This window comes from Chenopodium album, chromosome 10, assembly GCF_948465745.1.
Source record: "Chenopodium album chromosome 10, dcCheAlbu1.1, whole genome shotgun sequence".
NCBI classification, from domain to species: domain Eukaryota; kingdom Viridiplantae; phylum Streptophyta; class Magnoliopsida; order Caryophyllales; family Amaranthaceae; genus Chenopodium; species Chenopodium album.
The window spans coordinates 24,865,035-24,937,123 of NC_137843.1; the positions used below are offsets into that span (position 1 = coordinate 24,865,035).

The following is a 72,089-nucleotide window of genomic DNA, read 5'->3' on the forward strand; positions in this document are numbered from 1 at the left end:
TTGAATTTTAACAGGGAGTGATATATAAAATTATTTTTATTGAATTATATTTGGGATTGTTGTCATTAGTCTACACTTAATCAAATTCCATTAGAAATCTTTTGGGGTTATTTTACTATTGTGAATAAGCTGTGAGTTGCTCCCACCTTTTGTATCATGTAATTCATGTTATATACTTTGACAACCTATATTAATCAAACTTTTGTGCAAAGACTTAAAGTACATCTTTAATTATATATATTGCTATAAAGATTAGGGGGTGTAAAAAGTGACAATTTGGGACATAGAGAAGGGTAACTAATTTCAATGTCTATAGTGTAATATAGTACATATACGTGATATAATTTTATTTTTTTCAATCAATATAGTACTCTATTTTACTATTTTTTTTTATTTTGCCGTCATAAATATTATAAATGATATAATATACAAAGAGAAAAATTATGCATAATATATACATAGACAAGTTTATAAGAAAATTGACCAATTTATAAGGGCAAATTAAGGTAATCGTGCACATATTGCGTGCGCATCTATGCTTGTTGAAGTAATTAGAACCCTAACCTTTGTTTGCATGTCACCTAAAATGAGTTGCGAGTAGTCTTCTTGCTAGGGGTAGGGTGAAGCTCAACCTTTTGGTTAGTTATGTAAATGTGAGAGAAGCATTGATGTTTGTATTGCAATTAAATTGATTGTATGAGATTGCTTGTTAGTTCTTCATGATAGGATTAGTTACCCTTGATTTAGGAGCTTGATAGCATGTTGTGCTTAGTTTGACATGGAAATGTGAATTGAGTATGTCATTACTTATTGCAATCTGACTATGTATATTCTATTGCAAAACTAATGAGGAATCTAAGTTTAGTAGTGTGAGTTGTTTCCTAATTTGCATGAGGTTGATCTTACATATAGTCCTTGCTATATCTTGTCTATTTTACTCCCTATTTGCCTAATTATCTTGGTTAAGTGGATCCCATTCCCTAGTGTCTTTAATCCATTGAATTAGAACCATAGTTTGTTTATCTACTTAACGTACCCCAAATCACCAAAGACTTCGAATTGGCTTAAGTGTTAAGATCTTTAGCAACCTTATCCCATTCCTTGTGGACCGAACTCTTACTTATCATTATGCTTGGTTTGTAGGATGTTTGTTTATAAGTGTGTCTGATAGAGTGTGTAATGTGCGACCGTTCTAACATCCATCAAAATGGCGCCGTTGCCGGGGAACGTTGTTGTTGATTGCTAATTGATTACTTGAGTGTAGTTCACCATAAAACAACAAAATTCAAAAAGAGTGTGTTTCTTTTTGGCTACACTTGTTGCCTTGTTACTAATTGCAATTGTTGAGAGTGTATGCGTAGAAGTCATAATAGGATTTTGGTGCCTTACGATCCCGAGATTGAGCAAACTTATTGAAAGAGAAGGAGAGCTGGTTCTAGGCCGTTAACTACTTCCCCAACTAGGGAGTTCAATTTCGAGGAGCAACAAGATCAAATGGGTGACGCGGATCCACCACCTCAAAGACCTTTGAAGGAGTTGGGAACTCTTGGAGCTTATACAGCTTCAAGTGGCATTTCTCCCCCCGTTACTCAAGCCAATGATTTCGAGATTCGGCCCGTGATGATAATTTTGATCGAATGGAGACAATTTAGTGGAACGAAACATGAGAGCCCTCTTACACACTTGAAAGAGTTTGAAAAATATTGCAACACGATCAAGGTAAATGGGGTTACTCAAGAATTTGTGAGACTAAAGCCATTTCCTTTCTCCTTGATAGGAAGAGCTCTTGAATGGCTTGAGAAGGAGGTGAGACCTAACTCCTTAAGAGCTTGGGACGAGGTCACCACGGCTTTCTTAGGGAGATTTTACTCTCAAAAGAAGACGGCCGAGGCAAGGGCATTGATCCAAGGTTTCCGTTAAAAAGCTAGTGAAACCATATACGTGGCATAAGAAAGAGATAATGAATATCAAAGGGAATGTCCTCGATCATCATGGCATTCCGACATACCAAGTGCTTCAAATTTTCTATGGAGGCTTGAGCCTACAAGGAAAGACTAGCTTGGATGCAGGAGTGGGTGGCCCGATTATGAATAAAACGGAGGAGAAAGTCATTGAAATAATTGAGGATGTGGTGAAACACCACATGGATTGGCAAGAAGGAGAGAGGGAGTCTCTAAGTAAAGGAGGAAGTGCAGTTTATTCCATCGATCACCTCTACACCATTAATAATTTGACATCTCAAATCGCCAACCTTGGCAAGGAAATGACATCCATGAAGGCGAAACTTGAGACCTCTACTTTGCATCTAGAGCATCCCTCCCAATCTAAGGGGAGAGGTATGAATTCTAACTCTTCTCCTTCTACATATAATAACATGTCAAATGGGTGCTTATTTTGTGAAAATTGTGGGTCATATGACCATGACACCTTTTCTTGTAATTATGATTCCCAACCCCAACCCCAATATGAAGATGAAAATGAACATGTCAATGCTTTGTCTTATGATAATAGACCTAGGAATGACAATGAAAGATACTTACCACCTAATCGAAGAGAATAAAGGGGGAATTCCTATAACCAAAGAGGAAATGATTATGATTACCATAACCAAAACCAATGGGGGAATAGGAACCAAAGGGACCGAAATTCCCAAGGTAACTACAACCAACAAGGTGGTTATGGTAACCATAACCATAATAACCAAGGGAACTATGGGAATCAAAGCCAATATCACCAAGGGGAGAACTCAAATAATAGGAATAGTTGGAACAATAATAATAATAGAGTATCTTCTAATCAAAATGCTTCCAATTCGAACGTGAGAGGTAATAGAGCTCCCCAAGATAACTACTATGCACAAGCACCACCTAGTAGGTCTAACTTAGAGGAAATGATGGAAAGCCAAATCAAAATGTTCAATACTTTCATGGCCTCTAGTGATAAGAAATTTAGTGAAGTCATGACCCATAATAAAATGCTTGAAACATAAATTTCTCAATTGGCCAATGCTTTAAAGGAAGGGACTAGCACTTCCAAACTCCCACCCCAAGGACTAGATCCTAAGAGACCCATCAATGCTATATCAACTAGAAGCGGGAAGGTGTTGGAAGATAGTGTCCTTAAAAGAAGAAATGAGAAAGTGAACTTGAGTGAGCCACCCCTTGAGAGTGATTTTGAGCAAGAAGGAGAGAAAAATCATGAGAAAGAAGAAGAAAGAGAATGTGAAAAAGAAAAATATTGTGAAATAGAGAGTGAAGAGAAAAGAGAAAAGAGAAAAATAGAGTGAAGAGAAAAGAGAAAAAGAGAGTGAAACAAAACAATTGCAAAAACTACCATATCCCCACGAATTCGTTAGAAACAAATTAGATGTGCAATTTGGGAAATTTCTTGAAACATTGAAAAAAATTCACCTTTCAATTCCTTTTACCGATGCTATCAAGAAAATTCCTAACTATGCTAGGTTTTTAAAAGACATTTTGAGTGGAAGGAGAAAGTGTGAATTGGTGGAAACGGTGAATCTCACTGAGAATTGTAGTGCAATTATCATGAACAAAATGCCACAGAGATTTAAAGACCCCGGTAACTTTTCTATCCTTAGTGCAATATATAAAATGCAAATTGATAATGCTTTATGTGATCTTGGGGCTAATGTTAGCCGTATGCCATATTCGGTATATCAAATACGTGAGATAGGGGAACTTCTACCCACCAACATTACCCTATAATTGGCCGATCGTTCTATCAAATTTCCAAAGGGTAAGGTAGAGGATGTTCCTCTAAGGGTGGGAAAGTTTGTAATCCTGATGGATTTTGTTGTGTTAGAGATGGATAAAGATGTTAACATTCCAATAATTCTAGGAAGACCTTTTATTGCTACTTCGGGTGCTTTAATAGATGTTGAAAGTGCTAAAATTTCACTAAAAGTAGGAGATGAGCCGCTATGCAAGACTTTAAACGCTGTTTTGTTTGCTCCCAGATGCCCTCCACAAGGATCAGAATGGCACATTTTGAGCACATTTTGCACTTCCTCATCCGGGACACACCTTCAGAGAAAACCATCTACTCCTATTTTGTAGAGAATGGGGTCATCCCACACATAGTGCCTTACTTCTCTTTTTAGCTTCTTCCATTAGTTCTTGGAGAAATCGGGAGGAAATTCTCCACATGCCAAGTAGTTCACCAAGTCGGCGAACCAAGGAAGTTCTCTCTAATTCAAGATATAAAGCACATCATCTCTCAATTCATCACATATGGGAATATCATCATCACTATCTTGCACATGATCCGCAACTACGTTCTCGGCCCCTTTCTTATCACGAATTTCAACATCAAATTGTTGAAGAGAAAGGACCCAACGAAGAAGACGAGGCTTGGACTTTGTCTTTGCCACAAGGTACCTAATAGCCGCATAGTCGGTGTAAACAATAGTTTTGGAACCAATAAGGTAGTTCCAAAACTTCTCAAAATCATGTACCATGGCAAGAAACTCTTTCTCCGTTGTGGTGTAGTTCCGTTGGGCTTCATTCAAGGTCTTAGACATGTAATAGATCACATGAAGCTTCATCTCTATCCTTTTCCCCAACACCCCTCCAATCGCAACATTACTAACATCGCACATAAGTTCAAATGGAAAATCCCATCTTAGCCCTTGTACGATTGGAGTAGCGATCAAAGCCTCCTTTAATTTGTTGAAAGCTTGAAGACACTTTTCATCAAAAATAAAGATGGCATCCTTTTGAAGAAGAGCATTTAGGGGTCTAGCAATTTGTGAGAAGTCCTTGATGAATATCCTATAGAACCCATCATACCCCATAAAGGATTTAACTCCTCTTACATTGATCGGAGGTGGCAATTTTTCAATTACTTTAACTTTTGCTTTATCAACCTCAATCCCTTTGATTGAAATCTTGTGACTAAGGACGATTCCCTCTTCACCATGAAGTGGCATTTCTCCCATGTTAAGACCAAGTTGACCTTCTCACATCTTGCTAAGCATTTGCCCAAATTGGACAAACAATCTTCAAATGAGAGGCCTCCTACCGAGAAATCATCCATGAACACTTCCATCTCGGCATCAAGCATATCTCCAAAGATACTCATCATACACCTTTAAAAGGTTGTCGGTGCATTACAAAGTCCGAACGGCATCCTCCTATATGAAAAAGTACTATACGGACAAGTAAAAGTTGTTTTCTCTTGGTCATCCAGGTTTATGGGGATTTGAAAGAAACCCGAATAACCATCAAGAAAGCAATAATAATTGTGCTTGGTTAGTATCTCAAACATTTGGTCGATAAAAGGGAGGGGAAAATGATCCTTGTTAGTAGATGCATTTAGACGTCTATAATCTATGCACATCCTCCAACCGGTCACCGTTCTAGTTGAAATAAGATCACCATTCTTATTTTCAGCTATGGTCATTCCTCCCTTTTTAGGGACCACATGAACGGGGGAAACCCATCTAGAACTCGAAATGGGGAAGATGATGTCGGCATTAAAGTGTTTGGTGATTTCTTTCTTCACCACCTCCTCCACTTGAGGATTAAGTTTCCTTTGCCTCTCAATGGACTACTTAGCACCCTCCTCAAGTGTTATGTGGTGCATACATAAAGCGGGACTAATAACGGAAAAGTTTAGCACTTGTTCAAGAGGAATTCACAATTACCGGAAAAGTTGAATTAGGACCCAAAAACACATACCATAGGTGTGATGATAGAGGTTTTAGCTCTACCATTAGAACACCCGTACCTTCTCTTGTAGTAGCTATCTCCAATGCATCATGACTCATGATTCCCATGCTTACTTGCTCAATGCTTCCTTCCATACTTCCTTCAAGCATCTCTTCATACAATGCCATCTCCTTGCTTCGCTCACCTATCTTTTCCTTATTTAATAGGACATTCTCAAGGGCATTGTTAGTAGTGAGCAAGTGCTCTTGCATAGAGCTGTGGTAAGTGACAACGGGTCACATTTCGTTCATAATGCTTTTCAAAAGATGCTTAGAAAACATGGAGTTCGTCAAAGGTTCGGTCTTACCTACCATCAACAAACTAGTGGACAAGCGAAAGTGTCCAACCGTCAAATCAAGTTAATCCTTGAGAAAACGGTTGCAAGGAATAGGATAAATAGGGCAAAAATACTTGATGATGTTGTATGGGCATATAGAACGGCGTACAAAACCCCAATAGGCACAACTTCATATCGTCTAGTGTATGGAAAATCTTGTCATCTTCCGGTGGAGCTTGAACACCGAACTCAATGGGCCATTAAGAAGATTAACTTCGATTTGGCTAGTGTGGGAGAGCAAAGATGGCTTGATTTACATGACCTTGAAGACCTAAGATTGGAGGCCTACGAATATGCAAGAAATTACAAGAATTACACCAAAGAATGCCCACGATCGCAATATTGAAAAGAAAACATATCTTGTAGGCGATAAGGTACTTCTCTACAATTCTAGGATGAAGTTATTCCCTGGAAAACTTCTATTAAAGTGGAGTGGTCCTTTTGTTGTTAAGGAAGTGTTTTCCCATGGAAATGTGGAAATCACAGATTTGGATGGAATGAGATCGTTAAAGGACAATGGGCATCACCTCAAGCTTTACTACGAGGGTGCTCATGTGGATTTGGTTGAATCAATACAATGTAATCTTACCTCCTGAGTGTGGAGGTCGTCAAACTATTGAAGTTAAAGAAGCACTTTTGGGAGGCAACTCGAGTGAAAAAAGAAAAAGAAAAAAAATTAAGAGAGTGAGAAATAAAAAAATTGAATGAGTGACATAATGGAGAGAAGAGTAGGTTCTGGTGTTCTATCTAATTTTGGCTAATACCTTGGTTGAATTTATGATCTTGTGGTTATGATATAGGAAATTGAATCAAAAAGAGCCGAAGAAAACTAAAACAAGATGTTGTCAACACCTTGGAGCGGGCGCTCCTATCACTAAGCACGCCCGCTCTGTCCAATGCCGTAGACAAGTTCATTTATGGAGCAGGCACTCTTGAGCACCTACACACCCGCTCCATTCTGGGAAGCAAAAACAGAAACAAGTTTAACTTTTAGAGCGGGCGCTCCAGACACTCAGCACACCCGCTCCAACCATTGCCGTAACAAAATACATATTTGGAGTGGACGCTCCAGCACAAGTGCACGCCCGCTCCTAACTGGGTCCGCGAAGTCAGAATTATTTTCACAGGTTAGGAGCGGGAGCTCCTGCCCCACTACACGCCCGCTCCTAGATGTCCGGGTAAAAAAAAAAAGAGATTTTCTTATCCCTTTTTACGCTTCTTCCCCCATTTCTCACCATTCATTCACACTCTCATATTCTCTCTCCTCTTACCCATCTCCTTCTCTATCTAAAAAACCCAGAAATTTTCAAACTTTTCTCTTCAATATCATCATCAAATCTGAACTTTCTTCACTCAAAATTTAAAAATTCTTAATGTCCATCAAATTTTCTCTCCAAAAATCATATTTTTGCACAAATTTAAGCACAAATTTGAAGACCCTCGAATTGGAAATTGAAGAACAAAGAGCAAAAGGGTGAAGCTTGGTAGAGAAGAAGCTAATTTGGGTAATTTTTAAGAAATTTAGAGTAGTTTCATACTCTAATTGACATAATCTTTTTGTCTTCTTTAATTTCACTATTCAAATCTCCTAAATTTGTTTATTTCATGAATATTGTGTAATTAGTTGCATGATTAGGTTAATTAAAACAATTTATTTGCTCTTGAGAATTATTTGGTGCGAATTTGTGATTAATTGTTGGAGTAAGTGAATTATGATTGATTACTTGCATGAGTTTGGTGAATTTGTGCATGAAATTTTTGTGAATTTGATTTGAATTGTGAATTTGTGTGATTGAAATTATTTGGGGGTTACGTTGGAATTATTTGGAATTGCTTAAACAGGTACTTAGATTTTTTTTCAGGGGTTTGAAGTTAAGGAGGTTGTTTGTGGTGTGTTTTGGTGTTTGTGTGAGGTGTATTGAATGACCTTTGTAAACCTATTCTCACATTGTCAAAATGGTTCTTCGATTATTTGGAGATGCGAGAGGAAAGAAGAGAAAGACTTCCAGCATCCAAATAAACGAAAACCGTTCCACCGAAAACCAAAACCAAAACGAAATCAAAGCCAAACACAAAATCAAAACAATTCTCCTCCCTCAATAAAAATTCCTGAGAAATTCAAAGGGTATGACAAAGAGCTCTCTAAACTAAAAATCCTTCAAACAAGATTCTACGACCAAGAAACTTGCCAACTCTTAGGTCTAGATGACGGAATTCGGTAAGTGGCCGATAATTTCGGATGGTTAAACTTCCTCAAAAAGAGGGAGTTAACCTACGAATCGCTCACTCTCGAGTTACTTTCCACCCTTACCATGTGCCGAATCAATTGTGAGGGAGAGCCCATTGAATGCGAGATTAAGTTTAAAATCTTTAATCAAGATAGAACTTTAACCTTAACTCGCCTCAATGAGATTTCGAGTGGCCCGTGTATAATCAAATCAACGACCCCGATAATTTCTACCTCTCTAGATACGAGGAGTATAATTGGTGGAACACTATTGCGAGATACCCCAATTTCACGACCCGGTCTAGCCATGCTAGCCACATTATCCACCCCGTACTTCGTTTATTCATGAGAATTATAGGGTACGCTTGCTTCTCGAAGCAAGACCTCGAGAAGCTTACAAAAGAGGAAATAAAATGCTTCTTCGTAGCTTCCCAATTTGAGGGATATCTTAAGGGCAACATGAACATGGGGTACATGTTCATCAAACGGTGCCTAAAAATAAAGAGGAGTGCGGAGTTAAAAGGGGAAATAAAATGTGGTGGATGATCACTATAATTACCAAGGCTTTGGGCTTCACCGATTGGGTTAACCAATTAAACCCGGTGAACGGGTCTAATGTCCTTGACATTCCCGGACTTTCCTCGATGCACATGCTTGTGGAACTCCGGGGTAATGTGACCACCTATTCATGGTTGGTCAAGGGTAAGCACAGTTGCAATCTCCCAAATGTGGCAGTAATGAACACCGTAGGAACCACTTGGCAAGTGTCAATTGAGCCACTCCTCGGGAATGTTCCCGACCTTGACCAACCATCTGAACCCCGCCGCCATAGTATCTCCACCGTTCCTAGCTTTATGGGCGGCTCCTCCTCTTTTTCTTCCTCGTTTAACCTTGAATCGGCTTTTCACCATCTAAACATAACCAACCAAAGCATCTTGTAAGAAAATGAATACCAAAGTTATGTCTCCCAAATGTCCTATCAAAACCAAGTTGAGAGGGGAGACTTCCTCCCCTATGTCAAATATCCCCACTGCCCCGTCCAAGAGGGGTCGGTGCCGGGTTGGAACAACAAGCAACCCACCTATTCCTATTGGCAAGGACCTCGTAACTCTATTTCGAAGCTACGATCCTTCCCTCCCTGCGATTATACATAACCCGGGGGTTGTGATTTTAGGGTGGACCCTTCTTATTACCACGTCCCCGAGACATGTGGTAATATGGCTCCCGAGGAGATCGATAACCACCCATTGAGGGGATACTTCGGGTTTTCACCCGGGTATGATGGTGGTTGGGGTACTAGTAGTGCACCGGACTACAGTCACTATCGAAGTAGCCCAAACTATGATCTTCCTCCATACGTGGATCAACCCTTCTATTCTGGGGATTTAGACCGAAATTACAATTACATGCCATCGCCGCCTAGGGGGGATGATTAGGAGTAGCTATTAGACATTTGTTTTCACCGTTCCCTTCTCTTCCTTCCTGTCATTTGTAACACCGAGGCCGGTGTCGAGTTTTAGCTTGGGGGGAGATGTTTCTCATTGTATTCACTTTTCGTGGGAACGGTAATCAAATGTCTAGCTTGGGGGAGGTCTTGAGGTCCTTGTGTTTAGGGAAGTTTTTGGTTTTGATAGGATATGTGCTTTCATGTGGTGCTTTTGTGCAATGTATGGAGAATTTTGAGTTTGTATGTGGAATGTTTGGCATGAAATGCTTAGTGACAGGCTAAAGTCGTAATCATATAATAAAAAATTATACCTAAATCCACTAACTATGTAGAAAGGGAAGAAGGGTCGAACCACAGGGAAACAAGTCAATTTATTCCTAATAAATCAATATAATTTAAATTATCAAGTAACCAAATTGTTATTGTAAAAGGGAACTAAACTACTAATTGTGAAAGTGGGAAGGAATAAAAGTAGGAGGAAAATCAAGGAATAAAAGACCTAGCGCATAGGTTCACCAATAAATAATGTTCTAGGGTAAAACATAATAATCAATTACCAATGCATCAATTAATCAGATCATAGAGGGCTTTCGCTACGTATTACAATCACAAAATTAATCTACCGGTATTAAATCTCATCTCTGGAATCTCGACTTAACCATTTATAAATTAACCTGCCTATTGAAACTAGACCTAAACATCAATTCTCATCCCTCGAATATCGAATCAATATTGTCAAACTCATGCATAAAAGATCAGGCCTAATCTAGTCACAGAGCATTAAATCAATCAATAGGAAATTAATCAAGCATTGACAATCAACAACAATAAATTACCCCTTCATATTATTTATGGATCCCCATAAACCCTAGAAATAAAACTACTCAGACATAATCGAACATAAACTAAACAAAGCAATTAAACAAGTCATGATGGAAGAAATAAAATAAATAACTGAAATTAAAGAAGAAGAAATCGTTACCAAAATAAACGGAACTACTAAGTTGAGCAAGAACAAAGTTGAGAGAAAATAATCTAAGTAGAGAGAGAAAGTCTAAAAAAAGAAGGTCCCCACAAGATTCCGTACTAAAATCGTACTTAGACAACTCTAAAAACAATCCTAATTAAAAACTAAGAATTCGACAAATCTGAGCCCTCAAAAACACGCGCCCGATCGGGCGAAGGGCCGCCCGATCGGGCCCGCCTTTTTCCTCGAGGGTTGGACTTCGATTGGGCTTGATTCTTCGGCCCAATCCGGATTTCCGCTTCGGGTCTTGAATACTTGGTCCAAATACCCCGATATCACACACCGAGCCCTTAATCACCGGCTCTAACCGGTCCTGGGCTTCAACGATGGTCGTGTCCTCCTAATGTCCGTAGTTGCTCCATGAAAAACCCGAAAAACGCTCCAAAGATGCAATTTCGTAAAAAACTCAAGCAAAACTACAAAAGCACTAGAAAACACCAATTAGTAATAAAAGTGGCTCCAAAGAGCCAGAAACACTACTAATTATGACCAAGGGACGGGGGTAAAATACTGTATAAATTGGACATATCACTTAGCTTAGCCTTTGGGACTCGTGGTAGGATTCATGTTGTATTATGTTCTAAATTGCATGCCTATTTTAGGTTGGTTGTTTCTCTATTCACGATGATATGGCATGCCTAGGCTAGAACGATTGCATATTGATGTTTTTGTCTCACTTCTCTTTATATGTGTGCTTTGGAGAATCTTATTCTTATGATTAGCTATGGTAAATTCATTGGTTGGCTAGTGTGATGGTTGAATGCAGGGTTTGGTTGGTTTTCTCTTGGTCTCTTTGATGATGATTTGTGATGATTAATGATGTTGTTTTTTCCCTAATATCCAAATTTCTTCTTCTTCTTATCCCTCTAATATCCAAATTCCCTAACATCCAAACCCCTAATATCCAAATTATTTAATTAGTTTTCTTATCCCCCATTTGACTCCTTTTCAAAAAAAAAAAAAAAAAAAAAAAAGAAAGTGAAATGAGCTTTGAAAAACAAAAAAAAAAAAAAAAATTGGTGTTTGTTTTTCCCTTGATCGGTTTGCAATGATTATATTGGATTGTATGTGGTGGATACTTGTTTTCTTTTTGTAATAAAATTTCTAGCATGGTTTAGATGCCCTTGGTTGAACATAGAATTGGCTAGTTTAGGCTACTGTGAGAATAACCTTACCGAATGTACGAGACTTAAAGTCTAGGTTTGTGGTAAGATGGTGTTGCCTATCTTAAAGGAATTTGAACCCCGGAAGGTAGTATTTGATCCCACATTGTCCCGAAAAGTGAGGTTTTAATATTTTTTCAAGCCTACTACATTTTGTATGAGTGGCAAGGATCCTCTTTGATTTAGTACCTAGATCGAGAACTTGAGTCTCAACTCCCAAGATCGCGGCCTAAACTATTCTTAGTTTTGATGAAGGTTGTTATGTATTATTTATTCACAAAAAGTTAAGGCATATCAGTCTTATTTTATTAGATCAATCTCTAGTCTAATTGTAATTAGTATTTTGTCATGTAAATGTCCAAGTATCAAAAAAATAAATAAAAATAATAAAAAAAACAAAAGGAAAAAAAAAATTTAAAAAAAAAAGAAAGAAAGAAAGAAGTGATGAATAGCCACCACCCTAGCAATTAAACAAGCTTGGGGGTGCGTTTTTGTTTCAAGCTTATTCATGGTTTGTAATTTGGGTCAAAAGTTAGAAACCTCTTTAGGTTTATTCTTAATGGTATACATCTTAGTTTGGCTTTAATTGCAAAAAAACAGTAGTTTTGTCTATGCCTTAACTTTGTGCCGAAATCCTTGAGTCTTGCAATGTTAGTAGAGTAGTAGAAGCCTTTATCGATGGAGGGAGTTGATTCAAAAAGCATATGGAGAGGGTACTTTTTCATTGAGATGTCGAGTGTTTTAAAACTTGCTTTATCTATGTTTTTCCGGCTCCTTCGAGGAGTCACGTGATGAGTGACATTTTATGTCACTCCTAGGATAGTGTTTATGCCTTGTTTTAGCTTGTCTTAGGGTGTTCTGCAGTTGTTTTGTTCAAATAATGCGTGCATACATGTCTCGATGTATTTTTAATGAAATCGCGTATATTGTTGAATGCTTGCCTTCATTGCGTGTTTGCACCGTTCCCTATACCTTATTGCTTCCCTTGGTGTTTATGCTTAGGTATTTGAAGTCTTGGATTGCAAAGAAGAAGCCAAGGAAGCATGAGAGAAGAATCGAAGAAAGCAAGGTGCAAGGGCGCGAATAATGTGCGGGCGCGCATCCCTGTGAGAACCTGCGCAAAATTGGCGAAATTGCAGAATCGAGGCAGAAAGTTTTGCACGGCCTGTGCGCGACATGTGCGCGGGCGCAAACCAACACCGCGCGGGCGCGCAGCTACGGTGCGCGGGCGCGCATCCAGCAGCACGGACGCGCACACCCAAGCACAAGCCGCGCAACCCATAAATGCGCGGGCGCGCAGCTACATTGCGCAGGCGCGCAGGCCGCTGAGAGGGAGCGCAGGCCGCTGCGAGGGCGCACAGACCGCTGCGAGGGCGCACGCGCGGGCGCACAACTACCATGCGCGGGCGCACAGATCCTTGCGCGGGCGCACAGATCCTTACGCGGGCGCACAGCGGGTCCTTTTCAACGTTTTTGCGCGATTCTTTATATATTGCGGGGCTTGTTTTGTACGGGAGAACTTCATTATTTTAGATTTTTTTTTCCCTTGTTTTAGGAGAGATTCTCTCTCTAGGTTTAACTTAGGATTAGAGTAGTTTAGAGAGAGAAAGTGAGGGTTTCACCATTGTTGAGCTTGGATTTTGAAGAAGAAGATTGATCATCTTGTTTGTAGACTTTCATCTTCAATCAATGAGAATCTCTAACTCTCTCTCCTCTATTTTATTTGCTTTCTCTTGACTATTGTTTTTGTTGTTGGTATTGCTTGTTAATCATGTTGATTCTTGGTTATTTGTTAATTAATCTTGTTATTATCATGATTAGTGAGTAATTTCCCCATTAAGGGGATGGTTGTGGTGTAGTTGGATCTTGAGCATGTTCTAGGTTTAGAATTGATTTAATTTGTGATTAAAGTTTGTATATGCTTGATAATCTTTAATCTTCTTGCAAGTGCACATTGTTGGGTGATTAAAGGTGAATCTTTGCTAACAAGGAACGGAAGTTGACTTAGTTAAGGTTCATTATTATCGATTGTTATTTAATAGTACCTCCTAGTATATGGTTCTAATGTGGAAACATATAGGCTATGTTAGGAGAAGCTAATTGACCCCGGAAGGCGGCTAGATTGGATCCTTTATTTCGATATTTGAGCATGTTTAGTTCATAATTAATTCAACTTCTATGCTTTTGTTTATGTTCAAGTGAATGCTATACCTAAACCATTTCCCTTAATGTTTTATTTCTTGTTTTAGCATATTTAGACTTTAGTTTATTTATCTCCTATTCCGGACTAGCTTAATTATCGATAACATTTGGTGGTGTTTATCCGTTCTCTGTGGTTCGACCCCTATGCTTGCCTTATACTCGTATTAGGTTTGTTTAGGTTGTATAAATTGTATTTGATCTAGGTGTAGTCGTTTGACGACGCGATTATTACCTTGTCATCACGAGACACTACCATTAGGGGGGATTTGAACTTTGTGATGGGGACGCGGTAAGATGTGTTGAATAGGCCGAAGTTGAGTATTTTCGGGAAGGTTAGCTAGGCCTTAGCTAGTCATGACCGTGGTTGATCTTAGGCATATACCTCATGCTCAAGTTTTATTGCTTAAGGATTCTTGTATCTACGCATGTGCTTTTCTTTGAGCAAATTGATCTTTTGGTTTGTTTTTGGGCGATGTGAATTGCTTGAGGACAAGCATTTGGATAGCTTAGCGGGATTTGATAAGCGGTTTATTTGACCACTTATTGTGTTGATTTAAACCCGGTTTTGCAATCTTTTCCCCTCTTTCTAACCCATTTTTGAATGAAAATGTTGTATCTCGGTTTCACCCCTCTTTGCTTGTGTTTGTCCATGATTTGCAGGTATTATGACTCCCTTTTGACAAGCAATCAAAGCTCGTGGGTTATTTAAGGCTAGAATTCAGAGAAAGGAGAGCCCGCTCCAGGAAGAGCGGGCGTGCACCACTCCAGGAGCGGGCGCTCCTTCATCATCAACAACATTCTGCCCCAAATCTAAACCTGTTAGGAGCGGGCGAGCTCCCTAGTTGGAGCGGGTGCTCCTAGTAGCTCCAAAACTTTCTGCCACAACGCTGATGCAGGGCGGAGCGGGCGTGCACCCTCTATGGAGCGGGCGTGCACCCTCCATGGAGCGGGCGCTCCTCCCATTGAATATTGCATCTGACCTTATCTGAAGAACAGGGGAGCGGGCGTACAGAGACCATGGAGCGGGCGCTCCTCCCCGCTGTTTTGAAATCTAACTTCTTCTGTTGTTATTAGGAGCGGGAGCGCAGCAATACGGAGTGGGCGCTCCTAGCTTTGGAGCGGGCGTTCCTCATCCAGGAGCGGGCGCTCCTCGCTGGAATTCTGTCTTATTTTGACAAATTAACCTATGTAATTCGGGGAGTATATATACTTCCCTGTTAGCTCGTTTTAAAGAAAGACAACAACAGTATAGTATTTAGCATTCCCTCTTAGTTTGAAACAATCCACTTTGATAATTTAGCTTAGTTATCATTAATTCAATCATTGTAATAGTGAATTTCAAGAGTTATTCTCAAGGTTTAGCACATTGTATTCAACATTGGAAGCTTCAATTAGTAATTTCTTCCACCTTCATCTACTTAATTTCTAATTTTATTTGGTATTTTCATGTTACTTGAATCTCTTTAGTTCTTGATAATTTGTTGTTGGATGATAGTTTATTCAATTGTTAATCACTTTTCCCCAATTATTAAAGTAATTAGAACCCTAACCTTTGTTTACATGTCACCTAAAATGAGTTGTGAGTAGTCTTCTTGCTAGGGGTTGGGTGAAGCTTAACTTTTTGGTTAGTTATCTAAATGTGAGAGAAGCATTGATGTTTGTATTGCAATTAAATTGATTGTATGAGATTGCTTGTTAGTTCTTCATGATAGGATTAGCTACCCTTGATTTAGGAGCTTGATAGCATGGTATGCTTAGTTTGACATGGAAATGTGAATTGAGTATGTCATTACTTATTGCAATTTGACTATGTATCTTCTATTGCTAAACTAATGAGGAATCTAAGTTTAGTAGTGTGAGTTGTTTCCTAATTGCATGAGGTTGATCTTACATATAGTCCTTGCTATATCTTGTCTATTTTACTCCCTATTTGCCTAATTATCTTGGTTGAGTGGATCCCATTCCCTAGTGTCTTTAATCAATTGAATTAGAACCATAGTTTGTTTGTCTACTTGACGTACCCCAAATCACCGAAGACTTCAAATTAGCTTAAGTGTTAAGATCTTTAGCAACCTTATCCCGTTCCTTGTGGACCGAACTCTTACTTATCATTATTCTTGGTTTGTAGGATGTTTGTTTATAAGTGTGTTTGATTGAGTGTGGAATGTGCGACCGTTCTAACGCCCATCAGTAGGCCACTCACTAACCGCCTTGATCTTCGCAGGATCCACAGATACACCCTCTTTCAAAATGTAATGCCCTAAAAATGCAACTTTCTCTGACCAGAACTCACACTTAGAAAACTTGGCATACAGCTTGTTTTTCCTAAGAGTTTCAAGGGTAGTTCTCAAATTCTTAGCATGTTCTTCCTCATTCCTCGAATACACCAATATGTCATTAATGAACACAACTACAAACTTATCCAAGTACTCATGAAATACACGGTTCATCAAGTCCATGAATATCGAAGGTGCAGTGGTTAACCCAAAAGGCATGACTGTAAACTCGTAATGCCCATAACTAGTTCTAAAGGCTGTCTTTGGAATGTGTTTATCTGCAACTTTCAACTGACTGTACCCCGACCTCAAATCGATCTTTGAAAACACACTTGCCCCTTTCAACTTGTCAAACAAATCATCTATCCTAGGTAGAGGGTACTTATTCTTCACATTCACATTATTCAACTCTCTGTAATCAATGTATAGCCTCAAACTCCCATCTTTCTTTTTCATAAATAAGACTGGTGCTCCCTAAGGTGATGCACTAGGCCTAATAAACCCCTTATCCAGCAATTCCTGCAATTGAGCCTTCAGCTCGCTCATATCAGCTAAGGTGCTTTTGACATAGGTGCAGCTCATGGAACTAATTCAATGGTAAACTCAACTTCCCTTTTAGGTGCCATTCCCGAAATCTCTTCTAGAAAGACATCTAAAAACGCACTCACAATGGGTACATCTTCTATTCGCCTACTCTCACTCATACTCAAATCTTGGACACAACAAAAGTACAACGGACACCCCTTATTCACCAGATTCTTAACTTTCAAAGCAGAAATAATCCCAAAACCCTTAAGTTTCCCTAAACGTCTATAAGACACTAACTTACCCAAAGGATCACTTAGGTGAACTCTCTGTATCTCACAGTCTATCTTGGCCTTGTATAAACTTAGCCAATCCATCCTCAAAATGACATCTAAATCTCCCAGATTAAACTCAATAAGATTCAATGGAAAGACAGCTTCTCCTATTTTCAAAGGCAAGCCCTTGAATAATTTATTACAATGAACAAGTTTGCCCGTGGGCAGACTGACTAACACATCAACATGACTCGATTAAGTTAAGTTTAACTTGCGCACAAACAGAAGTAGATATGAAAGAGTAAGCTGCTCCAGAGTTAAACAAGGTATTGACAGAGACAGAGTGAATAGAAAAAGTACCAGTGACTACATTAGAGGACCTCTCAGCTTCTCCCTTTCTTATCACAGACAAGCGCCTGGGAGTGTTGCTTCTTCCTTTCTAACCATTGTTGTTATTGCCTGAGTTGTTGTTGTCGTTTCCAGATCTATTGTTGCCATTGCTGTTACCATTCCCAAACTTCCCATTCTGAGCATTTCCCTTACCTTCCTGGTTGTTGAAATTGTTAGTCCTCTGTTGGGTATTCCCACCATTCCCACCATTTCCCTGTTGTTTCTATTCGGTGTAACACTCATACTCCTTATGCCCCTTTTTATTGCAAAATCGGCAAGTCACTAAATTCCCGTCACAGTCTCTCCCAGGGTGGTTTCTCCTACACCTCTTGCAGTGGTACTTCCTCTCCCCATTGTTAGCATTAGAAGAATTGCTAACATTCTGGTTACCCTGGTTACCCCTCTCGAATGAGTTCCCATTCCTACGCCTCTTAAAGTTACTCTGGTTTTCAGGTTTCCCAAAGTCCTTCCTTTTCTCCCCAGCCTTAGCACTCTCACCCACACATTTAGAATTCAGATGGTACATGTGAGCAGCTCTCTCATATACCTTGTCGAGGGTTTTAAAAACTTTCCCTGCAAGGTCTTTCTGTAACTGGTCAGTCAATCCATGCTCAAACCTCAGAGCCTTCAGTTCTTCAGTCAGTACAAACTCAGGAGCGAACCTAGCAAGGGTCATGAACTTATTATAATACTCCAGTATTGAAATTTCTCCCATTTTCAAACTTATAAACTCTTGAGCCTTCTGTTTCTTCAGAAATGGAGGGTAAAACTTGATGCGGGAGCATCCTTGAAACCTACAAATTATATGGCTATACAATTCTTTTAGTGGCTTTAAGGCTCAATCAACATTTTGGATGAATTATCTTTGTTATGATGTGTTTTAGGTGAATAAGAGCAATCTTTGTGTCTTAATTTTACAATTGATGGTTGAAGATGAAACATGGAAAAAATGATGAGGAAGAAAAGCTTTTACTTGGTAAAAAAATACAATACTCAAATTCAATCATATATATCTTCTTTTTTACAAGGAATTTTCAGGTGATAAAAGTTAGATAAGAAATTATAGTTCAAGAGCTTTCCAACGACAGGTCACATGCCAAATTTGAGCAAGAAACGAAGAAGTTATGAACGTTTGAAGTTGAGATGTCCAGGCAGTCGCGAGGAGCGCCCACTCCCCTTATAAGGAGCGCGCACTCCTCTATAAAGAGCGCCCACTGCTAAAGGCGTCAATTGAAGTCTCATAAGTGAGAAGCGCCCGCTCCTATCCTTTAGAGCGGCCGCTCCCGAAGCTCTGTTTCGAGCGAACGACTTCCTTTGTTTTGTGCTTCTTTTTACTATCTTTTAAGTTTGGCCTTTCATTTGTAATTCAAGGGGTGTAATTTAAGAACTTTTAGGGTTATTTTTAAAGCCTTTAAATAGGGCTAAAATTTCTTTTGGGGAGGAACTTTGCTTAATTTTGAAATCAATGAGATTTTCTCTCTCTACCCATAATCTTTGTGATTATTTGCTTTCTTTGTGATTGCTACTTGTAATCTTTGTGGTTACACCTTAATCCTAGCTTTACTTTGTGTTATCTTTGATTAAGAACCCCATTTCATATATCTTGGTGATTGTTGAGATAGGTTTATCTTGTTTTGTTGATTTGAAATTGTTGTTACTTGATTTTTCCCCCTTTTTCTTGGTTTTTCTTGGTTATTTCATATCAATTTGGTATCAAGAGCCTAGGTTATTAGCCTAGAAATATCCTACCTTTTAAATTTCTCTTTCCCCCTCTCAAAAGATCTCATCTTTTTCCCACAAAATTTGAAATTTTCTCTCAAAGATATAAACTTTCTATCTAGAAACATAGGTTATAGGTACTATTATGAAGATGATGTTACAATGACCACTCTAGATTGGATGCTCTAGAAATGAAGTTTGATAGACTTCTTGAGGTTTTGGAGAATAGAAGAAGTCCTAGAAGAAAGAGAAGCCCAAGTGGAGAAGATGGTTCTCACTCTCCTCACCGCAGAAGGGAACACCACCAACAACACCATGAGGACAACCATGACCGAGACACCATTTTTGAACTTTCGGACTTTGAAGGTAATCTTGATCCTAATGAATTTCTGAATTGGGTTAGAACTATGGAGAAAATTTTTTATTGTAAAGGATATAATGATGAAAAACGTCGTAAATTGGCCATCATTAAACTTAAGAAACATGCATCTTCGTGGTATGAGAATTTTAAGAATCGTAGAAGGATTAAGGGAAAAACAAAAATCACATCTTGGGAGAAATTAAAGAAACACATGAGTCGAGCTTTTGTTCCTAGAGATGATTTGCATGATGTTTCTCTAAAGTTGAATGCTCTCAATCAACGATCTATGTTGGTGGAAAAGTATACGAAGGAGTTTGAAAATCTCTCTATTTTGAGTGGGATAAAAGAGGCCCCAAAACATAAGATTGCTAGGAACATTGGTTGTCTTGAGAGGAAGCTAAGGCAAAAGGTTTATGTTCATGACCATGGAAGTTTTGATTATGTGGTTCAAAAGGCCTTCAAGCTTGAGAAGTATGACAAGATGAGTAGTGCTAGTGGTTATTCTAAGCCTACTTTCAAAAATGCTTATCCTCCAAAAGGTGAGACACACAAGCCTTTTCCAACTATGAGGGAAGAGGCTATGTGCAAATTTGAAGCTCCTATCTTTGATGAAGAAGTATCTACCTCACATTTTCCACTTGATCATAAGAGAGACTATGGTCCACCTATCTATGATGAAGAGGTAGAGTTTAATGGTGGGTCTACAAATTGCAATGGCGCACTATCAATTATGACCTTAAATGAAGTCAACGCAGAGCCCATATTTCACATTAAAGATTCATTGCCATCGGTTCATGAGAATCTCTTGTGTGAGGTGTATAATCCTTCTTCTCCTTTATCTCCTTCTAGTGAGGTTTTTGACGCTCACGTTATTGAGAGTTGTGATGATTACTCCATTGAGCATGAATTGAATGAAGAGTTTAAGTTGAATATTGTGAAAACTTCTTTGAATGAGCATGGTGGTTGTTCAATGACTTCTAATTTTTATGAATGTTTTGTGTTTGGTTCTTGTTTACCATATTTTCATGTTGGTAAAAGTGTTGCTAGACAACAATTTGAAAGGAATTGTTTGTTCTATAGTCTGCTGATTGGTACATCTTGCATTAATTCCACATTTACTGTTGGATTTTTCTTCAATGATGTTTTTCGATGTGATTCTACACTACTTGTTGGGTCGTCATGTGTTGGCTAACCCCCAATTGTTATCGTATTGCGCTTGTTGTTGTTGCTTGGGTAAAAGAATCAATAATGTGAATGGTGATATTGTTCTCCTCTTGCTCTACACAATGGTTCACTTGATTTTTCTCCTAGTTTTGCTCAAGTTCGTCATCTTGGTGTTTGATCCGGGTAGATACATCGGTTGGATGTGTTTTGTGAAGCCAAGTAGAATTTGTTGCTTTCAATAATGAAGTCATTATCCAAGGTTTGGTTTGAGTTTTATGTCATCTCTAGGAATTGAGGTCAATTCCTTTTCAAGAGAGAGGGTTTGATGCGGGAGCATCCTTGAAACCTAATAATTATATGGCTATACGATTCTTTTAGTGGCATTAAAGGCTCAATCAACATTTTGGATGAATTCTCTTTGTTATGATGTGGTCTAAGTGAATAAGAGCAATCTTTGTGTCTTAATTTTACAATTGATGGTTGAAGATGAAACATGGAAAAAATGATGAGGAAAAAAGCTTTTACTTGGTAAAAAAATGCAACACTCAAATTCAATCATCTATATCTTCTTTGTTACAAGGAATTTTCAGGTGATTCAAGTTAGAAATGAAAGTAGAGTTCAAGAGTTTTCCAACGACAGGTCACATGCCAAATTTGAGCAAGAAACAAAGAAGTTACGAACGTTTGACGTTGAGCTGTCCAAGTAGTCGCGAGGAAGAGCGCGCTTTCCCTAGGAGGAGCGCCCGCTGCTAAAGGCGTCAATTGAAGTCTCATAAGTGAGGAGCGCCCACTCCTATCCTTTAGAGCGGCCGCTCCCGAAGCTCTGTTTCGAGCGAACGACTTCCTTTGTTTTGTGCTTCTTTTTACTATCTTTTAATCTTGGCCTTTCATTTGTAATCCAAAGGGTGTAATTTAAGAACTTTAGGGTTATTTGTAAAGCCTTTAAATAGGGATAAACTTTCTTTTGGGGAGGAACTTTGCTTAATTTTGAAATCAATGAGATTTTCTCTCTCTACCCATAATCTTTGTGATTGCTACTTGTAATCTTTGTGGTTACACCTTAATCCTAGCTTTACTTTGTGTTAGATTTGATTAAGAACCCCTATTTCATATATCTTGGTGATTGTTAAGATAGGTTTATCTTGTTTTGTTGATTTGAAATTGTTGTTACTTGCTTTTTTCCCCTTTTTCTTGGTTTTTCTTGGTTATTTCATATCAAAACTTGTCCCTTAAAGAGGTCTTAAACACCTCCCATCCAAAATTGGGTTTGGCTCTAATGGTTACAGCATTGTCCCTCCACCAGATATCAGCCTCGTCCTTAAGGTACATAGCGGCCTGGTCAACCTTTATACCCTCAGGACAGTTTAGTGCCACGAATAGTTTGTCGAACTCTAGAATCCAGCTTTCTAAGAAGGTAGGGTCCGCACCTCCCTTAAAAACTGGTGGCCTAACTTGGGCTAACTTCTTAAACATCTCTGCTTGGGGGTCGGGTTGGTCTCCTCAGTTTTGGTTCAGATTTTTGGCCAACAAACGAATAGCATTAACTAAGGCAGCGTTTTCAGCCATTCTAGTTCTACGCCTGAAAGAGAATAAATATGCACTCCAATTTAAATGAAATTCAAATACCATTCGCATATATTTATTCAATCACAACATTACATTTTACCTCATAAATTGGTTCAAAAGGGTACTTTGGGTTTGCACCCCCTTGTCCCAAGAAAAGTCATATATATAAGCACAATTTACACGCAGGATTAAGTAAGGTTAAGAAAATAATTCCCATCCCACGCCACTCTTACTAAACTTAATCATAAACAAAGAAATTATCCCAAAATTATAAGTTCACAAAATATTTAACTTGTTTGGACTCACGAATATAAGTAAAATGGAGCTCTTAAAATAAAATAACAACTTCCTATATAACTTAAATAAAGGTATTAATCCCAAAATAATAACTCTGTAGCTCTGACTACTTATTAAAATCCAATAATCTAGATCAAAACTAGAATGAGGTTCTAATAACCATTATTAATGACGAAAGCCTTATTCATACTAACTCCACCTTAACAAATATAATCCTCAAGGAATCACATTGCAGTTTTTGTCTTTCTTCTCATTATAAGTATTAACATCAAAATCAGGATCATTTTCATCATCCGAGTCCTCAGTTATTATCGCCATGTAAAGCGGATTCGGGTTGTAGCCATTCAAGATCATCTTCATCCGGAAATTCAATAAGAGTAAACTCGTGAAAAATTCTGTTGTAAGTTTTTATCTTATGCTTTTTATTCTTCGTTGTCTTAAACTCATATAAGCACTGCTAATCTTCCTCGTCAGGTTGATCTATTGTAGGTGTAATAATCCTTTCCATAGTTTCAAGAGTATCTTCACGTACTTCGAGTATCACTCTCGTTCTCAGACATGACTACTGTGTCGCTCATCTCCTTTCTACGTCAACCCAATGCAACGAACATTCAAAAAGCATCACAGAAGCACATCATAAAAATAAATCAGTTAGAACACCATTTGCAACAAGTAAAATAACAAAATAAACACCTTATATGGAAATTAAATAGAACATAATGTATGAAATGTGCATGAATTCCCTTCTTGAGTCTACCTAAATCTCACCAAGTAGACAAAACAAACTTCGAAATTATTTAAAATAAAATGTTTTAAAACACACTAAGTTTCAAAAAATCATTTTTAGCCTTTAAATTCAAAATCCTCAACCATTAATTAGGCGCCTAAGACATACTAAGCTAATTGGCTTTAGTGGTAATTAAATCTAACCTAAGCTCCCATATACCACTTTGTAACACCCCAATAATTCTCTCTTTAAAACTGTGAGTACCCTGAACAATATCCAAGAGAATTACTGACGCGCTATCGCCACGTGTTCAAACGTTAAGGCTATATCAGAGATTAGCAGCGGAAAAACTAATTCAGTTATAAATAAGTTTCAAAACTAATAAACAAAACAAAAGTAAGTCTTACAAATTGAAACCATTAAGGCCCTTATTCAAAACCCAAACTAGTGAAAGTAGTATAAAATGAAACCGAGTTTAAACAAATTCAAAAGTAAGTAGGAAAATAAATTGTGAGAAACAACCAACACTCCACTCAAAATCCCACCACCTAGATGCGAATGCTGCATGTGTAAGAACCTGTGGTTAATTAATCTGCTCCCCAATATTACAAGTGTGAAAATTGGATCGTCACAAGATCATTTGAAAGGCGAAGGCCATGACCAAAGAAAGACACACAAAAGCACGCAATCAGCAAATGTGAGTACATACAAGTTGGGAAATATAATAATAAATCCCTAGCATGCTACTAATAATCAATCATCACGCATCATTAAACTATAGACTTAACACACGACTCAACTGTCAGTTTTACTAAGACTTCACTAGTTAATAGTAGTTAAATCATTTCAGTTTATTCATTGGATTAAGCAATAAACAAGGTTGTCTACCCCATGCTCCATTTGGAACATCAATAAAAGAAAAACCCCATGCCTCCTTTCGGAAACATCAGTAAAACATCCACCGACCACGGGCACAACTCTGTGACCGTAGCTAGTATGAGATCTCATCTAACTCCTAGTTTTTGAAAAGTATTTGAAATAAGAGACTCGTAGATCAGACGGCCTCTAGAAAAGTACACGGCTAATACCCCGTGTACCCCAACCCCTAATTGTCATTACTCCATATGTGCACAAATTCAGAGTTTTATTGCTCATCCATCTTGCACTTTACGTGATTTACAAGTTTAGACTTGGTGATGACTCATATACAAAACAATACAATCAATCCAATATCAATTCAATCAACTAAAGCAAGTTACCAATTTCAATTCTTGATTTATTAGTGACAAGCAATATTTATTACTTATTCCATTAACTACCTCGGTGTATAAACACCTCGAGTGCACAAAGTACCCCATAATCTTAACCTCGTCTTATATATAAGACTTAAATTCTTCATTTACTCATTCTATCTCAATAATCATGAACGAGTAATAAATAAATCATTTCACCAAATCACATACCTTTGCCTCTAAGCGCATCTTGCATAATTAATGCATAAATAATACTTGCAATGTAGAATAGCACACGACATACGAAAATCACAATGTATAACCAAACAATTTAGCCTAGTCTTCTCTATACATGATACTAATTTCTCGATACATCCCTAAACATGCATCTAAAGGCAAGGTTTCGTAACGCGTACGTACCTTGTATAAACGATTCGGTTTGCCACTTTAGGAACTAGAAGTCGCCTTCTACAAAGTCCTCTCCTAACCAAACAACAAGAATTCAATCAACACCCAAGCAAATAAATTTACAGCAATACCAAACTACTTTAAAACCTCTTAAACCATTAAAATAAAGCCTTTATATTGTTCCCATTAGTCAAAGTTAATAATATACTATTTCAACTATAAGTTTATATGCTAAAATCATGAAAATATAGCTTATAACATAAAATTCCAGCAAGTTTAACTTACTAACATATGCTGAAAATTTGTTTTATTTATAGTTTTTGCAATTCAAATAATCTATACTTATCATATTGCATAAATAGTTGTTTAAAACATATAGAAGCATTCTAAACCTTTATTTTTGGCTCAAAACTAATAAAAATCAAAAATCTGAAAAATAATTTAAATTATAATTTTCAAACTTTTAATGATCTACATTCATAATTCAATAGTTAGAATAGTGTATTACACATTAAAACCTTAAAATCCTTCAAATAAACAACATAAAACCCCAATTTCACAAGATATATAATCTGGAAGTTAATTTTAAGTATAAAATTGTGGGTTTTTTCAGTATGAAATCATTGTATTGATAATTAACTTGCTTAACACGTTTTAAAGCCCTAAAACATGTAAAATCAACATTTAAACCATAAATTATACATAATATAAAATCTGAAATTTTGTATCATAAATTAAACATGTCAATAACCCATGTATATAATCAAACCATAATAATAATAATTTAGAACAAAATTAAACAAAGATTTAATAAAACAAAAAAAAAGTGAAGAAAGGAGAGAGAGAAAGGGCGGACTGTCAAAGGTGGGTGGCTAAATTGGTGGCGTGCGGCTGTCAGAAGGCGGCAGACGTTGGTCCTGCGGCGGCTGAGCGGTGAAAGCAGCAACGAGTAGCAGTTTGAAGTTTTGTTTTTTTTTTCTTTGTGAGAGTCGTGAATAGTAGAGAAGGAGGAAGAAGAGGTGAAAGAAGTTTTAGGTGAAAAGGAGAAAGGGTGTGAGGGTTTTTGGGGGTTTTATTTGGGCCTTGGGTTTCCTAATTAGATTAAGAGTAAAACTTGAGGTTTTGGGCCATTAAGTAAAAATTATTTTTAAATTAGTCAAAAACATATTAGTTTACTTAAATCTTTTCATAAAAATAATTTATTCAATGAAATCGACATAAAAATATTTGTATTAATAATAAATAAATACATTATAATTAAGTTGAAAATATGGGGGATTACAAGTATGATGAATCTTTTTTGGTGTTTTAATTGTTTAATGGCTTTGATGGTTGTCTTTTTGTTTAATGGCTACTAGTCTCGTTTGGATTGCAAGCTTGTTTGCTTTTTTCTATTTTAATGGATGTGTGATGTTTTTGTTCTTCTTAGCTCTGTTGCTAGTAATTTTTTTTGTATTAAACCTTTATGTCTTGTGGATCTGCCTCTCTATTTGAAGTTTTCTTTATTAACTAATCAATATATTTATCCCCTTTTCCATTAATAAAAAAAAATAAAAAATTTCTTACCACTTGCTCTGTTTATTTCATTTATAAAAAGTTTAATATGTAAGTGTAACTCTTAAACTACATTGAAAGAATTATGGTATTAAAATATAAGCAATTTGGTGAAATGACATTTTTTATTTATAATTAGCACTTTAGAAGGCAGACTTTGCAACTGCTACTTTGTTAGGAATGATTAATTATTTCTTTATTTTGTCCAAGGAAATCAAATCCTATATTATATGACTGAGTTTTCATTCTTTACCCCAAAGTAGTATTTGATTCTCATAGTAATTACAAAAAAATAAGGAAGATAAAGGTTGTGTTTTTTTTTTTTTACACAAGATAAAGGTTGTTATAATAATAGAACTTTATATATAATCACTAATTCACTAGATTCATAAGGATTAAAAAAATAGTAGTACATATAAATAGTCCATTGCTACACTATATTTCTCGTGTAAATAAGACTTACTATAGAATATATATATATATATATATATATATATATATATATATATATATATATATATATATATATATATATATATATATGAATAGAGTAACTTATGCTTATCTTATTGGTGTAGCCACAAGCCAATGTCTCATTGTCTCATTGCTAATCCACATGTTTTGTAGATTCTTTTTTCTAAGTACATATATACATTGTAATGATAAAGTTTAATGGTACTAGACATCTTAGAAATCATGATAAAAATTACACTTTTCTATTTATTTATGAATTTTTAACAATTAGACCTTAACACATGTATACTTGCATAAAATAATACGAAATATGAAGAATGGTGATTAATGGAAAAGTAGTATCTTTATCTACATTTAGAGTCTCATAAGTCAGTTCATCACTAAGTCACAAATTCTTTAACTAAGAGGTGTCATATATGTATTCATATCAAATTCAAATCAGTAACTAATGTACACAGTGAGTAGTAATTAAATGCATATCAAGATATAAAGGTGGAATGAAACTTAAATATGGGTTGAAAAGAGAGTTTTTAACATTGTCAACATTTAATTTTTAACAATGTGTTTTCCATTCAATCATATAATGTTTAGGCAAATCTCAACAAAGACATATGAGAATCTGCTAGGTTTGAGGGGTAATAACAATCATACTACCAAAAGCATATAAAATACCAATAAAGCAATAATAAAGCAATAGATAAGCAATGAAATAACAATAAATAGACAAAATGAACTTCACTATGAAAAGAGTAAGTTTAGAGACACAATACTGAATAAGGACTTGCCTCCTTCTTCAGTAAGGATGAAGCTCCGTAGATAAATGAAGAGTAATTCTACTATATTTAGAGTATATGTGTGTACATGAATGCTCAAAATGTCTAATTATGCTTATTTATACCTAGGGAACTCTAGGGTTTACAAAGATATTCGAAATATATTCAAAATGAGGAAGATCTTCTTGATTTATCTTCTTCCCTGTTCTGTAGGTGTATCTTTGGCAAGTATCTTTTTGATTGATATCCTTGATGCTGCTTTCCTTGTTTATTCCAATCAGGCCGTTTTGCTCGTTTTTGCTGAGTATTTTCTTCTTGGATTAGTGCCCTAAATGTTATGGGTCGTATTACAATACGGGCCCAACAATTGCCCCTAATTTTTAATTCCAAGTATTTGGAAGTGAAAATTACCTAAAGAAAGCTCTAGAAAATATTTTGAATTTCAGAAATTGTTCCAACGGTTAGCAAAATGGAAAGTGGTGGCGGTTTTAAGGCAACTTCCTTGATAACTGTGAAGGGCGGTTTATTTCCGTCTTTGGTATTTATTGGGCGTGCAGGCTATTGTCTAATCACTTCAATTGCTTTGCCCCAATTTCAATTTCATCAGGTATTTTCTCTCTCCTCTTTGTTTGCTCTATTTTACACTTTGTATTTTTCTCTTGTTTTTGCGATGGATGATCATGTGAGAGTGGTGTTTGCTGGGGTGGATGAGGGTGTGAAAAAGCCGAACTTGGTGGCGCAGAACATCTTTCCTGTCAAGGATACCTATCCCTCCACCATTACGAAGGAGGAAGTTCAGAGTATTGCTGCAATTGCGCGTTTTCCTGATGGGGTTGTGGTGAAAATTCCATCAGCTATGGAAAGGGCCGACTGGACTGCCCCTGTTTGGGTGTGTTTCTTTGAGTACCCTTTTGTAATTGGGCATACGTTTCCTTTTTCTGCTCTTGTTCGCCAATTTCTTTCTAGAGTTAGGGTTTCGCCTTGTCAATTGTTGCCCCAGACTTGGAGGGTATTGAGAATTCTGGATTTGCTGAGTATGAAATTGGGTATAGAACTTGATGTGAGGGATTTGTGTTACCCTTATACTATTAGGACCAGTGGTAAAGGTCGGGTTGGTCTTCGCCTGAAGGATGGTGTTGGTCCTTTGGTGACTGACTTGGAGAAGGCGTTTGACAAGAAGTGGTATCACAAGTTCTTCTTTGTGAGGATTGATTCGTTGGGTGATGATTGTGATTTTTTGATTGACACTGTTGAGGCTGAAGGTATTCTGTTTTCTTATTCTTTTATGTTCTTCTTTCCTTCTTTGTTGATTTGGGCTTATTTGCTTATTGGTTGCAGTGAGTAAATTGAAGCAGCGCTCTCAGTCTCCATCCTTGATAGACAAGTTGTACGAGTTGAGTGCAGACGAGAGGTCTTTCATCAAGTTGACACAACCTGAAGCAGTTATTCAAATTAAGTCCTTGGACGAATCTGATTCTGAACAGAAAGTTGCCCCAACCATGTCTCAAGGTTTGCTTTCTTTCTCTCTTGTGAGTTTCGATGTTTTGTTGCACTTATACTTTTGTGAATGTGTGGTTGGTGTCGGTTTGCTTGTTTAGTTTGTGGGTTTTTAATTTTGAATTGGTTGTTTCTTTGTTGAATATACTTGTATACAATTGTTAATCTATTTGTTTGTTATTAGCGTCCTTGCTGTATATACTTGCTGTGATCCTAGTTGTATTATTTTTTGAGCCAGCTATGTTCCTTGCAGACACATCAAGGTCACTAAGGTCTCATGATCTTCTTAGCTCATCTTCCATCTTGGGTCGTCTTAAGTCTCGTTCGTCCCCCCAGACTTCTGAGGCTGTTCCCATCAAGATGGTTGCTCCCAAGGGTGTCCCTCCTCCGCCTCCGTCTCGTGCCAGTCTCAAGAGGAAGTTGGAGATGCCCATTGATGTTGACGCTGCTGAGTTTTCTTTTGACTCTCTTGCTCCGCATGTAGATACCCTGTTGTTTCCTTCCTTCAAGGATCGCCAGTCTTCGATGACTTTTGCTGACCTTTCACAAGAGGCGGCCGTACAGTCTTTCCAGGTATAGTATACTCTAAAAATTTTTTTTTTTAAATAAAATCGACCTTATTGAAATATGCTTCTGACACTTCATCTTTGCTGTGCAGAGCCTTCAGTCCTGCCTTGGTGTTTTAGGTAAGGTGTCAGAGTTTTCTCGTGTGTATGAGGCTATGAAGAAGGAGCGTGATGCTCTTTCTGACAAGTACAAGGCTGCTACTGAGGCTTTGAAGGCTGAACGGACTAAGCACCGGGACTGCATTTCTGAGCGGGACGGGCTAAAGGGTACCCTGAAGGAGGCTGCTAACAAGGTCATTGATGCTGCTACGTACTACTATGGGAAGGCACGTCTTGAGATGATGGAGGAGTTCCAGCAAGGAAAGCATGAGGCTTGGGACTATGATGGTGATAAGGCTTCTTTTGAGAAAGCGTTTCCTGAAGGGACTGCTGCTCTTGGTTCCCTACTGTTGAGCTTTGCTGATGAGGAAGTGAATTCTCCTCGCAATGAAGAAATTAAGGATGCCCCAGAGGTGATAAAGCCTGTTGCTGAAGAAGTAGCTCCTGCTGACAACATGGGAGAGAATTAGTTTAGTTGGTGCTGTGTCACCTGTTGAAAAATGTACAACTTTGAATGTTGTTTCTATTTACTGCCTTAGTGCAGTTTGGATAATTTGTTTTTATTTTGTGCTACACTTCTGTAGCTGGATGCTTTGTTTAATTTTGTTGCAATGCAACTAAGTATTTCTATCTTTCTTGCTGTGTGATTGTCTTTTCTGTATAGTGTGCTGTGAATGCAGTTGTATCACGAATGTATTACAGTTGTATTACAGTTGTATTACAGTTGTATTACAGTAATGATGTTACTTACATGTGTTTGTATGTTTTGTAAGGGTAGTAGGTCTGTTCTTTTCAGGAATGCCTTGTCTTTGTTCTGTAGTGAAGGGACTTGTTGCATTCTTGCTCAGGAATGTCAGTCGTGTTCCTTGCAAAACAGAAGAAGGTGAGGGGTGGCCGTGGGTTTCCCCAACGGCCCTCCGATGCCAAAGTCAGTACTCGTAATGATCATAAAGTAAATTGACAAAAGATAGAGATAGATGAGTACCTTTCTTGCTGATTTTGGCTGTTGGAGATTTTTGTGTTTTCCTCTTTTCTGTTTTTTTTTTGTATTTTTGCTTGTCTTCCTGTTTTTTTGTGTTTTCTTTTTTGTAAATTAAAAGACAAAATAGAAATAACAATTGCGTACCTTTCTTCAGATATGATATAACTTTAAATGTGCTGCGTTCCAGCTTCGCTGCACTTCTTTTCCTTCTGCATTCCTGAGTCTGTATGCTCCATTATCTACTACCTTGGTGATCTCATAGGGTCCTTCCCAGTTGGGTGCTAGCTTTCCTGCATTGACTTCCCTGGTGTTTTCGTATACCTTTCTGAGGACCCAATCTCCTAGCTTGAAGACTTTAACTCTAACGTTCTTGTTGAAGGATCTTGCTACTTCCTGTTGGTATGCTGCCATTCTCATTTGGGCATCGTCCCTTAGTTCCTCAACTGTGTCTAAATTGTGAATTAGTTCTGCTTGATTTCTTTCTTTTGTCATTAGCCCATACCTTGTTGTAGGCACTTCTACCTCGGTTGGGATTACTGCTTCGCATCCGTACACCAGTGAGAAAGGGGTATGACCTGTAGCGCCTTTAGGAGTTGTCCTGTCTGCCCACAATATGTTGGGTAGTTCGTCTGCCCATTTTCCTTTGGCTCCTTCCAGCCTTTTCTTCACGTTGCCTATAAGGACTTTGTTGCTTGATTCTGCTTGTCCATTTGCTTGTGGATATCTTGGTGTAGACGTGATAAGGGAGATGTTCCATTCCTTACAGAACTTGGTGGTTTTGTTGCTGATGAATTGGGACCCATTGTCTGTAATGATCTTTGCTGGTACCCCGAATCTACTTAGAATGTTCCTTTTTATAAATGAAATGACGTGCTTATCCTTGATCTCCTTGTACGCTTCTGCTTCAATCCATTTGGAAAAGTAGTCTGTCATTGCTAAGAAGTACACTCTTTGTCCTGATGACGGTGGTAGCTTTACTATATCCATTCCCCACTTCATAAATGGCCACGGTGTCAATGTTGGGTGTAACTCCTCTAATGGCTTGTGTGTCAAGGGCGCATGTTTTTGGCATGCTAAGCACTTCTTGGCGAACTCAACTGCATCCTTCCTCATACTGGGCCAGTAGTATCCCATTCTAAGTGCCCTGTTGGCTAAATTTCTTCCTCCGGAGTGATTTCCGCATTCTCCACTGTGTAGGGATTGTAAGACTTGCTGAGCTTCTTTTCTTTCCAGGCATCTTAAGAAAGGTCCTGCTGCAGATTTCTTGAAGAGTACATTGCTGATTAGGCGGTACTTGGAGGCTTTCTGTGCGAAAGCTTGAGCTGTTACTTTCCCTGTTGGTTTCGTGTTGCCCAGGAGGTATTCTTTCAGAGGTGTTATCCAACTGTTTTCTTCTTCTTCTGTAGGGCCTGTTTGAATTTCGTAGACACTCATGGTTGATTCCTTCTCTATGGCTGGTGAGAGTACATGTACTATTGGGATTGCCCCAAATTCTTCTGGATTGATGTTTGACCCCAAATTTGCCAATGCGTCTGCTTCGGTGTTCAGGTTTCGGGGTACTTGTTCTATCTTGAACTCCTTGAATTCCTTGATGAGCTTCTTTGTGACTTCTAGGTAGGCAATCATTCTGGTGTCTTTCGCTGCATACTGCCCATTGACTTGGTTTACCATGAGTACAGAATCAGAAATTACTTCCAGGTGTTGTATCTTCATATCTCTTGCAACGGTTAGCCTTGTAATCAGTGCTTCGTATTCAGCTTCATTATTGGTAGCCTCGAAGTTGCACCTTATTGCCTGTGCTATCTTCTCTCCTTGGGGTGACGTCAGTACTACTCCTAAGCCTACTCCTCGTATGTTTGATGCACCATCTGTATGGAGTGTCCATTTTTGTGCAGCTTTTGGTTCTTGTAGGGCTAGTACTTCCTTTTGTGCTTCTTCCTCAAGGGTAGGGCTGAAGTCTGCCACGAAGTCTGCCAAGGCTTGAGATTTGACCGCCGTCCTGGGTTCGTACTGTATGTCGTACCTGCTTAGATGTAGGGCCCATTTCTCCATCCTTCCTGACATTTCTGGTTTTCTCATGATAGCTCTGATGGGGTAGTTGGTCTGTACTTGTATGGGATGACTCTCGAAGTATGGACGTAACTTTACTGAAGCAGTGTACAAGGCTAAAATGATTTTCTCCAGCGATGCATATCTTGTTTCCGCACTGAGCAGGTTCTTGCTGACGTAGTAGATTGGAAATTGTTCCTTTTCTTCTTCTCTTGTGAGAACTGCGCTGACCGTCCCTTCAGATACTGCAAGGTACAGCTGGAGTGGTTCTCCTTCTTTGGGTTTGGAGAGAATCAACGGGTTGGCTAGGTATTCTTTCAGCTTCTGGAATGCTTTATCGTGTTCTTGTTCCCATTTAAACTCCTTGTTCTTTTTTAGTACCTCGTAGAAGGCTCTGTTCTTTTCTGAAGACTTTGAAATGAACCTGTTTAATGCCGCGATTTTCCCTGTTAAACTCTGTACATCCTTCTTGGATTTCGGTCGCTCTAGATCTAGGATAGCTTTGACCTGTTCCAGAATGGCTTCTATTCCTCTTTGTGTAACCATGTATCCCAAGAACTTTCCTGATTGTACTCCAAACGTACACTTTGTGGGATTCAGCTTCATGCCGTATTGCTTCAGGATGACGAATGCTTCTCTAAGGTCTCTGACATGATCTTCTGCCTTCTTGGATTTAACTACCATATCGTCTATGTAGACTTCCATCGTGTTTCCAATTTGTTCTTCAAACATCTTGTTTACCAACCTTTGGTACGTTGCCCCTGCGTTCTTCAATCCGAAAGGCATCACCTTGTAGCAGTATATTCCCTGACTGGTAATGAAGGCTGTCTTCTCTTGATCATCCTTGTGCATGAGGATCTGGTTGTAGCCACTGTAGGCGTCCATAAAGGATAGCAGTTCGTGCCCTGCTGTGGCGTCCACCATGGCATCGATATGAGGTAAAGGGAATGGGTCTTTTGGGCAAGCCTTGTTGATGTCTGTGAAGTCTATGCAGATCCGCCATTTCCCATTCTTCTTTCTCACTACCACCACGTTGGCAAGCCATTCTGGGTACTTTACTTCTCTGATTTTTCCTGTCTTCAATAGGTTTTGAATGTCTTCGTTGATGATCTTGTTTCTTTCTGGCGCGAATTTTCTTCTTTTTTGCTTCACTGGTGTATGCATTGGGTCTATGTTTAACTTGTGGGTGATAACCTCTGGGGGAATGCCTTTCATGTCTTCGTGGGTCCAAGCAAACACATCTTTCTCTTCTTCCAAAAAGTCGTAAATTTGTTGTCTGAGTTCCGCTTTCAGCTCTGATCCTATTCTGACTTTCTGATCTGGATGTAGGGGGTTCAGCTGGACTTCAGTAGCTTCTTGCTCTTCTGATATACTCAACTTCTCTTGGCCCAGCTGATCCTCTGATTTCTATGCTGAACTTTTTTCTGCAGATGTTTCTTTCAGTGCTATCTTGTAACATTCTTTGGCTTCCCTAGGATCTCCCCTGATTTCTTGAATTCCCCGTCTAGTAGGAAACTTAATGACCTGATGGTACGTAGAAGGGATGGCTTTCATTTCGTGTATCCAGGGTCTTCCCAGAATCATATTGTATGAGGATAGGGTGTCGATTACTAAGAATTTGACTTGCAGGTTGATCCCTTTTGCATACGTTGCCAATGTAATCTCTCCACTTGTCTTCTTGGTTTCCCCACTGAATCCTACTAGCATTTTTGATTTGTTGACGATATTCTTCTCATCTATGTTCATGTGCTTCAGGGTGTCTAACATGATGATATTTGCAGAACTTCCATTATCAACTAGGATTCGCTTAATCATGCAGTTTCCAACTGGGAGTGAGATCACTAGGCCGTCATGATGACCTTCTACTGCGTCGCTTTCTTCAAACATGATAGGGATGTCTATCTTTGATTTCTCCCTCTTGTCTGGTTGCTCTTTGTTGCTTTCCTTTGCGTGCCGCTTCGCTGCTGAATATGTTAGACCGCATACTTCTGATCCTCCTGATATGAAACAGATGGTTTTGACAATTGGAGGTGGGGGTGGAGGACCTCCTTGTTTGGACTCTCTATCCTTCCCTGAAGCTTTAGATCTATCTGACAAGAGTTCTTTGAGGTAGCCCTTCTTTAACAAGTATGCAACTTCTGTTCTGAGCGCGACGCATTCGTCAGTAGTGTGACCAATATCTGAATGGAAATCACACCATCTGGATGGATCCTTCTTCTCCCCAGGCCTATCACTCCTTCTAGGCCATTGAACAGTATCTCCCATCTTGTTTAAGGTCCTTATTACTCCTGCAGGATTGACATTGAAGCAATACTCGTGCAACTTGGGTGGGAGCTCAGGATCTTCTCTCCAATCAGAAAACTCTCCTTCGACAGCATTGACTGATCCTTCATCAAAGCGGGAACGCTGATACGGCTTGAATCGATGATCTCTCCTGGGGAAGTTGTTCTTCCTTCTTGACGGGCGATCTTCATCCTTTCTGAGCTCTGGAGTCTTTCTTGCATATGCATCTTCTTCGAATCTGACTTGAGCCATTGCCTTAGCTTGTACATCTTCAAAGGTTGTGCATTGGTATTTGGTTAATTCCTTGTAGAGCTCACTGTGATCTAGCAATCCTCTCCTGAACGCTTCAATGGTTGTAGGAGCATCGCACTTGTGTATTCCAATCTTTTCCCTGTTGAACCTATTAAGATAATCCCTCAAGGATTCACCGTGTCTTTGCACAACACGGTATAAATCCGATGACTGTTTTTCTATTTTCCTGCTGCTGGCGAACTGGACCTTGAATAGGTTTACCATTCCTGCAAAAGATCGAATTGTCCCATTATCTAAATTAATGAACCAAGTTAAGGCTGGACCTGATAATGTGGCTCCAAAGCCTTTGCACATGATGGCCTCCCTGATGTCTCTAGGGATTGAGCTGGTCATCATCTTCTGCTTGTAAAGGGATACATGCTCATCAGGGTCTGTTGTTCCATCGTACATGGCCATGCTGGGTGTGCTGAACCTCTTTGGCACTTCTACCATGGCGATCTCTTCTTAGAAAGGAGACTCTATATAGCCATCTGATGCTTCTTCCTCCATGGGCTTTGGCATTCTAGGGATCTTGGCGATCTTGGCTTCGATTGCTTTGAGGTACTCTTTGACTATCTTCTCTATCTTTCCCTCCTCAGATCCTTCTTGACCATTCTGCTTAGGGGTTCCTGCATTCAAAGAGTCCAGATCTAGGGTTGTTTCCCTAGTGTTAGATCCTTTTTCCCCGTTAGGGGTATGAAAGACACCTGACATATCAAGCTGCATGGCTATACTTTCAGTGTTTTTTTTGGTATTAATGGTTTTGGAAGCGACTGACTGTATTTGGCTACGGAGGGCTTCATTTTGCTTGGTGAGACTGGTAAGCTTGGCTTCAGTTTGGACTTTTTGGGCCAACAATGTTTCAATTTGGCTTTTTTGTTGGTCTAAGGTTTGACGGAATGCGTTCATTCCCTCATTGATTTCGGCTATGGTAAAGGGTACTTGGTGCCCAGACATGGTGTCTGTATTGATTTTTTTTTTTTTTTTGGCGAATTGGTAGGTTAATTGATTATCAGCCCCACGGTGGGCGCCAAATTGTTTAGGCAAATCTCAACAAAGACATATGAGAATCTGCTAGGTTTGAGGGGTAATAACAATCATACTACCAAAAGCATATAAAATACCAATAAAGCAATAATAAAGCAATAGATAAGCAATGAAATAACAATAAATAGACAAAATGAACTTCACTATGAAAAGAGTAAGTTTAGAGACACAATACTGAATAAGGACTTGCCTCCTTCTTCAGTAAGGATGAAGCTCCGTAGATAAATGAAGAGTAATTCTACTATATTTAGAGTATATGTGTGTACATGAATGCTCAAAATGTCTAATTATGCTTATTTATACCTAGGGAACTCTAGGGTTTACAAAGATATTCGAAATATATTCAAAATGAGGAAGATCTTCTTGATTTATCTTCTTCCCTGTTCTGTAGGTGTATCTTTGGCAAGTATCTTTTTGATTGATATCCTTGATGCTGCTTTCCTTGTTTATTCCAATCAGGTCGTTTTTCTCGTTTTTGCTGAGTATTTGCTTCTTGGATTAGTGCCCTAAATGTTATGGGTCGTATTACAATACGGGCCCAACATATACCTACTACTATAAAATATTGTAAGTTTAGCTAGCTAGCTTAATACCACATTATATAAGTAGAATAAAAAGCCAATTTATGTCCACTCACTATAGTATAAAACAGACAATTGATGACTTTTACCCCTAGATATATAAAAAATAAGGCAATAGTTGACTTGCATTCTAAAACATTAAAAATATACACAATATCTTTATTCTTATAGTTTAGCCAAAAGAAGGTTAAATACTAGTTAATAATGATATCTAAAGGCTTTGTTATAAAAGATTTTCTTTAAGCATTTAATTTGACATTATTCACTCAAGGTCTATAAAAAAAATCTACTGTTGGATTGCTTGCAAACACATTGAATTGAATTTTTATTTCAAAATTTTCCTGTTGGTTCAATGCTTTATTAATACAAATAATTTTTCAAATTAGGGATGGCTTTGAATAATTCATGGTGAAAGTAAGAAATCATTCGTCCTTTGATTACATAAAAGGTGTTAATGCATTTCTAGATTTTACCTTTTCAAATGTTAGAGAAGACGATAAAGAAATTACCACTATTTGGTGTCCATGTAATAACTGTCGCAATATATTTTGTACAAAAAAATGTGATGTAAGATTAGACTTGCTTAAGTGGGGAATGTATGAGAAATACACCACTTGGGAATTTCATGGAGAGTCATCAGAGTGTGTTGAGGAAAATGATAATGAGTTTGATGATGATGATGATAGTGGATATAAAATGTTACAAGATGCTTGTGGGTTTGCTAGAGTGAATCCAGCAGAATTTGAGCAGATCCTGAATAATAATGAGCAGATGCCTAAAGAGCCTAATGAAGATGCGCGAAAGTATTACCGACTCTTAAAAGAATATCAAGAGCCATTGACTTTGGATGGTAATACAATGTCTAAGCTGACATACATTGTGAAGTTACTCCATTTGAAAGTTCTCAACAATTGGAGTGATAACTCTTTTGATAGTTTACTTAAGTTACAATGTCAAGCTTGGGGAACCACCACACTTCCAACTTCTTATTATGATGCAAAGAAGCTCATTAGAGACTTAGGTCTTGATTACATAAAGATCAATGCTTGCAAAAATGATTGTATACTCTATTGGAAGGAGTATAAAAATTTAGGTAAGTGCCCCAGTTGTGGTTTGTCGAGATGGAAAATGGTAGATAAAGTATCTACCAAGGGTGTAAAGGTGCCTCATAAGGTTTTACGATATTTTCCACTGAAATCTAGGCTGCAAAGGTTGTATATGTCAAGGAAAAAAGCTAAAGACATGCGATGGCACAAAGAGGATAGGGTGAATGATGGAGTGATGAGTCATCGTGCTGATTCATTTGCATGGAAATCATTTGATAATGATTGTAAGGAATTTTCAGCAAATCCAAGGAATGTGAGGCTTGGACTAGCTTGTGATGGATTTTAACCTTTTGACAATTCACATCATAGTATATGGCCTGTGGTCCTTATTCTATACAATTTGCCACCTTGGATGTGCATGAAACCATATTCATTCATGCTCACATTACTCATTCCTGGACCCATGAGTCTTGGAAGGAATATTGATATATACCTCCGGCCACTAATTGAAGAATTGAAGGAGCTTTAGGAGGGTGGAATTGAAACATATAATGCTTATTCAAAAGAAAATTTCAAATTGCATGCTGTTATTTTATGGACTATAAACGACTTCCCTGCATATAGAGATTTACCTGGTTGGTCAACTAAAGGAAATTTTGCTTTCCCATGTTGCCATAAGGAAACTAAACGTAAAAAATTATTGCATAAGGGTGGTTATTTAAGAAATTGTCGTTGGCTGCCACTTAATCATAAGTGGAGAAAAGATGCAGCATCCTTTGATAATACAAAAGAAAAAGGGTGTGCACCTATTCCTTTGAGTGGGGATGATGTATTGGAACATTGTAGTAGATTTACACAAGACAAGTTTGGAAAATTTTCTTCTAACAAGAGAAAAAGGGATGCCTCTAACAGCTTGTATGGGTGGCATAAAAAAAGCATTTTCTTTGACTTGACTTATTAGAGAAAATTAAAAATCCGCCACAACTTGGATGTTATGAACATCGAGAAAAATGTCTCAGATAACATATTAGGTACCTTAATGAACATAAAGGATAAAAACAAAGATACTACTAAGGCTCAAATAGATTTGATGAAGATGAAAATAAGGAGCGAGCTACACCCCATGCTAGATGGAGACAAAGTTCGAGTTTCAGTTGCAAACTACACTCTAACCTCAAGTGCTAAGGCTGCCATTTGTAACATGTTTTCTGAACTGAAATCACCAGATGGATATTTGTCAAATATTTCTCGATGTGTCAAAGACAATGGGAAAAAGATTTCATGTATGAAAAGCCACTATCATTATGTGTTTATTGAGTAGCTGCTACCCCTTGTCCTACGAGGTTTCTTGCCAAAACATGTGTATGAACCTCTGGTTGAATTAAGTTCGTTTTTCAGGAGCTTAAGTTCAAAAAGCGTAGCTATTAGTGATTTGGAAACTCTTGAAAAACAGATTCCATACACATTATGCAAGTTAGAGATAGTATTCCCTCTTGCTTTTTTCGATGTGATGGTGCATTTAGTTATACATTTGGCGGGTGAGGCTAAGATTGCAGGACCAGTTCGATATCGGTGGATGTATCCAGTAGAAAGGTATGCCTGCTGATTTACCATAATTAATTTCTGAATACTTTTTAAAAAAAAAATTCTTACATGAATTTTGATTATCAGGTATCTTCACACCTTAAAAGCATATATTTACAACAGGGCATATCCAGAAGGTTCCATTGCTGAAGGTTATCTTGCAGACGAGTGCTTAAAATTTTGCTCAAGATACATGAACGACATTGACACCAAATTCAATCGAAAAGCAAGGAACGATGATGATGAGGACAAGGATGACGACATTTCTCTAGATTCAAATCTTGAGATATCTAGACCACTTGGACGTGCTATTTGGACAGGGTGTGACACTGCATCTTAGTTTTGAAGAATTTGATGAAATTCATTCTTATATTATTCATAATTGTGAGGAGCTTGATGAGTTTGTGAAGTAAGTTCATATGTTTGTATATTCCTTTTATTTACTTATTTGCTCAATTATTACATTTAAAAATTAAATTTTGATATGTTACACTCTGCTTATATTAAACTTTTCAGGGAGCATAAGTTGGAGTTGGAAAAAGAATGTCTAAGAAATATAGAACGAAGGCATAAAGAACAATTTCCAAAATGGATATTTGAGCATGTACGTCATTTGGTTGCATCAATTTTATTCTATCAATTTTTTTTTTTTTTTTGTATATTTAAATACTTATGAATGTCTTGAAATCTTAATATTGATAGGTATGGAAGATACATGAAAAAGGATGTGTTGACGAGGATTTGTATAACTTAGTTTGTGGTCCTTCAAGAGTTGTTAGGAGATATACAGGTTACATTGTTAATGGTTTTCGATTTCGTACCCTTATCGTTCTGAAAATAGAAAAACATAAAACTGTGGGATTATGGTTCAAGGTGATGAAACATCTAATAAAGAATACTATGGTGTTTTGGGGGACATTATTGAAATGCGGTATCCCGGAGGAAATCATGTATATGTTTTTAAATGCAACTGGTTCGATGTTGGACACCATGGCAGGAGGGGTATAAGGTCGATGAATATGGATTCACAAGTGTAAACAAGAAGCGATTATTAAAAACAAATGAAGTTTTCGTTCTAGAATCACAAGTTGAGCAAGTGTTTTATGTTAAAGATCTATTAAATAATGATTGGCAATTTGTTATTAAAGCACCACCTAGAGATCCATACAATATGCCAGATAATGAACCAGTTACACAAGTTTTTGATGTAGATGCATATCAGGAAGTGGAGGTGGTGGAAGAGCAATGTTTGAATCATAATCTAGATGATTTCTCTGTAAATTCTCTAGCTAAAAATGTATATGTGGTTGAGCGAGAAGCGAAGGTTGTAGAAATGGTCAAAAAGGTTATCGAGGAGTATAAGGGAGATTGCGACTTCATTAATGACGGTGAAATTGAAGAGTATGAAGATTTAAGTGAGGAAGAAGAGTTTGATTCTGACACTTGATTAATTAATGGCTGATGATATGAATATATTATGTGTTACATTTTGTCTTTAATGTGTTTTGTTTTTATCGTTAAAATTGAATTTGTGAGTATAAGTTTATGCCAAAGTTTCTAGTTGAATGTATTATTATATTAGTATTATATCTTATAAATTGTTGTTAATAATAATCATGGGCTTATTCATTCTATTACCTATATACAATGATTTGTTTACTTGTTACTAGGAGTTTAAAGAATTTGTTGCCTGCAAATTAAAGAAGGCTGCAAGAGGAGGTGGAAAGAAACCAGGTAACCGTACGATTCCTCTTGGACGACTTCAAAATGTTAGTCAAGCAACGCGAATCTACCAGCGTCACATAGTGCAAGGTGGTACACGTACAGTTGAAAAAGGTAACGATAATAATTTAATTTGTAGCCTAACTTTCTTTCATTTTATTATACACAAAATGAATTTACAAACTAACGTTCATGTGTTTGTTGATAAAGGAATGCCGACAAAGTGTTTTGCTGCAAATAACTTTCAAAATGGTTATGATAGAGATGTTATTGAAATAGTTTGCAGAAGTAAGATGATTTGAAAATGACCTTATTACAAATTTAGTACATTTGTGGTTTGATAAAGTTCACATTAGATTTCTTTTTTAACCTTCACTATAACCTATATTAATTGCAAAATTTCAGATCTGGACAGACAACGAGCAGGAACATATACTAGGCTTGATAATGAAATAGTTACTCCCACTATGAATCAGAATATTCTTCAATGACATCAAGACGATTCACAAAATGTTAAAAATGATGAAACAGATGATCATGAATCTCAAGGTTTTATTACTTCAATTGGTATGAACAAAATGTTTTGAATTTGTAAAATCTTACTTACTCCTTTGTGTTAGGTTATTAACTAAATGTGCGTACATATACTTATAACAAGGTAAGTTTTAAACTTGTGGGATTAAAAACAATGAAATATTCTTAATAATTATACCTTAAATATTTATTCACTTTTAAAATATCACAAGCAGCTACAAGTACGATGAGGGGAAGAGGTAATAGAGGAATGTATAAGAGTTATGTGGTGGATATGAAAATAAAAGAGAAAGGTTCAAAACTCACCATTCAAATTCCTGATGAAATTGACCGAGCAATCGGAGAAAATGCTAGACACTTAGTGAACGAGTATGGCCGTGTATTAAGAACAAAAGCTCCACTAAATGTAAAGAACTAGCAGGAAGCATTTTCAGTTGCAGGTGAAAGTATGTGGAAAGAGATCCAGGTAATATCTTTTACATTTTTTCTTCTATATATCAATCATTAATTTTGTTAATTATTATTTCGTTTAGGTAGCTATTTTTAGTGCTTCTTTTGAAAGTCCTATGAAATGATGCAACTTATAAATATCAATGATATTACTTTGGCCTTATAGCAAAAATTTGAAATTGACTCCATACGCTACTTGAAGATGTATGCTTTCGTTGTAGATACCATGCAACGTTTGTATAGGTTGTGGAAATGTCGACTCCACTACTATTATAAGAGCCCAAAATGTGGAAAGACCGATGAGGAACGCTTAAAAAATCCTCCACCTGATTTTCCCCTAAACCAATGGAAAGCTTGTGTTGAACACTATGCATCACCAGAATTTAAGGTAGTAATTTATATATAAGTCATTGTCTAATGCATGGAAAGAGTACTTAATTACCCATTTGGTTATATATAATTACTCATGCATGCAGCTTGTAAGTGAAAGAAACTCCAAGAATCGATTGTCTACCAACCGATGAATACAAACCACTGGAAATTTATCTTTTGTTGAAGTGGAGGATATACTGGTAAGGCTGCCTAAGTTAGCTGAATTAAACAAGTTATATGCATTTGATTGTAATGTATCTTACTAAATACTTGTTACTGCAATATGTCAAACAACTGAAAATGACAATGTGAAGCCTACAACAGATGTGATTTGGCTTATTCAGCACACACATTATAATAATCGAGGAGAATTAGTATGGGCAGATGGAAAACGTTAAAAAGAAATCCATGTATGTAATGAAGTTTTTCTAACAGGTTTATATACTTTTTTGTAATTCTAGTTTAAATTGACTTTTATGTAATTTTATACTTTTTATATTGTAAGATAAGCTAAAAGATGTTGTTGCTAATGTTGGAGATTCAATGACACAAGAGGAGATATTGATTCAAGTTTTAGGGCATAGGTCAGGCTACATTCGTGGAAAAGGCACTGTTATATGCAATTACTCCAAAGGAAAACAACAATTGGAGCAACAAAGGGTAGTGGAAAAACAACAACAGAAAATACAAGAACAAAAAGAAAAGATAAAAGAGTTGGAAGAAAGTCAATGAAGGCAGCAACAAGAGTTGGAAGAACACAAATTAAAGCTCAACAACAATAAGCAATGGAGGCTTTTAAGCAAGAACTCTTGCAACAACTTGCTAATCAAGGTATCTAATAACTAAACCACGTAATAATGCATTTTCATCTATTGAATGATTCTTTTCCCTTATTTATTTAAAATAGATGACTATGAATTAAGAAGATAATTTTATGCTACGTACTCTACTTCGATCATTCATTTTTTATGGTAAATATTCTCATCTACTCCCCAAACTAGTGTATGTGAGAATAGTTGATTATATATTGTTTGTGTTGCTGGTGATTTGAGTTTTTAGAATCAGTTGTGATTTGTGGGGATGATAGCATAAATGATATGTAATAGGGGACTAAGGATCAGAAAATCTGAAAAATTAGAAGGGGTGATTTTTAAATTTGACCTAGGATAATTAAAAATTTACATTTATTTAATTAGTTAAGAGAACTATCAAAGGTTTGATGGGATTTAATGTATTAATATAACGACATATATAAAACGTTAAGTTTGTATTTTTTATAAAAAAAATGATTTGAATTTGTTAAAATAGCAATTAAATTAATGAAGAATGTATAGTTAAAAGATTTCTTACAGTTGTAAACATAATGTAGTAGAATGTAATTTTAAAATAGCAAATAAATTAATGCAGAATATACCGTTAGAATTTTCTTTTTGCATTTTAATTTAAGTATTTGGTTTTAACCTACTGTATTTATACAGTTTGAAAAAATGGGGCCTTGTATAATGGACTTCAGTTGCTTTTTGGAGAAGTTGAAGGTCGCCACATCGATTTTTTGCTTATTTTTGAATGTTTGGGATGTAGTTTTTTGGAATCTTTAGAATATCATGAATTACTAGCTAGTACTGGTACGTATTTTGGAAATGCTACTAAAGGATCGGCTGTGAAATTTTTTGTACCTGCTACAATGTATATATATATATATAGCACAATGACCTTTGTTGTTGTCATGAATTCATTTATTGCAACAACTTCATCGTTGCCATATTGGTATTTACTACAACGACTTAGTCGTTGTCATACTGATATTTACTGCAACGACTTTGTCGTTGTCATATTGATATTTTTTGCAACGACTTTGTTGTTACGAATAACTACTTATATATTTTTGAAAGGAAAATTTTTAGCAACAACACAATTTTTGCAACAGTAAAAGTCGTTGTAAAAAAAGACATTTTTTGCAACAACAAAAGTTGTCGCGAAAGCTTTGACTACAGCCTTACCCGCAACGACAAAAGTCGTTGCAAAATATGACTATAGCAACAAAATCTTATTTTCTGCAACGACTATGGTCATTGCAAAAAATAGCTTTTCTTGTAGTGTAGAGTTTTCCCCGATAACAATTTGTATGTGGTAGCACACATTTAACATTGTTGTTTCACATTTAAGCAATAGTTATTCAATTGTTGAGTTTAGCTTTAGCATCAAATAAAACTCGTCTGTCAGATAATTAGTGTTGGATTTTTTATTTTATTTTTCTGATAACATTCTTGTTTCACATGTCATCTACTAGTATACTATATACATTTGTTTCTACCTACTTCTCAATTCCACAGGTTCTAATTGTTAATATTTTTGTTTCCACCTACTAGTAATGGATTTTTTTTTTTTTCTGAGAACATTCTTGTTTAGTTTAAATCTTTATTATAATAGTGAATTTTGCAATGTTGCAATTTATAGTTGTAGAAATCATGATCCTTTGCTTCTATAATTTACCTGTACATATCTTTGATTTTATTAGTCATAGTTTCTTTTTTGGACGCCTAAATTAAAAATAAAATGTTAAATCATGGTAGTATTTTACTTTGTAAAAATGCTTTTAATAGTATCAGCATGATAAATTATCCTTCCTAAATACATAGCTCTAACAAGAGTGAAGTCATATTTTCTATGATTTTGAAGTTAGAATATGATGTAGGATAATGTTTTGGAGCCTAAAAAAATCTACTCCCTGTAAAGTCTTTGATAATAAAAAACAAGAACTTTGATTGGTGCTTTTTTCAAATTCGTGATGAGAAGATGATACCCTACTTTTTGGTGCACATCTCGATTCTTAGGTTCCCTTTTCAAAACTTGAGCATTTTAGCTAGTAATAAATGGGTGTCAAGCTTAGTATGCCAATATTATGTAGATATTATATACTAGTTCTTTCTTGCCAAGTCCCCCCTCCTTCTCTCTTTCTCTCAGTCTCTCTAAACTTAGTTTGTATATTTTTGTTCCATGTATAAGCCGTTAGGAATGACGTGGATAGAAAAATTGCAAGAGCAATTTAATGCAGTTTGGGAGAAGAAATTCACATCAGTCAACTTCTAAATTTTATTGAATCAAGGGGTTCCTCGAATAATAATGATTTTAAGAAGGGAAGATTCATCATAACGATGTAAGTACAATCAATATTCTTATGTTTGCAATTTAATTTTCTTTATATATTTTCTATTTTTTTTTCTTAATGTCGTGGTGAGAATGAAGGGGAAAATTACTATGTAGGGAGGGGGTAGATGTAGGGACAGGGGCAGGTGCAGGGAGGAGGGCAGGGCAGTGCAACTAGGGGATAGATGTAGGGAGGGGGAAGGTGCAGGGAGGAGGGCAGGGCAGTATAGGTAGGGGGTAGATGTAGGGAGGGCGGCAGGTGCAAAAAGGAGGGCAGGGAGGGGGCGTATTAAGAGGAGGCAGCTGTAAGGAATGGGGCAATGCAAGGATGGGAAAAGAGATGAACGGATAGGATGCCATATGGATATCCTATCCAACATCTGAGCATACTACTAGATTTCACTTGCATTTAGATCAAAAACAAAAAAAAACATGGTCATACATCTGCATATATTAATCTTTGAGATTTTCACATAGATGTTATAATATCTAATGAGTTGTCAGAATATGTCTGCTTATATGCTGTTGTTTCTGCTATTATCCTTTACTAGTCTTCTTTATTTGGATTTGACCAGTTTATGTTAGAGTAATTTCTAGTTATGACATTGTGTAGACCTACCCCTTTCTATTGATTCTACTCTCTTTCTTTGTCCCAACCAGTTTATTGATTCTACATTAAGGATAAGGATGTGGACTTTAGAGGTTTTGAAACCATTCTTTTCAAAGAAGCATTAGTCAGTTTGGCAACTGATGTTGGGCTTTATCCCTTAGTCCCCTACTTTACATTTTTCATAGCCGATGAGGTACTATCTGAAAGTTCTCTAAGTTCTGGAAAAAAGGTTGTGTTGGAATATCTCATCATAAAGTGTCAGCTAACATTGACTGCTATTATGCTAGTTTACTTGTGGTCTAGGAGATTTTAATCTGTTGTTTTCTTTGATGCGTCTTATGCGTAGTCTGCTAAAAAATCCTCACATACAAATAGAGCCTTTTGTGAGTTTCTTGCTCAACATAATTTTATAACCTGTTATCTGTTGAATGTGTTAGCAATTTACCTCTCTTACTAAGTTGTGTATTAAATTGACAAATATGCTAAAATGATAATTTGATTTAATGGTTGCAATTATAGCATAATTTTTTGCACTCTTGTAGCATGCATATATCTATTATTTAATCTTATTTTGCAAATTTCACTATTTCAAAGTCAGCTACAAGTATATTTCTAGAATGGCTTGGGAAGATAAAAAAAAAACTTAGTTGGAGAAGGCCAAAGAAAACTTAAGTATATCGTGTAGATTTGCATATTTCTTTATTACATTATGTCATATTTTACATCTTGTCATCACAATCATATTGAAATGATAAACTTTTTAATTTCTTAATTTTTTTTATTTTAATTATGTGAACAACACAAACAAGTTTATTGAAATGTAGGAACCATGTACTCTATGTGATTGACTGCGTAAGTTTGATTCTATTGTTCAATTACCTCTGAACACTCGAAATTCAGAGTTGTCCCAAATAATGAAGATGTTAGTATTACACAACATTCCTAATTAAATAGACTAGTCATATGTAATGGAAAGTTATTTTGCATTTATCTAATTAATCAAGTGCTTTTTATGATATATTATTTGCAGGAGTATTTGGCAAGACCTACGGCCTACAACGATGTAGAACTGGATGAGATTCGAAACATCAATTGGCTAAGTTTTTTAGACTTAATTATTTGTTGAAAGACTAGTTATCTTATTGATCGATGTTATGCTTAATCGCATTTAGCTTAGTAAAAGAATACAACACATTTCTATATATCTACTTTTATTAAGCCTACTGGTTATTGTTATTACATTTCTAAATTATAATTAATAATTTGTTTATTCAAGTTTTAATTGTTTTGTGGAAATTATAGTTTATTTTGAGTGTTTGATTGTATTGTAGGTTGTGGGTGAATTCAAGTTATGTGGAATAATTTGGAGTACGTGTTTTGTTGGTTGAATTGTAATAGATTGAAACAGGTTTTAACCCATTTGACGATGGGTTGTTTGAATCAAATATTTATAAAAAAATATATATATTTATTAGTAACTGGCGTAATCTAATGCTAGTTACTAATAGATTTTTTTTTTTAAAATAAAAATACTATTCGTAACTGGCATTAGGTTATGCTAGTTACAAATAAAACCTTATTTGTAACCGGCGTAACTTAACGCTAGTTACGAATAGTGTGCTTTCTAACTTGGAAAATAGACTATTTGTAACTGGCGTTAAGTTAAGCCAGTTACGAGAAGTACATTATTAGTAACTAACATTAGCCAGTTACGAATAATTTTCACTAGTTGTAACGGTGGCAATAGCAACCAACAATGCTAGTTACTAAAAGTCCATTTCGCCAGTTACAAATAGGAGTTTTTCTACTAGTGGAAAAAGCTCTTTAAAATACCAAAATTAAGGAAAAAGTCTGTAATTCTACCGCACTCTATCCCCCTTAAAGAAAACGAGTTACGCCCCCGTAACTCCACTTAACTCAACTTTAGAATTATGTTGTTCATCTCTTTCTTACTCCATCCTTGGTAAAATCATAATGCTTCTTTATATTCATTTCTTGTCACTAGTACCAATAATATTATCAATCCTTACTCATCATTCTAAAAAAATAATTAATTTCAATTTACACTATATTTTATTAATCCTTTAGTAAAAGTAATAAGAACTTTACTATTCAAAACCTTGATTTTGTCTAGGTTTCTCATGATCAAATTGGTTAAACTCAATAGTTTCTTTTGCAACTCATACTTTTACTCAATGTTCTTTCACAATGACTTATAAAAAATGCCTTATACCTTTCCAAGGTCCAATAATATGCCAAGTTATTCATCACTTTACCAAATCTATGCAAACTCATATATTTCTATATACTTTTGCTCATATTTTCTTTCTAACCAAAATTCATCCTTTGTTTCATAAGTTACACTTTCAATAACATTTGTCCCTTGTTTAACTAGCACCACTCAAATCCATTCGTGAACACTTTTCACTTACATCACTTTATGTTTTAGTTCTTTAAACGGTTATCTCACTTATGTTCCTTGACATAGTGAAATTTCATGGTTCTGTCTATACAAAAACTCAAAATTTTGCCATGACAATGCTAGCTTGTATGGTGATCTTGTGTTTGTTTTTACTCTAAGCTATATTTATATCCTTTCTGAAATTGAATACACATATTCTCTACATAACCTCCCATGTCAAATATTCTTTTCCGTTTGTCCATTTACCTATTGGTTGATGTTGTAATTGCCTCAATGTATTACCAAAGTTCTCCTGTATACCTTCCAGGATCTTGAAAGAAACTTGGAATCTTTATCGGAAATAATATTCTTAGGAACTCCATGTAGTCTCACAAAAAATTTGATGTAAGCCTTCGCAAGTTGCTCAATCCTTCAAATCTCCTTCATTGGTTTTTAAACATCGTAGGCTTAGACAAATTATCCACCACAATTCAAATGAAACAATCATTCTAAACTATCAATACAACTTGTCCTTTCCTTGGTGTATTTCACTTTCCTTCCATTATATTTCCTTTTAACCTCTTACTCTTATAAAGTATATTCAAGCTCATCTCCATGAATATTAAAATCAATTATTCTCTAACGAATTCGACCAAATTCACATTCTCTACTTGATTTTCCTTCATCTCCTCGAATATTGTTGGTCTCATACTCTTGTTGCCCCAACATTTTCTTTACTTAACTTTTCCAACACTTTCGAAGAGGTTAATATCCTTATTTCTCGTTTACTTGTCGAATATTACTAATGCATCATCCAATTCTACGCTTCCTTTCGACGATATTTAGTGTTCATCCATGCTCCTTTATCAATTCCAATCATCTCTTTATTACATATTCAAATTCTTATGTGCGAGAGTCCATCTCAAACTTTAAACTTCATTCAAATAATCATGTTTCCATACAAAGTTATTTCACACTTATTACTCTCCCAAGACCTTTCAATTACTCTCCATTAATGCATTCACTTGTCAATAATCCTTGAAAATCCATCATAGGCCTTTTTCACCACCATTATCCAACTTAAAAGCCTCAAACATCAACATACTTATAACATACTCCATAATTCACAACTTCTATCCTTGCAACACCAACGATTCCCTTTATAATTTGCCACAAAATCTCCCAAAATGGTCATCCTTTCTCTTACAACTCTCTCTTAGGAAAAACTTGCATGCATTCACTTCTCTCTCTATATTAATAACTTTATCACAAGTGTTCCGATCGTTCTTTCCTTTACATACTTAAAATTTTCCAAAATATCTTCAATGAAAACACTTGATTCCTTAAGTCCACAGAAAGTATAGATGATTCATTAACCCAAAAGGTAAAATAAAACTCAAACTGTCCATATCTTGTCATAAACGCCAATTTTGAAATGTCTTCTTTCGAGTATTTATACTTGATATTTCCCATCCTCAACTCTAGCTCTAAAATAATGAAGTTCAATTCCTTCCGTTTGATCAAACAATCATCACTCCAACTCAAAGGATAATTACTTTTCATTATCACCTTGATCAATCTTCATAAGCCACTCCACAAATACACATTTTCATTCCTTCACTTAACAAATACATGCGCTCCCCAAGGCGATGTAACTTTCTTTCAATGACTTACAATAGTATATATCTTTTAAACAATGCAACATTAATCCTTTCTTCACACACAAAGATGTCCTTATATTATTTCCAAACTTCACTCAAGCCCTATATTTCTTTGCTTACATTTCTCCTCCAATCAACCCATAATCTTCCCTCTAACATCCTCTGCATATATCTCTTGTGACTCATAATTAATCTCAACATTAATTATCTCACAAAAAATCCATACTCAAATTACATCAACATATCTCAATCAAATCCATAAATCGTGTCATAAAATCCTCTCCTTTATGACATTTTCATATTCATAGTTCAATAATCTCAATACCTTTAAGTATATTATTTCTTCATGGTTCAATAATCTTAATACCTCTAAGTATATTATTTCTTCATGGTTCAAATTCCTTAACTTTCAAGACTTACTTAAGCCACCTTTCTGCTTCTTCTCATTTCCAAATATTCCTTTAAAGCTTCTTTAGCCATATTGTTGGCCTTTTGCCTACCTTCTTTCTTGTTTTGATCCCTTATCTTCATCCTTAGTCTCACTTTTATTTCAACGAATACATAAATTGATCACTCTTTATACAATTCAATCAAACTCCCAAAGACTTTATATCTTGACAATTACCATTGGAACTCCTAATTCACCATCCTTCAACTCGTTTTGGGCTTCTAAGAAATACCACTCCCTTGAAAACTTCGAGCTCTTAACAACTTGGAATACTACTCCAAAGCAAACAATCTTTTCATTTCCACCTAAACTTCACTAATGTTCCTTCTATCTACATGAAAGACCCGTAAAACTTATATCGGGTTTGATATCTCAAATGTCTCTCAAATAAGGTAATCAACAAAGCTAATTAAATCAAATGAAAGTCAAACACAATCATACAAAGCTTTTTAATTAAATGAATGTTAAATGCATTCAACAAATCCAATTAAATCAAAAGAAAGTCAGACACATTAAAACAAAGATTTTAGAATTAAACAAAAGTCAAATGTATTCAACAAAGCTAATTGAATCAAATGAAAGTCAAACACATTCAAACAAGGCTAATTGAATCAAAGGAAAGTCAAACACATTCAAACAAAGATTTTTGAATCAAATTAAAGTCAAACACATTCAATCAAAGCTTTTTGAAACAAATGAAAGTCGAATACATTTAAACAAAGCTTTTTGAATCAAATGAAAGCCAAACACATTCAATCAAAGCTTTTTGAACCAAATGAAAGTCAAACACATTTAACCAAAGCTTTTTAAATCAAATGAATGTCGAACACATTCAAATAAAGCTTTTTGAATCAAATGAAAGTCAAACACATTCAAACAAAGCTTTTTGAATCAAAAGAAAGCCACATACATTCAACAACGCTAATTGAATCAAATGAAAGATAAACATAATCAAACAAAGCTTTTTCAATCAAACAAAAGTTAAATGCATTCAACAAAAAAATTGAATCAAATAAAAGTCAAACACATTCAATTAATACTTTTTGAATCAAATAAAAGTCAAATGTATTCAACAAAGCTAATTATATTAATGGAATGTTAGACACAATCACACAAATCTTTTTAAATCAAATGAAAGTCTAACACATTCAACCAAAGCTTTTTGAATAAAATGAAAGTCAAATGCATTCAACAAAGCTAATTGAATCAAATGAAAGTCAAACACATTCAAACGAAGGTATTTCAATCAAACGAAAGTCAAATGCATTCAACAAAGCTAAATGAATCAAATGAAAGTCAAACACATTCGATCAAAGCTTTTGAATCAAACAAAAGTCAAATGTATTCAATAAAGCTAATTGAATCAAATAAACGTCAAACTCTTTCAAATAAAGCTAATTGAATCAAATGAAAGTCAAACACACTCAAACAAAGCTTTTTAAATCGAACGAAATTTTAATGCGTTCAAAAAAGCTAATTGAATCAAATGAAAGTCAAACACATTCAACCAAAGCTTTTTGAATCAAATGAAAGTCAAACACATTTAAACAAAGCTTTTTGAATCAAATGAAAGTCAAACACATTCAAACAAAGCTTTTTAAATTTAATGAAAGTCAAATGTATTCAACAAAGTTAATTGAATTAAATGAAAGTCAAACACATTTAAACAAAGCTTTTTTAATCAAACAAAAGTCAAATGTATTCAACAAAGGTAATTGAATCAAATGAAAGTCAAAAACATTCAAACGAAGCTAATTGAATCAAATGAAAGTCAAACACATTCAAACAAAGCCTTTTGAATCAAATGAAAGTCAAACACATTCAAACAAAGCTTTTTGAATCAAATGAAAGTAAAACACATTCAAAAAAAACTTTTTCAATCAAACAAAAATCTAATGCATTCAACAAACTCATTAAATCAAATAAATATCGAACACATTCAAAAAAATTTATTAAATCAAACAGAAGTCAAATGTAGTCAACAAAGCTAATTGAATCAAATGAAAGTCAAACAGATTCAAACAAAGCTTTTTGAATCAAACATAAGTCAAACGTATTCAACAAAGCTAATTTTATCAAATGAAAGTCTGACACATTCAAAAAAAGCTTTTTGAATCAATTGAAAGTCAAACACATTCAAACAAAGCTTTTTAGATTAAATGAAAGTCAAATGCACTTGAACAAAGTTAATTGAATCAAATGAAAGTCGAAAGTCAAATAGAGAAAGTCTTGTAATAGCTTGAACTTCACGAAATTGTTCTTCGATTTTGAGCTCGATTTTCATGGCGAAGGGGAAGATTGGTAAGGGGAGCAAGGATTCAGGCTCAAAATCCAAGAAGAAGCAGAAATCTAAGCAAAATTCAAGACCTAGAACACGCAATTTCACGAAGAAGAAAGAATAGAGTATGGCTTCGGATGATGTTTCAATCAAAAGCTGGCTTGATGAGGTGATGGAGAATACTATTCCGGTAATGGAGGTCTCTGTTGAAGTGTGGGAACAACGCCAGGATGAGTTCAATCAGTAGCTGAAGGTAATACACTCTTTTGCTTCCGTCATTAATGTTGAGCTTAATAATTCTATTGCATGCTGTGATAGTGTACTTGGTTTTGATAATCCTACTCCTGTATTGATGATTTAGAACTCTAATTTCTCTAGAAATAACTTTTCCCCAATTTCTAAAAAACCTAGTTTCGCATTCCCCTGTTTTTCAATCGCATCCTGCTAAATTTAACTGGAAGGATTCGTTGTTTGCTGAGACTAAGGATGAGGGGTGAGACCTTTGTGGGGGTGAGAAAATTAGAAGTAGGATCAGGGATAATAATAGAAAGGTTCAAATTACTCTTGATGATGTTTAGCCAGAAATTGATTTCTGGAAATCTGCTGTGGTTTGCTATATTGTTTGTGCTAAACCGCCTTTGAATGTGGTTAATGGATTTATCCGTAGAATTTGGGGTAAATATGGTGTTGATATAGTTTCAATGCTAGAGGATGGTGTGTTTTTGGTTCGATTTCGTATTATTGAGAGTAGGGACAAGGTGTTGAATGCAAGGCTTGTCATGTTTGATAAGAAACCCATGATCATGAAACCTTGGGAACTTGATTGGGACCTTGATAGTAAAAAGATCAATGAGGTTCCAATCTAGATTAGATTAGCAGGGTTGGAGTTTAAGTTTTTGGTGCAAGCTGCTTTGATGAAAATTGCGTCACTGGTGGGTAAGCCCATCAAAACTGATAGAGCCACAGCTGCTTAGGAAAAGTTGAGCTATGCTCGTGTGTTTGTGGAGATTGAGGTTAATGCTTAATTTCCTGAACATGTAGAATTCTTGGATGAGAATGGTGTTTGTGTCACTCAAAAGGTTGAATATGAATGGAAGCCTATAGTATGCAATGTTTGTGGTGGAATGGGACATGAAGATGCTCAGTGCCCAAACCATAGAGTGCAAGCTAGGAAACAGCAAAGACAGCAAGTTAGGAAAGTTTAAAGACCAGTTCAGAAAGCCAGTCCTAACCAGTTGCAGAATGAATGTGCTGGGCGGAGCAGGACACCTGAAATGGATGAGAATGCAAGAAAGGAACAAAAGGATGTAGTGAATTGGGTTCCCCAATTGATGCAACCAGGAGTTATTCTTATAAGTAGTAGTGTGAATCTATTTAGTGTTTTGGAGGAGGGGGAGTGCTCTCATCCTATTAATGGATAGAGTAGGTTTCTGGAATGTTAGGGGACTTAACTTACCTAGCAACCTATGTGAAGTCTTATGGTTTTTAAGGCAGTATGGTGTAGGTTTGTTTGGTCTCCTAGAGACTAAGGTGAAGGATAGGAATTTTGGGAAGGTGTTTGCAAGGATGGGTGGAAATTGGTCAGTTTGTTCCAATTATAGTAAGCATAAGGGGGGGGGGAATCTAGATAGTTTGGCTACCCCAAATCTTTGATGTTACTGTTATTAGGGTGGAAACTCAATTACTGCATTGAAAGGTGCTTCATAAAGCATCTGGGGGTTGTTTTAAAGTTTCTATTGTGTATGGCTTGAATGAGGCTGCTAACAGAAGTTGGCTTTAGGATCCGCTGAAGCAGATTGCTAGCTCCATGGCTAGTGCTTGGATAGTTGGGGGTAATTTCAACAATGTGTTGCACTTGAATGATAAAATTGGATCACCAGTTTCCTTGGCGGAAGTGGAACCTTTTAGGTAATGCCTAAGGGATATTAGGCTGTTTAATGGGCAGCCTGGAGAGATGTTTTACACATGGAACAATAAACACGATGGGATAAATAGGGTGAGTACTAAAATTGACAGAGTTTTGGTCAATAATGAAGGGATGGATGCTTTTCCTGATATGCAAGCTACCTTCTTCCCTAAGGGGCTTATGGATCATTACCCTTGTGTGACTAAGCTGAGTGAGGGGGGAATGTAGTTGAGGAAACCTTTCAGATTTTTTAACATGTGGATTGATGCTTCTAGCTTCCTAGATGCTGTTAAGGATGTTTGGGGGGTTGATGTGGCTGAGACTCCTATGTTTCAGGTGGCTAAAAAGCTTGCAGAAACTAAGAAAGCTCTTAAGGGCATCAATCTTACTAAGTTTACCTATGTTGAGACTACTGATGCTGTGGCAGAAAGGAAGTTGCTTGATATTCAGACTACTTTGCAGGGGGACCCAATCAATGAGACTCTTATTTCCCAAGAAAAGGAGGCTAGGAAGGAGTTCACTGTTACTCATAATGCAAGGTAAAAATTTATGAAGCAGAAAGCTAAGGCTCACTGGTTGAAGGATGGTGACATGAACTTTGCCTATTTTAATGGCATTTTGAGGAAAAGGAAGGTTTAGAATAGCATTTATTCTATTGTTAGGGAGGATAGTAAGGTTGTGTCTTAGCCTGGAGAGGCGTGTGATGCTTTTCTAGACTATTATAAATCTCTTCTAGGCACTGATGCTGCTGTAAGTTGATTAGAGCACTCTGTTGTGATTGAGGAGGAAAAGTGCCTGTCTGTTGATCAAAGAGATAGGATTTGCAGGTGCTTCAGTGAAAGGGAGGTTAAGGCTGCTCTTTGGAGTATTGAGGATGACAAAGCTCTTAGGCTTGATGGGTTCTCAAGTAAGTTTTTATGGCTACTTAGGAGGTTACTGGGTCTACTATGAATAAAGCAGTTCTGGATTTCTTTGAGAATGGGAAACTGTTAAAGCAAATTAATGCTACCTCTCTCACTTTAGTTCCTAAAGTTAAGAATGCTAATAAAGTTACTCAGTTTAGGCGCATTGCTTGCTGCAATGTCCTATATAAGATTATTTCTAAAATGATTTTTAAGGGACTGAAGGAGGTGTTGCCTGAGCTAATTGATCCAAGTGAAGGTGCTTTATCGCTGGTAGATTAATTCTGGATAATGTGCTGGTTTGTCAGGATATGTTAAAGAATTATAGCAATAAAAGGAAGCCTCCCAGATGCACTGTTAAGGTAGATTTGAGGAAAGCTTATAATTCTGTTAGATAGGTGTTTATTAAAGAGATGTTGATTGCTTTAGGCTTCCCTGCAAGGTTAGCTGGGTGGATTATGTAGTGTGTACGTACTCCTTCCTTTTCTCTTCTAATAAATGGAGGATTACATGGTTTCTTTGCTGGGAAGTATGGGATCAGGCAAGGTGATACTATGTCCCCTTTGTTATTTATGATTGTTATGGAATACCTGACCAGGTTGCTGAGGATGATAGGAAAAAAGAGAAAGTTTAGATTTCATCAGAGGTGTGAGTCCTTGGGATTAAATCACCTAATCTTTGCAGATGATCTAATGTTGTTCTCTTATGGGAATGTCGACTCTGTCAAGCTGCTATTGAGAGCTTTAAAAAGCTATGAAGTAAGGTCTGGTTTACAGGCAAATACTGAACAACTGTTATCTACTTTGGCAATGATCAATAGCAGACAAAGGCAGAGATTCTAAGCTGTATATTATGGTTTTGTGGTGGGTCAAATGCCTTTCAAATATTTAAGCATCCCTCTGAATGATAAGTACTTGAAAGTGTCTGATTGTGATGCTCTTATGGATAAAATGCTGGCTAAGCTTTAGTGCTGGAGTAGTAGAAATCTATCCTATTTGGTTAGGGTAACCTTGGTTAATGAAATTTTGATGAGTCTTCACACTTATTGGGCTTAGTGTCTTCTGTTCCCCAAAACTGTTATGATGAGAATAGCTTTGCAGGACTTTTCTTTGGGATGGGAATGCAGTCCTTAGCAGGGCCCCTCGTATTGCTGGGGGATTGGCAATTAGAAACTATATTGCTTGGATAAGACTGCTATTGGAAGCTATGTGTGGAAAATAGCAAAGAAGACTGACTCCCTCTAGGTCAAAGGGGTTCATTCTGTGTACATCAAGGATCAAGACTGGTGGTCTTACACTCCTAAGAGAGATGCGGGTTGGGGTTGGAAGCTCATGTGCAAAGTAAAGGACGAACTCAATGATGGCTTTACTAGCTATTCTTGGATGAACAAGAGATACAAAATTTCTGACTGTTATAAAAGGCTTTAGGGGAATATGGATAAGGTGCCCTGGAGGAAATGGGTTTGGAGTAGATTCAATGTTCCAAAGCATTCTTTTGTTACTTGGCTTGCCATGCTAGGGAGATTGAAGACTAGAGATATGCTGAAAATGGTTAATGTGTGTGAAAATAACTCTTGTTTACTATGTGGTTTGCATGCTGAAACCATTTCTCATCTTTTCTTTAACTGTAGCTATAGCAGCAGATGTCTGAGAAGCATTACCAGCTGGCTTGGTATTAATGTTTAGCAGGATGCCAATACTGAAGCCTGGAGAAACTGAAAAAAGAAAGGGAAGAACAAAATTCAGCAAGGGGTGATTCTGGCAGTTCTTGCAGCTCTGCTGTATCACATTTGGCTGGCTAGGAATCATGTTTTTTGGAACCAAGCTATTCTGCACTCTAATCTAGTTATTAAATCTGTCAGATATGAATTCTTGGGTAAAGCTCAACAGATTATCAGTCCCAAGTGGAAGACAGATGATTGCAAATGGCTTTACAGTCTTAAAATCGGCTAATTTATTTTTTGAGTCTGTTTTTTTGCTTTGGCTTTGGTTGTATATAGGTTTCTGTTTGCTGATGCTTTCTGTTCTGGGGGAGTAGACTATTTTTACGCCTATCGCTAGGCTTCTGTGCCCTTCCTAGAAGGTAGTAGAGGTTCAGGTGCTCAGGTTTGATTCTGGCTCCCTAGGTGAACCCTTCCTATAAGGTGGCACCTTGGAATCCCAGAATCTAGGAGGTGAGTCTGGCCTTAGGGTCTTGTGGTGTTTTGGGGTAGCCTAATTTGTTAGGCTTTGTACATCTATAAATTTGTACAAATTTTTTTTATATATAATTTTCTTACTTACCAAAAAAAAAAAAAAAAAAAAAAAAAAAGAATCAAACGAAAGTCAAACACATTCAAACAAAACTTTTTCAATCAAACGAAAATCAAATGAATTCAACAAAGCTAATAGAATTAAATGAAAGTCAAACACATTCAAAAAAAACTTTTTAAATTAAATGAAAGTCAAATTTATTTAACAAAGGTTATTGTATAAAATGAAAGTCAAACACATTCAAATACAACTTTTTTAATCAAACAAAAGTGAAATGTATTCAACAAAGCTAATTGTATCAAATGAAAGTCCGACGCAATCAAACAAAGCTTTTTGAATCAAATGAAAGTCAAACACATTCAAACAAAGCTTTTTAAATGAAATGAATATCAAATGTATTCAACAAAGCTAATTGAATCAAATAAAAATCAAAAACATTCAAAAAAAGCATTTTCTATCAAACGAAAGTCAAATGCATTTAACAAAGTTAATTAAATCAAATGAAAGTCGAAGACATTCAAACTAAGCTTTTTCAATCAAACAAAGTCAAATGCATTCAACAAAGCTAAGTGAATCAAATGAAAAACAAACACATTCAAACAAAGATTTTTGAATAAAACGAAAGTTAAATGTATTCAACAAAGATAATTGCATCAAATGAAAGTCCGCCACATTCAAACAAAGCTTTTTGAATCAAATTAAAATCAAACACAATCAAACAATGCTTTTTCAATCAAACGATATTTAAATGCATTCAACAAAGAAAATTGAATCAAATGAAAGTCAAACAAATTCAAACAAGGCTAATTGAATCAAATGAAAGTGAAACACATTCAAACATTGGTTTTAAAATCACATGAAAGGCAAACACATTCAAAGAAAGATTTTTTTAATCAAATGAAAGTCAAACACATTCAAACGAAGCTTTTTAAATCAAATGAAAGTTAAATGTATTCAATAAAGCTAAATGAATCAAATGAAAGTCAAACACATTAAAAAAAATCTTTTTTAATCAAACGTAAGTCAAATGTATTCAAAAAAGATAATTGCACCAAATGAAAGTCCGACATATTCAAACAAAGATTTTGGAATCAAATGAAAGTCAAACACATTCAAACAAAGCTTTTTGAATCAAACGAAAGTCGAATGTATTTAACAAAGGTAATTAAATCAAATGAAAGTCAAACACATTCAAACAAAGCTTTTTGAATCAAACGAAAGTCAAATGTATTTAATAAAGCTAATTAAATCAAATGAAAGTCAAATACATTCAAACAAAGCTTTTTGAATCAAACGAAAGTCAAATGTATTCAACAAAGCTAATTGTATCAAATGAAAGTCCTACACATTCATACATAGCTTTTTGAATTAAATGAAAGTTAAACACATTCAAACAATGCTTTTTGAATGAAAGGAATGTCAAATGCATTCAACAAAGCTAACTGAATCAAATGAATGTCAAACACATTCAAACAAAGCATTTTCAATCAAACGAATGTTAAATGAATTCAACAAAGCTAACTGAATCGAATGAAAGTCAAACACTTTCAAACTAAGCTTTTTCAATCAAGCGCAAGTCAAATGCGTTCAAGAAGCTAATTGAATCAAATGAAAAACAAACACATTCCTACAAAGCTTTTTGAATCAAACGAAAGTTAAATGTATTCTACAAAGCTAATTGAATCAAAAGAAAGTCAGACACATTCAAACAAAGCTTTTTGAATCAAACGTATGTCAAATGTATTCAACAAAGCTAATTGTATCAAAATAAAAACAAACACATTTAAACCAAGCTTTTTAAATCAAATGAAAGTCAAACACATTCAAACAAAGCTTTTGGAATCAAATGAATGTCAAAGTTATTAAACAAAGCTAAATTAATCAAATGAAAGTCAAACACATTCAAATAAAGCTTTTGGAATCAAACAAAATTAAAATGTATTCAGCAAAGCTAATTGAAACAAATGAATGTCAAACACATTCAAACAAAGCTTTTTGAATCAAACAAAAGTCAAATGTATTCAACAAAGCTAATTGAATCAAATGAAAGTGAAACACATTCAAAAAATGCTTTTTGAATCAAACTAAAGTTATTGTATTCAACTAAGTTAATTATATCAAATGAAAATCTAACACATTCAAACAAAACTTTTTGAATAAAATGAAAGTCTAATGCATTCAACAAAGTTAATTGAATCAAATTAAAGTGAAACACAATCAAAAAAGCTTTTTCAATCAAACGAAAGTTAAATGGATTCAATAAGACAAATTAAATCAAATGAAAGGCAAACACATTCAATTAAAGTTTTTTGAATCAAACAAAAGTCAATTGTATTAAACAAAGGTAATTATACTAAATGAAAGTCAAACACATTTAATCAAAGCTTTTTAAATCAAATAAAGTCAAACACATTCAAACAAAGCTTTTTGAATAAAATGAAAGTCAAATGCATTCAACAAAAGCTAATTGAATCAAATGAAAGTCAAACACATTCACACATAGCTTTTTCAATCAAAGGAAAGTCAAATGCATTCAGCAAATTGAATTGAATCAAATGAAAGTCAAACACATTCAAACAAAACTTTTAGAATCGAACAAAAGTCAAATGTATTCAACAAAGCTAATTGAATGAACTAAAATTCAAACACTTTCAAACAAAGCTTTTTGAATAAAATGAAAGTCAAATGCATTCAACCAAGCTAATTGAATCAAATGAAAGTCAAACACATTTAAACAAAGCTATTAAAATTAAATGAAAGTCAAATGCAATCAACAAAGCTAATTGAATCAAATGAAAGTCAAACACATTCAAACAAAGCTTTTTGAATCAAACAAAAGTCAAATGTCTTCAACAAACCTAATTGAATGAATTGAAAGTCAAACACATTCAAATAAATCTAATTGAGTCAAATGAAAGTCAAACACATTCAAACAAAGCTTATTGAATCAAATGAAAGTCAAACACATTCAAAGAAAGCTTTTTGAATAAAATGAAAGTCAAATACATTCAAAGAAAGGTTTTTAAATAAAACGAAAGTCAAATGCATTCAACGAAGCTCATCGAATCAAATGAAAGTAAAACTCATTCAAACAAAGCTCTTTGAATCAAACGTAAGTCAAATGTATTCAACAATACTAACTGTATCAAATGGAAGTCCGACATATTCAAACAAAGCTTTTTGAATCAACACATTATCTGACATTGTGTATCACTTTTACGAAGTAATGTAACACCTTATTGATTATTAGGTAACATTTTTCAATCATCTTTGGACATATAGTATCACTATATTCGATATTATGTATCACTTTTTGCAAACTAATGTAGCAGCTTATTATTATTATTATTATTATTATTATTATTATTATTATTGTTGTTGTTATTATTGTTATTGTTATTATTATTATTCAATAGTACTAGAAAAAGTTTAATCCGTACTAGTTCAAAACCGACTTAAGGCACTGGTTCAAGGGCCAAATCGGTGCCTTTTTTGCTTAAAAAAATGTAAAATTGATAAACAAACCATTATATATATATATATATATATATATATATATATGTATATATATATATATATATGTATATATATATATATATATGTATATATATATATATATATATATATATATATATATATATAAACTTAGATATTTTTATTAATAAATGCTTTTAATATTACAATTTCATCAAAAATAAATAAAAAATTACAATGTACAGAACAACAACAGCGTGGAAATAGAACAACAGTAGCTTGAAAACAGAACAGCAGCAGCTCGGAAACAGAACATTAGCAGCTCGAAAACCGAACAGCAGCACATACATAAACAGAATATCAGCATCACATAAGCAGAACCGCAGAAGCAGTAGAAGAACATTAGCGGCACATATGCAGTACAGCAGCAACATATATGCAGAACCGCAGCAGCACAAAAGCGGAACAACAGCGCACAAAAATGGAACAGCAGCAACAGGCAACAGCAGCAGCAGCAGTAGCATCAAGCAAGCATCAAAACCTAAGGACATATACTTGCTATGAAGAAGTCAGCTATAAGGAAACAACTTAATATTACAGCTTATAAGTTGGAAGAATAAACAATAATATTACAGCTTATAACAACCCTTTCCTCTGTTCATTCTAGAAGTTGCCTCACCTTCCAATGTTACTTTGGGTTCAATTGTAGCAAATAAGTCAAGTAAACTAACTTTGTTACCCTGACAATGAAAGTGTGGAGCGTAACCCAGCTCTTTGCTCGAGCACATCATGTACTTCACAGAAGAAAAAGAAAGCCTTCATCACACCTGTAGCAGCCTATGTCGCTTTCTTTGTCTTTCTTACAGCTGGCCATGGTTTTCTTTCATTTTAGGTCTACACAAGAAGAAAGAAGCAAAGTATGAAACTTTATATATTCTAATGTTGATCTTTCTTTCATTATTTAGTTAGCCACAACATTGTGCCAAAGAAGATAATAGTTGAATCATTACATGCAAAATCATTAATAATAGAAGCTAAGAAACCTCTAGCTATAATCAACATACATGAGTCTAGTAGTTAGTCAAGGGAAGGGTGGAATAGCACAAATTACTTATTTAGAGATAAATAAACCTAACAAAAGGCTTCTGGAGAGAAATAGGAATAGGTGGATTTGCAGTAATTTACTATGGTTGCTTGAAAGATGGGATGGAAGTTTCTATAAAGATGCTCCCTCCTTCAATTAATGCTTCCGAACAATATAATACTAGGTTAATTATGATCAAACTCCACTACTAAAGCTATTTTTGTCTTGAAACATATAAATTGACGATGAATTTTTCAATTTGAGTGACAGGTTGAGTAGTACCAGGCTATATCATCATCACAATCTATAACAGAACAAGTTTTTAGCTATTGTCTCTACCAAATTCTTCTGGGACTGAGAGTCATACTTGCTCGCCGGTTCGGGATGTTCATAACAGGTCTTAACTGGTCGTATTCAGTATATTTTATTCAAGTTGAATCACAAATGGTGTGCTCAGAGGACCAATAATTTAACATGTCAGCTACAAATTTACTCTGTAAATGTGTTCCATGATGTAAAAATGAACAAAAGCATAAACTGCACCTTATCAGAGTAACTACAAACAAAACACAGTTCCCATCATACATGATCAATTCTTTTTTTACACGCTGGTTTCAATATAAGTAGAAAAAGGAAAAATGATAGACAGAGACGGGAACAAAGAAGCAGCACCTGGCTGTAGATTCAAGTACCTGAGCACATAAAGAGAACCTGAGCACCTGACTGCACATAAAACAAATTCTAGATTAATTGCTTACAACGCTTAGTAGAAAGGGTATTGCAACAGTTAAGTAAATGTAATTTGGATCCTTATGAAAATAAGAATGACCCTCTGAATATTCAACAGCTCATGGGTATTCAACTACCACTATAACATCACCAAGAATGGGATTGTGATCTTTGCTACTCGTAAAGCTTGGAGTCAATGCTGTCAAAGAGACTCCATTATTTTGAGTTTTACACTTTTCATACAGCTTACTTTCCAGTTCATAATCTTCCAGATGTTCTTTAGATAATCACGTCTCACATTCTTTCACTGCAGGTAGCACACATGCCCCCACACATGTATATAAAGTATAGGAGCCAAACATGGTCCTTTTTTGACCAACCTTGTAATAATTCAATAATTAAGGTATGGATATAAGGTATGGATATAAAGATGTTTTCTATTTGTACGTCTGAATTCACTTTAGCTAGAAGTACGGGGGGCATCATTATAACATCAAGCTATTCAAATCAAAACTAGAGGTCAATGATATGAAAAGGGCAAATACCTTTCTTTTTCTGAAAGCATCTACCAATAGACTACGGAAAGGCCAGTCCAAGTAGTGATGGTGAGAGTTGAAGGTCATGAATTCATAGACACCAAGACTCCTCTTTAGCAAGAATCTAATCCAGTGTAATGACCATCATAGAGTCAGACACAAGGTATTCTAGCTTAACTCAATTTCCTTAAAAGATTATTAAAGAATACAAACTGCTTACGAATTGAAGACTTGCATAAGTTACCTTGTGAGTGAAAAACAAAAACTGAAAGGAAGCAAGAATTTTCTCAGACAACAACAGGTATAGCAATATAGCTAGATAATGCCCTCATACGACATGCATGAACTCAAAAAGAAAAAAAAATTATCACTACATCAAACATAAAGCCAAAAACACAAAAAAAAAAAAAAAAAAAAAAAATCAGAATCAACAAACCAAACTCGAAATACCGAATCAACGACTTCCCAAAAAAATAATTAAAAAAAGTAAACCTAAAGCGAATAATAATTCTCAATACAATAAAAAAAACAAACGCTATACTTCATACATTCTTGAAATTTCATGATTAAATAAACAAAAAAATTAAAAAATATCCACCACAAATAAAAATACTTGAAATTAAAAGCACGAATTCAATTGATATCTGATGAAATTCGATTGATATCTGATGAAATTGCCCAATACGACTGATATCTGATGAAATTTGGTGAAGAGATTATTGATACGATTTCCAATGATATTGTGAAATACGATTGATAAGCTAAAACCTAAGAGATTATTGATTAATCGTTGCTATGGCTTGTTGCGAGGAGGAAATTAAACTCTGAGAGATTAACTTTTTCTTTTGCTTTTTTTTCTTAATTAAAATGGTGGTTTTTTTTTTTTTTTTTTTTTTGCCCAAATTATTTCTTTTTCCTTTGGGGGCTGATTGGCTTTTTTAGTGAATTGATTTTCACTTACTTTTTTTTAGAGCAAATACATATTGATATCATATATCAACCAACAGCGTTGATATAAGGGCATTTCTGACTTATCACTCATTAAAGTGAGGATAAGATTGGAAAGCGAATGTCACCCCGTTGCACGCCCTCTGTTTCACTCTTGCAATTTCGGGTCTACTGATCTACACTTCCATGTCGAAATTTGGAACTATCTCTCTCCTGCAATCCATGTCTACGGCTACATAATGTTGCGATTTGAAGCAAAAACAAAATTTGTATTTCAATTTGAGTTTTTCTGGGACGATGATACAGGGTTCACTCTTGCACGAACCTGTTAATCTCTCTCCTCATCCATCTGGGATCTCAACAAAAAGTGGAGGTGATGGCGTTAATCTCTCCGTCGACAATGTACCGTTACAAGATTTAATCAAAAAATTGGAGAAACGGGGTCCACATCAGCATTCCACTAGTGAGCATGTGGAATTCAGCAAAAAGTTCCCAAATATTACAACAATGCCATTATATCAACATATTTTGGTTGATATATGATATCAATGGGGTGTGGCTCCTTTTTTTAATTGCTCAGGTTTAAATGTTTCCAAAAAATAAGGTAACACCTATTAGTGTTACCATAAAGTGTTACCTATTTTAAAAGTGATACTATATAGTGTGACCTATTTTAAAAGTGTTACATTGAGTGTTACACTCTAAAAAAATGTTATTAAAGTGTTACTTATAAATCTAATAATTTTGCATTTTAAAAAGTGTTACCAAAACGTGTTACATAAGCTCAATTATGTACTAGTATCAATGAGCTTCTCGAACATCACCAACTTCCTAGAATCAGAGAAAAGCAAACGAGTAAAGAAGAAAATGCAAATTAAACTAAGAAAAGCAAGAAATTAAGAAAGCAACTAAAGAAAATGCAAAGTGGAGAAAATACAAGTAAAACTAGAGAAAAGGGGATAAAAGAGATGTAAAAACAATGAAAAATCACCCTAAAAGAAGCTAAATGAGTGCCACAAATGACACTCATCAAACTCCCCCAAGCTAAAGTTTTACTCGTCCCCGAGCAAAAAAAAGCAAGAAGAATTAGGATGAAAGACTTATTCAAACCAAGAAAAAAGGGAAGAAAGAGATAAGAATATACACTAAGACTCACTTTCGTTGGAATCACGGTCAATTTTAGCAACTAAAGACAAGCCATTTAAACCCTTAGATCGCCCTAGAGGACGAGTGATGCTCTCGTAAGGGTTTCCTAAGAGATTAACCCATAACTCTCACAAACCAAACAAACAAGGCAAAGCATGAAAAAGAAGCAAAAAGAAAAGAAAAGAAAACAAATATTCGTGAGTGGACTTTTGCAAATGAACAAGCACAAATGGATGCAATTCTTTCTAAACAAGTAAGGGAGTGCACGTTTCAAGATATCCAAGGTTGATTGAAACATAAAATATGCTATGCATAGAGAATTAATGAAACACAATTCAACTTCATCTCAAAACATTTTACCACAATCTCCCAATTAGCTTTAAATCCACCTCTAGCGAGCATCTCAATGGTTCCTTGAAGGAACCGGAAAAAGAAAGAGCTTTAAGGCTACTCGACATCTTGACTATTGCACACCGCTCTATAGGTTTGACTCACATCTCCCTCCACCGACTTGTGACTCAACTACAAAGGTCAAAAGGTCTTGAGAAAGGTTGTAATGTAAGGGCGAAAAGGGTGAAGGTAGGCTAAAATTTGAAATTTGGTGGTATACCTAAATTGTGAAGCAAAGATTGGCCAAATCTTAACACCAAAACCAAGTAATCACCAAACAAAAACACCAACACCCCCAAGCTTATTCAAAGCCAAAATCACAAACATATATACAAAAGGCGTAAGAACGCTTCCCCCCAACCTTAAATAAAGCATTATCCTCAATGATTAAAATAAGGAGAAAGACAGTTACATCAAAATATTTTTGGATTTTTCAATTTTCACATTTTTTTCACTTTTGCAAAAGCATTTGAATTTGCTTTGCTTTTTCTTATTTTTTTTTCATTTTTTCGAATTTCACATTATTTCATTGTCCCTGCCTCTTTTAACTATGGACGGCTTTTTCAACTTTGCATTTGCCTTTATTCACAAAATATACACAAAACAAACTTGCTTACATTATAAGAACCAATATACAACTCATCCACCATATTCTCCAACAAATTGATCAATTGCTTCACAAAAACCAATAATGGGAACATAAATGAAACAAAAAGGCTCAAAATCTAAAGATATGGCTTGAAAAGATGGTTTATGGCTCAAACGGTTAGCAAGAAGGCAAATGTAAACCCAAAATAAAGAAAAGAAAACTATCCTAGAAAAGTAAAAATTACCACCCCGAAAAGATGCCTTTGTCCTTCCTAAATGGCTCAGTCGTGATCTCGGGAGACAAGAGTCAAGTTCTAGATAAAGCATTCAATAGTCAAGGATCCATGTGCCGCTCATGCAAAATATGTAGAAGGCTTGAAAAGAATGAAACCTCACATGGTTGTAGCATTAACTTAATATTAATTTCAAATTCACCAAAAGGGAGCAATTGCAAATTTTCAAAAACAATTAGAATCCGGCTTCAAGGTCCCAAAAGTTCTAAAGACACTACCTTAGCGTACTCTATCCTAGAATCAACCAAAGATACTCTCAAACCGTGCACAGCGTTACCATTTAAGAAGAAAAGCATTCAACTATACAAGTCCAAAAGTATCATGTCCTAAGTAAGAACAAAACAAAACACATTGCAAATTTTCCTTGATAGAAACAAAAATCTTTTTGGAATTTTTCAAAATAAAGAACATGGAAATGCATATACAAATGTTCATGGCATATATGAATCAAAATCCCACCAAACATGATAGAATACCCTCCCACAAGCTTGAATGAGACAACTTGCTCAATCATAAATCAAAGAATCCATGGGAGAGGAAAAGCAAGAAATCATTCCAACAAACCAACACACGTCCAACAAGTCATCAACCATTGGAGAAGGAGCAAGGAAAAATATTACCGGATGTTGGTATGACCCAATTAACCCTTTCAAAGCTAATTTCCTCTATCATTGAATCTTGTTTTCCATGTGCTAGCAAAAATAGGAGTCAAACTTCCTTGATTCTTGATCCAAACCAATGCACCAAAGTATATCAAGTCACGTACCTAGCAAAAGGCACACAAACATTTCCATGATAGAAAATCTATTATAAAAAGGAAAGAAAATGAAGCAATAAAATACAGGTTACTTCCCGAGAAAGGCTTGCTTAAGGTCCAAGCTTAACTGCTCTAGAAAATAATAATTCAACGCATGCAAGAGTTTGTCAAATGCACTACTACACATTTCATAAGATAACAAGTAGGCACATCACAAAAAGAGAACGTGCAACAAGATCATTGCACGCAAGTGAGAAGGGAGATGCCAAAAGAAAGAAGAAAAGGGATAAAAAGGAAATTCAAGAAAATAAGAAGTAGAAGGGGGAAAAGAAGAATGGAAAGAAAAAGAAAAAGGCAAATCCTCCTCAATAAATTTTTGGTTGGCATAATTCCTCTCTTCCTCAACAATGATGAAATGAGGGACATGAAAATCATCCATAGAAAAGGGCTCCCCCAATAGGCTCTTTTAGGTAGGAAGGGAGAAAAATAGGGCAAGGAGGGATGTAGTAAAACCTTTGAGAATAAGGGGTATGAGAAACGGTAAAAGGGGTACCTACTCCCTCACCACAAGGTCTCACATCGCTAATGAGGGCATGAAAATCAATCATAGAGTCCTCAAATGAAGAACTTTCACAATCTACACCTCCCTCAAGCTCAAAAACTCCAACGGAATCAACCTCAACCTCCTTTCCACCACAATAAACAATCTTTCCTTTAACTATCATAAAACCCAAGGCCTCAAAACCGTGCATGAATGGAGGTAGATTAATCGCAAACTCATCTAAGTCCCAAGAAGCGTTCTCGATGAAATCATCCAAAAATCTATAAGTCCTCATATGACTCTCAAAAAACAAATGGGACATTACCTTAAAAGAGTCTATATACTCATAGATTGAAGGGTCACAAACATACACTTGAGACGCATCAAGATGGTAGAGGGGGTTCGGGTTCACAAATTCCACATTAGCTTCATTCCCAACTCCTTCTCCATCCCTCAAATGCTCACCAATGGGATCCTCACACTCTTTTGGTTGCTCAAAATCATCATCATCATCATCCTCACACACACATTGGATTTGGAATTTTCACAAACAAGCATCAAGGATGACAATTAGCTTTCTAGCTCTTCTTTTCTTTCCAATTCTTCATTAAATATTTCCTCATGCTCTCTAATTATCTCCGATTGGCTCCTTAATGTTTCGATCATTTGTCTCTCTAAGGGCCTAAGATTAGGATTCATTTCCAACTCCATCAAAGATTCATCAATTTGGCTATAAGGGATTAGAGACTCATCACAAGAGTTTGGAGAATGAAAAGGTGAAGAGGTTCGAGGATCAAGAGTAAAAGAACAGTCACAACCAAGGGTAGGATCATCAACATTAAAATCATGAGCACATTCATAACAATGGGGAGTGGGGGCACAATCAAACATATGAAATTCGTCATTGAGGGAACGAAGCACATCACAAGAAGGCATGGTATATAATGAAGAAAATTCAAACACACCATTAGCATCAACTTGAGCATGCACCTCATCATCATGAACAAAAGGGGAAATAGAATTGAAAACATTTGTTCTAGGTTAACTAATGGGATCATGTGACAAATCATGGGAAATCATGCTAACATTAGAAGAATCAAGACATTGCATATCAACATTAGAATCATGATTACCCTTATTATAGACATCCCAAGCAAACAAAACATAAAAATCCCAAGCATCATCAATTAACAATGCTCTAAATTCACCATTATACATGCTTTCAATTACATTCCTAGTTTGCTCATTCAACCCAAAATAACAAATCTCACAAGCCACTCAAAGGCTACAACAATTATAGTCTAAAAATCCCTCAAGTCTATTAAAATATTCACAAAAAGGCTCATTGTCATATTGAGGAAATGAGAGACATGCCATTTTTTTTCTTTCAAAACTAGCAAAAATCAAATAAAATAAAAGTATATACAAAGACTTAGACTCAAGCAATCAAAAACACTCAAACATAGACACCGTTCCCCGGCAACGGTGCCATTTTGACGAGGGGAAAAACTAGAGAGAGAAACTCTCAAGTAAGCTAAAATTATGATCAACATTATGTATAAAACTTCTTCTATATTTCTCTCTCTAGAAATGAAGGAAATTTATGTATAGTAAAGCTAACTAAGAAGAAGTTAGTTAGACGTCCAAAAGAGACCTCAAAAGGCGCGGCCTCTCACTCTTATGCATGGCCGCAACAAAATAGGTACGGAACAGGGAAGAGAGAGAGGAGCAGTCGCTCCTGGCAGCTGCGCAGCTGCGCTAACCACCTGCACGGCCGCGCCATGAGAGCAGGGGATCCCTTTTTGTGCACTCGAAAATGACCCCGTGAGCTCTAGATGATGCATGTTGATAGTGACAGTTTCTAGGAGTCATTACAGTGGGTTCAACACCGCCTCTTCATGTCCACGCAGTATGAGGGCACATCCTTAATGAAAAGGGGATAAAAAAGATGTAAAAACAATGAAAAATCATCCTAAAAGAAGCTAAATGAGAGTCATTAATGACACTCATCAGTATTAAAAAAGCTAAATGAATAAAATGAAAGTCAAACACAATCAAGCATTTTGATTCAAATGAAAGTCTAACACATTCAAAGAAAGCGTTTTGAATCAATTGAAAGTCAAACACATTCAAACAAAGCTTTTTAAATAAAATGAAAGTCAAATGCATTTAACAAAGCTAATTGAATAAAATAAAAGTCAAACACATTCAAACAAAGCTTTTTGAATCAAACGTAAGTCAAATGTATTCGACAAAGCTAATTGTATCAAATGAAAGTCCGACATAATCAAACAAAGCTTTTTGAATCAAATGAACGTTAAACACATTCAAACAAAGCTTTTTGAGTCAAATGAAAGTCAAACATATTCAAACAAAGCTTTTAAAATCAAATGACAGTCAAATGCATTTATCAAAGCTAATTGAATGAAATGAAAGTCAAACACATATAAACAAAGCATTTTGAATCAAACGTAAGTCAAATGTATTCGACAAAGCTAATTGTATCAAATGAAAGTCCGATATATTCAAACAAAGCTCTTTGAATCAAACGAAAGTCAAACACATTTAAACAACGCTTTTTGAGTCAAATGAAAGTCAAACACATTCAAATAAAACTTTTTTCAATGAAACGAAAATCAAATGCATTCAACAAAGCTAATTGAATCAAATGAAAGTCAAACACATTAAACAAATGTTTTTAAATCAAATGAAAGTCAAACACATTTAAACAAAGATTTTTGAAGCAAATAAAAGTCAAATGCATTCAACAAAGCTATTTGAATCAAATGAAAGTCAAACACATTCAAACAAAGCTTTTTGAAGCAAATGAAAGTCAAATTCATTCAACAAAGCTATTTGAATCAAATAAAAGTCGAACACAATCAAACAAAGCTTTTTAAATCAAATGAAAGTCAAATGCATTTAACAAAGCTAATTGAATCCAATGATAGTAAAACACATTCAAAGAAAGATTTTTGAATCAAATGAAAGTGAAACACATTAAAACAATGCTTTTTAAATC

The 72,089-nt window shown here is 35.8% G+C and overlaps 2 protein-coding genes and 1 long non-coding RNA gene across 3 annotated transcripts; 1 reads left to right on the plus strand and 2 right to left on the minus strand.

Moving 5' to 3' along the window:
• Positions 1–34,473: 34,473 nt before the first annotated feature.
• On the minus strand, positions 34,474–35,865 carry LOC145565080 (uncharacterized). The gene has a single exon (XM_081625182.1). It carries the CDS (start codon positions 35,863–35,865, stop codon positions 34,474–34,476), a length of 1,392 nt encoding a protein of 463 aa, XP_081481308.1.
• Positions 35,866–37,673: 1,808 nt separating this feature from the next.
• LOC145565081 (uncharacterized) lies at positions 37,674–38,660 on the plus strand. Its single transcript, XM_081625183.1, has one exon. The coding sequence runs from the start codon at positions 37,674–37,676 to the stop codon at positions 38,658–38,660; it is 987 nt and encodes a 328-aa protein (XP_081481309.1).
• Positions 38,661–62,256: 23,596 nt separating this feature from the next.
• LOC145563832 (uncharacterized) lies at positions 62,257–65,344 on the minus strand. Its single transcript, XR_014094625.1, has 3 exons — positions 64,414–65,344; positions 63,812–63,862; positions 62,257–62,949 (listed from the first exon to the last, which is right to left on the minus strand). It is a non-coding gene; the product is annotated as an uncharacterized LOC145563832 (long non-coding RNA).
• Between the last annotated feature and the right edge of the window lie 6,745 nt (positions 65,345–72,089).

What these genes read in the sequence shown, in the direction of transcription:
- LOC145565080 (XM_081625182.1), bottom strand. Translation starts at nt 35,865, where the DNA reads ATGGTAAACCTATTCAAGGTCCAGTTCGCCAGCAGCAGGAAAATAGAA.
- LOC145565081 (XM_081625183.1), top strand. Translation starts at nt 37,674, where the DNA reads ATGGTGAAAGTAAGAAATCATTCGTCCTTTGATTACATAAAAGGTGTT.